The 69,398-nt window shown below is 52.7% G+C and overlaps 2 protein-coding genes across 6 annotated transcripts; one reads left to right on the top strand and one right to left on the bottom strand.

Moving 5' to 3' along the window:
• The first annotated feature begins 12,302 nt into the window (after positions 1–12,302).
• Positions 12,303–42,256, top strand: BCL9L (BCL9 like). Of its 4 annotated transcripts, XM_053594171.1 has the most exons (10): positions 12,303–13,073; positions 19,480–19,536; positions 27,896–27,997; positions 29,222–29,607; positions 30,278–30,397; positions 35,019–35,229; positions 35,385–35,469; positions 35,574–37,863; positions 38,281–38,562; positions 38,990–42,256. In XM_053594171.1, exons 3-10 carry the CDS (start codon positions 27,972–27,974, stop codon positions 40,081–40,083), a joined length of 4,494 nt encoding a protein of 1,497 aa, XP_053450146.1. In that variant the 5' UTR covers positions 12,303–13,073; positions 19,480–19,536; positions 27,896–27,971; the 3' UTR covers positions 40,084–42,256. The 4 variants fall into 4 exon arrangements, with proteins under 4 accessions (XP_053450146.1, XP_053450147.1, XP_053450148.1 ...); XM_053594172.1 differs by lacking the exon at positions 19,480–19,536; XM_053594173.1 differs by lacking the exon at positions 27,896–27,997 and having other exon boundaries at positions 12,304–13,073.
• A 1,498-nt stretch (positions 42,257–43,754) lies between these two features.
• On the bottom strand, positions 43,755–57,996 carry CXCR5 (C-X-C motif chemokine receptor 5). 2 transcript variants are annotated; one of them, XM_053594175.1, is made up of 2 exons: positions 57,846–57,996; positions 43,755–45,477 (listed from the first exon to the last, which is right to left on the bottom strand). In XM_053594175.1, the coding sequence occupies exons 1-2, from the start codon at positions 57,894–57,896 to the stop codon at positions 44,410–44,412; spliced, it is 1,119 nt and encodes a 372-aa protein (XP_053450150.1). In that variant the 5' UTR covers positions 57,897–57,996; the 3' UTR covers positions 43,755–44,409. The 2 variants fall into 2 exon arrangements, with proteins under 2 accessions (XP_053450150.1, XP_053450151.1); XM_053594176.1 differs by lacking the exon at positions 57,846–57,996 and adding an exon at positions 50,826–50,960.
• Positions 57,997–69,398: the final 11,402 nt, after the last annotated feature.

The following is a 69,398-nucleotide window of genomic DNA, read 5'->3' as shown; positions in this document are numbered from 1 at the left end:
TTTACGCCTGGCTTTCTTCTCCTCTGCCTCTCCTTCACTTACTGAGCACGTTATGTATCAGGCTCTTTGTGTCTCATTTCATCTTCACAATAATCTTTAAAGCAGGTATTATCCCATTTTACAGAAGAAGAAATTGATGCTCCAAGTGGTTAATTTGCCCACAGTTTTTTTTTTTTGTGGTTTTTTGGCGGGGGCTGGGTTTGAACCTGCCACCTCCGGCCTTTGGGACCGGCGCCCTACTCCTTGAGCCACAGGCGCCACCCAATTTGCCCACAGTTTTACAGCTAGTAACAATGGAGTTGGAATTCAAATCCAGATCTGTAGAATTTCAAAGTTAATGTTTTGTTTTCTGTTCTACCAGCTAGTTCCCCACATGACCATGACTTTTATTTTTTTTTTAGACAGAGTCTCACTTTGTCGCCCTTGGTAGAGAGCCATGACGTCACAGCTCATAGCAACCTCCAACTCTTGGGCTTTAGCGATTCTCTTGCCTCAGCCTCCCAAGTAGCTGGGACTACAGGTGCCCGCCACAACGCCTGACTATTTTTTGGTTGTAGTTGTCGTTGTTTGGCAGGCCCAGTCTGGATTTGAACCCATCAGCTCTGGTGTATGTGGCTGGCGCCCTAGCCACTGAGCTACAGGCACCGAGCCAGCAACCTCAAACTCTTGGGCCGGCCCAAGCAATTCTCTTGTCTCAGCCTCCTGAGTAGCTGGGACTACAGGCACCTGCCACAATGCCTGGCTATTTTTTAGAGATGGGGTCTTGCTCTTGCTCAGGCTGGTCGAGAACCTGTGTGCTCAGGCGATCCACTTGACTTGGCCTCCCAGAGTGCTGGGACCCACATGACTTTTATACCAAAAAAGCTTCTGAGCCTTCCTATTTGCTGATTCTTTCATAAGGCTTTTGAGGCTCATTACCATCTGATTCCATCCCATTTAAAAAAACCATGTACTCTGCTACTTCTCTATGTGATACGGGTTGGTGTCAACCAGAACATTTGTGTATGTTAGGATTTTGAATTCATCTCTGTCTTGTTAAATATTTTTATTAACAGCTTATATGAAAATCTAGTATTACATTTCACAAATAGAAGCCTGAAGGGATAGTAAACATTGAAAGACAGACTAAGGATTCAAAAATCAGTCCATGTGTAGAGTGGTAGGTAAACCTAATGGGATAAAATGATCAGAGGTTGGGCGGTGCCTGTGGCTCAAGGAGTAGGGCGCTGGTCCCATATGCCGGAGGTGGCGGGTTCAAACCCAGCCCTGGCCAAAAACCACAAAAAAAAAAAAAATTATCAGAGGTCTATGTAAGACTTCAGCAACATAGTAGGCCAGATATGGCTTAGAAGCAGTCCAGGTAAAAAGAGTCAGGTGGGTTATTTTGTTTATTTTTTATTTTATTTATTTATTTATTATATATTTTTTGAGACAGAGCCTCAAGCTATCACCCTGGGTAGAGTGCCCTGGTGTCACAGCTCACAGCAACTTCCAACTCCTGGGCTTAAGCAATTCTCTTGCCTCAGCCTCCCAAGTAGCTGGGACTACAGGCACCCACCACAATACCTGGCTATTTTTTGGTTGCAGCCATCGTTGTTTGGTGGGCTGGGCTGGATTCAAACCCGCCAGCTTAGATGTATGTGGCTGGTGTCTTAGCTGCTTAAGCCACAGGCGCAAAGCCATGTTTTTTTTTTTGAGACAGTCTCACTCTGTCATCCTGGGTAGAGGAGTGCCATGGCATCAAAGCTCAGAGCAACTTCCAACTCTTGGGCTCAAGCGATTCTCTTGTCTCAGCCTCCCCAGTAGCTGGGACTACAGGCACACCCCACCCCCAACTCCCAACTATTTTTAGAGATGGGGGTCTCACTCTGGCTCAGGTTGGTCTCTAACTCATGAGCTCAGGTGATCCGCCCACCTCGGCTTCCCAGAGTGCTGGGATTACAGGCATGACAGCCACCAGGCCTGGCAAGTCAGAGGTTTTAGTACATTTGGTCTGAGTCATTAGTATAACGCGATTGCCAAGAGGGAATTCAATTTAAATTGTATTATTGGAGAGACAGTATTTCGAATAAAAGAGAGTATAGATAGTCCTGCTTTAGTCTAAGTTGGCTTAGGTGTCATCATGGCAGTAGTTGTTTAGGGATATGGGAGAGTTTAATCTGGAACTTTTTTTTTTTTTTGTGGGTTTTGGCCAGGGCTGGGTTTGAACCTGCCACCTCTGGCATATGGGACCGGCGCCCTACCACTTTGAGCCACAGGCACCGCCTGACATGGGAGAGTTTAAGCTAAAGAAGAGTCAGGAGTCACTAAAATTCAAATATGTAAAAGGCTTATCATGGGGAGGAATAATTAGCCTTACATTGACTCCACAAGGTAATAGTGCATGGACCACCAGAAGGTAAGAGTTCAGCTCAAAATAAAGTTTAGTGCAGCAGAGGCTACTGGAAGATAGAGTTCAGCTCAGAGGAAGGAATAATAGATGTTCATAAATGAAATGAGCTGCCTTGAGAAGCAATTGGCTCCCCATTACTGGAAGTGCTGATATGCTCCCTGTCAGAGATGTTGGCAAAAAGGCGAGCATTAGAAAGAATTTGAACAAGGTGATTGATCTTTAAGATCAATTCCCATCAAGAACTGTGATTCTCGGGCAGCACCTGTGGCTCAAAGGAGTGGGGCGCTGGCCCCATATACCAGAGGTGGCAGGTTCAAACCTGGCCCCAGCCAAAAACTGCAAGAAAAAAAAAAAAAAAAAGAACTGTGATTCTGGCTGGGCGAGGTGGCTCACACCTATAATCCTGGCACTCTGGGAGGCCAAGGCAGGTGGATTGCTTGAGCTCTTGAGTTTGAGACCAGCCTGAGCAAAAGTGAGACCCATCTCTACTAAAAATGAAAACCTGAGCCAAGAGAATCACTTGAGCCCAAGTTGGAGGTTGCTGTGAGCTATGACACTATCGCACTCTACCCAGGGTGACAGCTTGAGACTCTGTCTCAAAAAAAAAAAGAAAGAAAGAAAGAAATTTTGTGGTTTTTCCTGCTTTTGCTCTTTCTGTGATCCTCACCAAGCCCTCTCTGTGCACCCCTGTACCTGACCTGTCCTTCAAGGCCCAAGTTAGGGTCCTCGTTCTCCACCAGGTCTATCTGAGTATGCAACTTGCACTGACTGCATAAACTTCATGTCTTTTAATTATTTAGCATCTTTTTTTTTCTTTTTTTTAGAGACAGAGTCTCACTTTATCACCCTTGGTAAAGTGCTATGACATCATAGCTCACAGCAACCTCCAACTCCTGGGTTTAGGTGATTCTCTTGCCTCAGCCTCCCCAGTAGCTGGGACTACAGGCGCCTGCCACGATGCCCGGCTATTTTTTTTGTTGAAGTTTGGCCGGGGCTGGGTTTGAACCCACCACCATCAGTATATGGGGCCGGCACCCTGCTCACTGAACCACAGGCGCCGCCCTATTTAGCATCTTTTATTTTTCTTTCTTTGTCCCCATCTTATAAGCCCCTTGAGGGTAAGTACCTTTATTATCTGTTACAGGATAAAAACTTAATTATTGCCTGTTTTCCACTCCTAAGATAATTTTATCCCCTACCTGCTGTTGAAAGCCTGGTCTGGCCTGCTCTGATCCAGAGCTTTGGTGATGCAGAACTGGGAGGGAAGAAGGTGAGAAATAAGGCTAGGGAGGCAGAGGGGCAACTTTTTTGTGTGTTAGGGAGAATATGAGTAATGGGTAAAGAAAAAGAAAGATAAGGCGGGGTGCGGTGGCTCTTGCCTGTAATCCTAGTACTCTGGGAGGCCGAGGCAGGTGGATTGCCTGAGCTCAGGAGTTTGAGACCAGCCTGAGTAAGAGTGAAACCCCTGTCTCTAAAAACAAAAATAGCTGGGTGTTGTGGTGGGCACCTGTAGTCTCAGCTATTTGGGAGTCTGAGGCAGGAGGTTTGAGATTGTTGTGAGCTATGATGCCACTGCACTCTAACGAGGGTGACGAAGTGAGACTCTGTCTCGAAAAAAAATAAAAAAATAAAACCTGAGCAGCTACTCCAACCCAGATAATAAAGAGATGGCAGTAGACAAAGAGAGGCAGAAAAGCGCTGCTGACCACAGGGAACAGAGAGGGACTGATTTGGGGTTTACATCTTAGCTGCTGCAAGATGTAGCAGAATAGCAGAAGAAAGGGAATTTTAAGAAGTGTTGCTATAGGTTATGAAGGTTGGGGCACCTTCAAGAGATACAAGTAAAAACTGAAATTTCTTTCTGAAATTATTGTTATTTTGATTGTAGGGCCCCAGAACATATTCAGCTTACATGTCCTGTCACTTTGACAGGCCCCAGCATGGTACACGGGTATGGGGGGGTGGGTGCTCCAATAAATAGCACCCTAGTCCCAGCGGCCAGAGCAGATATGGTCCTGTGGGATCTTACAGCAAGACAGAAACATTAGCCTTATTCCCTGGCCTCAGATCTCTATCTTTTTTTTTTTTTGCAGTTTTTGGCTGGGGTCAGGTTTGAACCCGCCACCTCTGGTACATGGGGCCCGCATCCTACTCCTTGAGCCACAGGCACCGCCCCCAGATCTCTAGCTTTTAAAGACACTTCCTGGCCAGGAAGTGCAGTACTTCATGCCTGTAATCCTAGCACTTTGGAAGGCTGAGATAGGAGGATCATTTGAGCTCAGGAGTTCAAGACCAGCCTACGAGTGAAATTCTGTCTCTACCAAAAATAGAGAAAATTATCTTGGCGTGGTGGTGCATGCCTGTAGTCCCAGCTGAGGCAGGAGGATCAATTGAGCCCAGGAGATAGAGGCTGCAGTGAGCTATGATGACACCATTGTACTTTAGCCAGGATCACAGAGTGAGCTCTGTTTCAAAAAACAAAAAACACTTCCTAATTTGGGATTTCAGATCTGGGATTACAAATGCCCTAGAGGAGTTAGGTTATGGGTCTAGACAGATGGAGAACATGAGGCCCAGGGAAGTTAATCAGTTTACTTGAAGTCACAGAGCATACTGTAGGTCTGCCTAGGATGGGACTATGCCTGGTCCAGGGCTTTGTCCACAATCCAGGGATGCCTTTTTAGAATGAGTAAGAGAACTACATAAATAGAAATAAGATCATGATGAGAGAGAAAAGGGGGGCCTCGGAGAGGGCGTGTTCTGAGCACTCCTCCAGGCTCTGGGGCATGTCCAGATAAGGAGGCCAAGCCTGCCTTCCCAGATCTTCTGGCCTCACAGGGAAAGGAGCCAGATACAGGAAAAAGTCCAATGGAAAGTTGGAAACAAGTGCTGCAGTTGTGTTGTGGAGAGAGTCCTGGATGGGGAATTAGGAGGCCCCCGTACTTCTTCCAGCTACTGCTCACCAACCATGTGATTTTAGGCAAAGTTCTTTCACCATTTGGGGCCTTCACCACTCAGTTTTCTCATCTGTAAAATTCTGTCTCTTACAAATAATAGTCCTACAGTCCTACATATAAGAGCAAATTAATGCAGAGCCTTTCAGTAGGCTCTTGTTTTCAGTTAGGGGCAAGAATTAAACATTCCCAGGACTCCGAATTGCCAACCAATTGGGCAGCAAGCAAGAACCAGGAGGTGACTGGCTGCGGCTTTCTTTGGGGCTCTGCCTTTGATAGCTGCTCCTGGGTTTATGAACTCTACTCTCCCCATGCAGCTCAGAGGTAAGTGAGTGTTTTTCACTCAACAAGGCTGCTCTTTAATCTTCAAAATAAAGAAGAGCATGGAGATAAGTTCACCCAAGCCTCTTGTTTTAAATTTGAAGAAACTGAGGCCCAGAGATGGGGAGTACCTGGGCCAGATCACATACATTGGACTCTCAGGCCAGTCTTCTTTCCTTTGAGACTTGAACCCCTTAAATCTCTCATACATGGAGATCTTTTGCTGGGATCCTACTCTAGCTTTAGACTTCTAGGGAGATGCACTGTTTGCCTGGACAGAACCACACCTAAAGCTGGAAGTCTCTGCTCAGGTGTTGGTCCCTGCAGGAAACTTTCCCACACTCTCAAGTTCATCATAGTTAGCCCAAGCCCTTATCACATTGAATTGAAACCACCTGTTCATTTGACCCTGCCTAAGCTGTGGGCTGTATAAGGGGAAGGGCTACATCTATCTTGTCACCAACATATACCTGGTAGCTAGGCCAGTGCCCAGCACATAGTAGGTCCTTAATAAATAGCTGTTGAATGAATAAGTAGGTGGGACTGGTCAGAGGATTCATGTAGGGAAAAGGCAATTTATTTTTTTAAGAGATAATGTTTCACTATACTGCCTAGGCTGGGGTATGCAGCCCAGGTGTCATCCTATATTGGTCAGCATAAGAGTTTTGACCTCTCTGCTCCATATATATATATATATTTTTAGACAGAGTCTCACTCTGTTGCCCTAGTAGAGTGTCATAGTGTCATCGAAGCTCATAGCAACCTCAAACTCTTGGGTTCAAGCGATTCTTTTTTTTTTTTGAGACAGAGTCTTACTTTGTCGCCTTTGATAGAGTGTTGTGGCTTCATAGCTCACAGCAATCTCAAACTCTTGGGCTCAAGTGATTCTCTTGCCTTAGCCTCCTGGGTAGCTAGGACTACAGGCACCTGCCACAATGTCTGGGTTCTTTTTTTTTTTTAAGAGATGGGGGTCTTGTTCTTGCTCAGGTTGGTCTCCAACTCCTGAGCTCAAGCAATCCACCTGCCTTGGTCTCTGAGCCACCGCACAAGGCCATAGCTCCATTTCTGACATGGGCTAGTTCATCTTTCCTTAGGCAACTTGGTGGTCCCTCACTCCTGGGAAGTCACAACATATTGATACCAAACTTAGTGTAGACACCCAGTTGGCATAGCACATGAGGGCCCAGAACTCCTGGGCTCAAGTGATCCTGCTGCTTCAGCCTCCAGAGTAGCTGGGACTACAGGCAGGTGTCAGTCACCATACCCAGCAAAAAAGGCAAATAGGCTGTCAAGTATCACTGCCTACAAAGAGGACAGAATTGTCTGGAGTTGGGTGAACTTGGATAGGAAGTAGTGGGACATGAGGAGAAGGTGAAAAGTAAGGCAATTGAAAGCACAGGAAATGGCGGCCGGGAAGGAGCCCTTCAAGCTTATTTGGCTTGGCTAACCTGGGAGGGCTTTTGGTAGTGGCAGGAAAGTTCTGTGAGATGCTGAGGATAAGAGGAAGTGGCTGTGAGAACCTAGACTCCCTCAACTGGGGTCTTTTTATGAGGAGAAACTCAGAAGGCCGCTTGGCCGGGAGGGAGAGAAGGTAAAGATGGGTAGCTGGCAGAAACTTTGAAGCCTGGCTAGATATCTACGTTTGACACTGGGATCTGGAGGGAATGGGAGCTCTCCCGTGGGAGGGCCTGGGACACGGAAAGGTGAGAAGGTGAGGGCAGCTTCCTCCTACTGACCCGTTCCATTAGATGAAGAATTTGGAAGGACAGGGCCCAGGTGCCTGGGACTTGGGACCCACAAGTAGAGTCCTTAGAGCAAGGATCTGGAAGTGGCTGAGACAGCCTGCTGAGTGGGGTTGGTGTAGCGGGGACTGTGAAGGCTCTCTCCTTCCACCAACCTTCCCGAAGGATTTCTTTCCCTCGAAGGTGTTGTTCCCGAAAGAGGAGCACTCTACTGTCACCAACGTACTTCTTCGGCGAATCCCCACGTGAGCACGTTTTTGGCAGCCACTGCTAAGCCAGATCTAGCCACCAGGGGGCAAAAAAAACCAACAACCCGACCCTTAAGGTCAGTGTCCCTCCCCTTCCCCACCCACACACACCTGAAGGCCAAGATGGGCGGTGCCTCACCTGGCTCCCACGTAGAGCCGGGTAGCTCCGTTAACCCCTTCCTGCCTGGCTTGCAGTACCTTCCCCAGGCAGAGTTCCTTACAGCAGACGGGGGTGGCGCAAATCTGACAAGTGAAGTGCTGGCTTGGGGAGAGGCGAAGTCAGGGTTTCCAGTTATTCAGATCTTTCTGTCCTAGCTGGAGCTAAGAGAAGCTAGTATTCCCTGCCTTCGTTGGGTAGCTAGCCGCTCGATGGGTGAAGGAGCCCCTCTGGAGACATGGGCTGTGGTCACCTGCGTTGGGCCTCAGAAGGAGGCATATAGAGAATGCTCAGGTAGCTATAGAACCCATACTTCCGGGCTCCCCATTGCTTTATATCTGGCAAGGGCCTTGGCTGCAACACGAGAGTGGTGATGAGGGTGTGGTGGGGGGGAGGGCCAAAATGTAAAGGGAGAAACACAGAGGGTGGGGGTGGGGAGGGTAGACAGGGACTATTGGGCGAGAGACCAGACTGGATTCTGCAGCTCTCAGATGCCCTGTTTTGCTTGTTGCTCCTCCAGAACCAGGCAGCCTTTCAGAGGTCTGATCAGCCTGAGTTCCGGGATTGCGTTCCGGGCCATCAGGCGTTAAACCGTGGGTGGGAGTGGGGTCCGGAGTCCCTCCCTCCTTCCTTCCCTCACCGAGTCACCACTCAGAGTCCACCCGGCTGGTAAGCAAGGAGTTAAGTCTGCCCGCAATCTGCAAGACTGGAGTCGGGGAGGAGGAGGAGGGGGAAGCGGAGGGGGCAGAGTAGGAGAAGGGGGAAGCAGACAGCAGGGAGACAGCGCCAGGAACCCCTTCCCTAGGGACCTGGCCCCGGGGCCCCCAGCCCCAAAAGAGGCCCTGCCGTCCCCGGGGTCGTGCTCTCTTCCCTCACCCTGCCCCCTCCCTCCAGCTTTGTGTCCCCAGGAGGGTGGGCTGCAGGATTTCCAGCCAAGCCTTGGCTGCCTGCTCAGTTTTTCCAAACCCTCCAGTCGGGGAAGGCGGGAGCCCTGTCAGGATAAGAGTCTCTCCCCTCTGCCCCTGCCTGGCCCCTCTCCCAGCCTCCCATTTCCTGTCCCCCGCACCTTTTCCGAACTATTTCCCCTTTCCGACCCTGGCCCCTGAGCCCCCTAGCCCCACCTCTACTGGAAGCCAAGTTCCAGGTTCATGTTGGAGGGGACCAGGTGGGTCCAACAACCCTGGAGAGGCGCTAGTAAAGCCACACTCCTCAGGCGGACCCTGAGACCGGCAAGGGGCCGGCCGCATCCCAGGACATAGCCCCAGGGCAACCGGGAAGGTGGCCTCCCGCCCCTGGATGGACGCAGTGCTCGGGGCGCCGGCAGAACTGGGAGCAGGCTCTGTGCCGCAGGTGCCAGGCCCTTGGGCAGGCTCCGAAGGGGGGCAAAGTGTTCCGAGCGCTGGCACGGTTCTGTCCGGCAAGTCTATTATGTAATAATCACCATCTATCAGGAAGCCAGGCAGCTGGAGTGAGTGGGGAAGCCAGGATGCCCGGATCCGCTCCTCCTCCAGGGCCCAGGAAGGTGTCTCCATCAAGATGGGGGTGTGGGCGCAGCCAAGCAATGAAATGATGTGAGGGTCGAGGGGCAAGTGAGGGGCGCTGGGCAGTCCGACTGCAGCCCCGAAAGCCCCGCCCCCAGACCTCTGACTGACAGTGCCCTGAGCCAATGATTAAAGTCACTGTGGGGCTCAAAGTTAACCCTTTCTTGGACCCCGAGTTACTTTAGGGGATAGAGTACCTTATTCCAAACCGTTCTCCTGCCTGAACCCCTCCCACCTTCTTCGTCTAGTACTCTGGCGGTGAGTAGTACCAGCTGGAGGATGCTTTGTTCTAGTAAACCTAGGCACAGGATGCCTAATCTCAGAGATTCAGCAGCCCTAGCACCGCCCCCCCACCCTCAATTAAATTGTATTACAAGATGTGATGTGTGTACGCAGTGTTTCCAGAAACAGCCCCACCTGGCGCTGTGACACCCACGCTGCGTCACAAACAGGCTTATATCCATGCCAATACTTCCACAGACAAACTCAGACACTGACTCTAACACACCTGTGACATCCCTCGTGACACAGTGACACATAGATACGCGGAAACACAGTGGTTCCCTGAGTTCGCCAGTAGAGGGAGACACTCGATTCTAGCAATCCGCCGCCCGCCTCTCTACTCCTGGGTTGCTCCAAGGTTCCACCCAGAACTCGTGGCTGCCCGGAGCTCTCAGCTCCGCATCCCAACCTGGAACCTACGCTAGGGGAATGAGTCACAGCCCCACCCAGGGGAGCACTGCACATGGCTGCTCCACAGGACATGCCAAACACTCTTGAACTTTGTTGTACCATATTTAAGAGACCCCTTCAAACACAGCCATCATTCGTCTCTATAAACATTATTTTCTGGACCTATTATGAACCTGACATTGTGCCAAAGGGATCATAACAAGCCCATGTAGCTTGTCATACAGGTAACGGGGCAGTGACCCCTATAAATGGAATGGAAATGGACCCTTCTAACAAGCATCCTCTTTGAGACCTGGGGCTCATATTATAAGTCCTCTTGGAGAAAAGAGAAGAAATTAAACCCTATCCCTGTTAGTCAGATACGGCCCTATGTGCTAGGATCTTTCACACCAGAAGCCTCATTGGGCTTCAGGGTTTCTTTAAAAGAGGATAAAACCCACTTCACAGGCTGTGATGATTCAACCCCTAACCTAGCACAATGGTTGGCACAGAAGTTAGTAAGCACTTGGGGAAATTTTGCTGTTTGCATCAAAGCATGGTCATGAGATAATATGCATGAAAGTTGCTTCATAAACTGTGGTGGTTCACGCAAGGGGTCATGATGTTACTTTCAGGGTTTGTGCCACCTTTTATCTGTGCCTCTCCAGACCAGGCCCAGTGCCCTGCTGCTGGCAAAATTAACTTATCAAGTCAATATTTACTGAAGTCCTACAATGAACCCATCCAGTACTGGAGTGTTGTGGGGAAATATAAAGGCTGGAAGGCATGGTCTGGGCCCTCAGGCATCTTTTGGGGTTACCGATTTACTTATAGGAGAAACACGATAAAACATATAAGGAAGTACTCGGTTGAATGGTGTAGATGTGACAGGTGGTCAGAAGAGAGAGAGATAGTGAGGGCTAGCGCTATCTGGGGATCCTCTTTGAGGAGGGCTAAGGGAGAAGGCAGAGGAAACATATCCCAGGAGCAAGCAGCCTTGCTAGCACCCTTCCTTTCTGAAGCAGTCAATGCTTGTCACTTTTTGGTATTCTATGCAGGTGGGAGCAATGGATACTAGTGCCTTGGGATAAGGAGACTCCCAGTTCTAGTCTGGGTGAAGCTCTGAGTAAGTCCTTAGGTAATGTAAACCTCAGTTTCCTCACCTGTGTAATGGGGCCATAACATCTTTATCGAAGGTTTGTGGTGAACATTAAAATAACACATGAAATGCTTTTTTTTCTTAGCAGTTTTTGGCTGGGGCTGCCCTCATATGGGACCAGCACCCTACCCCTTTGAGCCACAGGCACTGCCCCATGAAATGCTTTTTTTTTTTTGCTGTATTTGGCTGGGGCAGGGTTTGAAACCGTCACCTCTGGCATATGGGATATGGGCCTGACGCCCTACCCCTTTGAGCCACAGGAGCCGCCCATGAAATGCTTTTAAGAAGTGCTTTAGCGGAGTGTGGTGGCTCACACCTGTAATCCTAGCACTCTGGAAGGCTGAGGCTGGTGGATTGCCTGAGCTCGGATTTGAGACCAGCCTGAGCAAGAGTGAGACCTCGTCTCTAAAAATAGCTGGACGTTGTGGCAGGTGCCGGTAGTCCCAGCTACTTAAGAGGCTGAGGCAAAAGAATCACTTGAGCCCAAGAGTTTGAGTTTGCCGTGAGCTGTGATGTCACAGCACTCTACTGAGGGTGACAAAGTGAGACTCTGTCTCCAAAAAAAAAGTGCTTTACTATTTCTTTTCCCTTCTCTTAAAAAGTGCATCTACCGTCCTATGGAGTACATAGGGTTGTGTGTGTATAAAGCACTTTAAGGTTAGGAGACAGTTCTTTTGAGAAGACAAAGGTTTCACTTCCACAAACATTTTCTCAGCACCACTTTGTGCTGCTGAAGATTCAGATGACAAAATTCAGTCTGTGTCCTCAAAGACTTCATGATCTACTAGGAGAAAGAAATGAATAAAGAGATGCTAAGTACATAATGGATGTGGGTGGGTACAGTGAAGACAGGACTCAGCGGTGTGTGTGTGTGTGTGTGTGTGTGTGTGTGTCCAGGCAACTCTCACTCCTTCCAATCAGTGCAGATAGGAAGGTAGGTTTGTCAAACCTCTCCCTAGCCTGGGATGTTGTTGACATGTCTCCTCCCCAATCCTCAAGAATGGGGAGGAGAGAAGGGTAGAAGCTTCCCTCCCGGCCCCCAGGCTAACCTGCCTCCCGCTAGCCGGCCAGGCGCCTTACCGAGTCAGACCACTGGGAGGCTAGGGGAGCCGGGTTGGGCAAGGAGGCGAGCGAGATGGGGGAGCTCTTATTTTGACAGGGGCCTCTCCGGGCTCTGGTATGAAGGCAGAAGGAGGCAGCCAGAGAGCCCCGATGCTTATTCAGGCTGGGGAGAGGAGCCGAGTGGAGGGGCAAGCGAGGCTCCAGCTGCGCAGGAGAGCCCGGGGAGGCGGCGGCGCGCGGCGGAGCCAGTGGCCGGACATGCCCCGGAGTCGGGGCCGCTGCACCACCGCCGCCGCCCGGAGCCAGCCGGCCGGACGCCCGCACGCCTGGGTCCCCCGGCGCCGCGCCGCCCGGGGACTACGACCCGGACCCTCGGCGTCCGACCAACAATAAGCGCCCAGACAGCCTCCTCCCCGCCCTGCACCCGCCGTCCCCGTGGGCCTCGGGGAAAGTGAAAGGAGGAGGCAAAGGAAGGAAGGAAGGAAGGGAGGAGGAGCAGGAGCCGGAGCCCTGAGGTTTGGGGCCGAGACCCCAGCCCCCAGCCCCGGCCGGGGCGGGTGTGCGCGCTCTCCCGCCGCTGCCCAGCGCCCAAGACCATGCTCCGCGGTTGGGAGGCAGGATCTCAGGCCCCCAGCGATTCCCGGATACCCTCTCCCGGGCCAGGCTGGTATTGAGATCAAGGCGTCCAGGATCAAAAGATCACCGCCTGCGCGCCCCCTCTGCACCTCCAACTGGCGACCAGGAGGACCCTCATCCACCCACCGACCCTGACCTGGTCATGGCGTCCAGCTCCGGCTTGGCGTGAGGACCCCCAACCCACGCGAGGTGAGGGGTGGGCAGGGGGCGAGGGCTAAAGTCATGCCAAGCCAGCAGAGGCGCGTGGCAGGAGAGCCAGTTTGAATTGGGGAGGGGAAACACAGTCTGATTGTCTCTAGCTTTCTGGCACGCACCCCCGGGCTGTTTAGGGGGCGGGGTACGCTCCCAGGGTCAGTGGAGGCCACTCTCAGGCCCCCAATCAGGTTGGCACAGAGGGGAGGACTTAGGGGCAGCTAGGGGACCCTGCCACCCTAGCTCAGAGAACAAGGCCGGCCTTGGGCCAGCTGGAGCAGCGAACCCTGCCCTGGGGGCTTCTGGGAGATGTAGTCCCCCACCCAGGCTTACCAACCCCGTAGGTCTCAGCTCCCCGGCACTCTTCCCTTGGCTGCTGGGAGCCTCCAGAAGGAGGTGGGTTGAGTTGGGGAGGGGGGTCACCCTCTGCCCCCAGGCAGTGCTTATGAGCAGCAGGGGCTGTGACTGCCAAATCTTCCCAAAGATTCTGAGTGGTGTGGGCTTGGCTGGGAGGTGGGGCAGTCACACAGTTCCTTGGAGGTGTCCCTGCACTGCTAAGGGGAGGTGGCCCCTGCCTTGGTCCCAAGGAGCTGTGGGGGCAGAATGTGGGGAAGAGAAGTGAGGCTTAGGCTTCTTGCTTGGCTGGGGTAGTCCTGTTCCAGGGCTGCTGGAATTTGGTTTCAGAGAGACTGAGGAGGTTGAGAAGGAGAATGTCTCTGAGAGTATGGGAGTCTGGAGGGTGACTCTCTGAAGCAATGAAGCCAGGATCAGCTTCTGTCTGTCTGTCCAGCTTCCTTCCTTCCGGGTTTTTCTGACACTCCCTCCCTCCCTCCTCTTTCTGTCTGTCTGCTGCTTGGGGTATGTGTCTGTGTCTGGGGGGACCTCTGCTGCAGGGAGGAAAAGTGTGGCTGAGAGGTGAGCCGAGCATGTGTCGGAGCCCTCAGAAAGGGGCTCCGTGCCTCCCTTGATCTTTTGCCCCCCTCCCAACCTTGGTTAACTGTTTTACCTAGGAAAGTTGTCTGCGTGGTATCTACTATAACCCTGCTGACACCTCTGAGCAGCTTTCTGAATGAGACTTCCTGGCTGGGTGGGCTTCTCCCCTTTTTCTCCCCCTGTCCTCAGCCACTTCAGGGAGCAGCCACTTCTGGGCAAGGGCTCCCTAGCTACTTTGCTGCTCCTCAGCACAGGCTTGGGTCAGGACAGCGATTCCCTAGCTTTACGGGAAGTGCATGCTCAGGCCCTGTCTTTAGGTCTGTTGATAGAGGACTCAGGACAGGGTGATTTTGGGTGAGAAAGGTGAGGGGCAGGGAGGGAGACTGGGAGTCTGTTTCCAGGAAGGAAGGTGATCTGCCTCCTTGGCCTTGGAAGATCAGGCCTGGAAGTCCAGCCTTCTGACCACCTCCCTCTAGGAGTTCTCTGCTTACCCATGTTGCTCCTGTTTGGGTTGGGGTGGGGGTTTGTGTTGGGAGACATCCTCTTGAGGGACCAAATGCCTATAATCTTGGATATGGAGTGACTCTGGGAGTAGCAGGGGATCCATGGCTGGAGATGGTTTCTGAAGGCCCATGTGGAGGCCCAGAATGAGTCACCACTTAGTAGGATTGGGAGTCAAGAGAGAGGGGAGATATCACAGGGTCCTAGGGAAGGATTGGTGGACCACAGAAATCTGGGCTAGCACCTAAGTGGCAATTTGGGACCTAGCGATCTTGTTTGTTGAATCTTCATTGGGCGCCCATAACTTCATTTAGCTGATTCCTGTCTCCTGATTCCTGGTACCTGGGTTAAGCAGGAGCCTTAGGCTGGGGGCTCAACTTCTATAACCAGACAGGAGAGTAGCCTTCTGGACAGAGTCCTAGAGGGTGGCGATGTCAACTCAGCAAGGCTAGAATGCCTGGCACCTGCTTTAGATTAAAGGAGATGCTATGCAAAGGGGGGCTGCCTGCTTACTGGAGTGGGGGAAGTGGGTGTGATGGAGCTCCACGGAGCCCAGGAGTGGGGTGGGAGGAAAGGACCAGGTTGCAGGTAGCAGCAGCAGCTCTGGCAGGAGTGGAGGGAGCCAACTGCCACCCAGCTCTGCAGCCCCTCCTCCAAGGAGTCTAAGAGGAGGAGCTGGGGGCACCCCCACACTGCCTCTGGCACCACACACCAAAGTTCTTTCCCAGCACCCTGAAGCAATTCCGTGGAGTCAGGGTATCTTAAATGTCTAGTCTTCCAGGACGAGAAGAGGCCTGCAAAGAGGTGGGGGGCATTCTGGGTTTTTTTCTGCCCCAATGCTGTATTTACCCTTTCTGGAGTTCTTTGGTTGCTGATAGGCACCTCAACAGCCTGGGCACCCAGGGGTGACAAGGAAATGCATCTTTTCTTTCCTTGCACCAGAGTCCTGGGCACTGCCTGTGCACTGACCTGGGGAGAAGGGGCAGAGAGGAGATGGCACCGTGGGAAAGTGGGCAGCTGTGGGAGCCAAGCGGGTACAGGCTGGGTGCCGCGGGCAGAGAGCCTCTGCCAGGCCCGCTCTCCCTGGGGTGGGGCAGCTGTTCCAGGGACTGGCTCAACCTGTTGAGCGTCTGGCTGCTCTAGCATGGCATCTCTGTCCCTGCCTGCCAGCCCTGATAGCTGCCCACCCATGGCCACACTTTGGGGGCTGTCCCCAGGGATTTGGGATTTGACTGGCCAGAGGGCTGGGATGGGACTGGTGGGAGCTCCTAGCAGGACTGAGGAGGGGAACTAAGTTTCCCCAAGTCCCATCCTTTGACACCCAGAATGGGGCTGGAGCCATTTGGAGAGCTAAGTGGCAGGGTTAGGAGTGGAGAGTGGAGGGGCTAGATGAGGAAGGCCGCAGCACTAGAGCTCCTGAGCTGGTGCATGTCACTTGGACTGGCAGCCCTGGAAGCAGCCTGGAGTTATAGCCTGGAATTTCCTCTGCCTGGTGCCAGGGCCAGGCCTCCAGAGCCCCACCCCCAGCCTGGCCTGACCTCCCCTCCCTCCCTTCCTTGGAGAGCTCTGCCTACCTTCCCTAGAGGCTGGGGGAGGGGCAGACCATAGGGCATTCTGGGCCTTGGAAGGGGTGACTTCCTGGGTGTGGGTATATGTCACACTGCTGCATTCTCCCCAAGGGTCCCAGGAAGTCCTGGGTTTCCAGGAGATGCCTTCCATCCTGCCTTAAGTAGGGGGCATCCCGCATCTGGTAGAAGACCCCTGACTCCAGCATGCCCTTGCTGTCTCCACCCCTTCTGACTTTTGGCCCACCTTGGAGTTCTGCTGATGGGCAGGGAAGGGGAGTCAGGGTGTCACTCTGGAGGAGAAAAGGTGGTCACTGCTGCCCATGAGTAGGGGAAGGGACATAGCTGGGTTCTCCCCCACCCTGGCTTTCCCACCTCACTTTTCCTATCAGTGGCAAAAGTAGAGGCCTCTCCTTTGCCTCCTTTCCAGCAACTCAGACCCTCCCTGCTTGGCTCTGGGCTGGCTGCCTCTCCTAACCTTGGTGTCTTTCTAGGCCCCCTTCCACAGGGGCTGGGACTTCTCTGTCCAGCCCCTTTCCTCCTCCCTTGCGCTGGCTTGTCCTCCCCTCCCCCTCCCCTTCTATCCTCACCCCCCCCCACCAGCCTCAACTGAGAACGGCCCTGAATCCAGCATTTCCAGCATTTCGAAACCAGGATTGTTTTGAAATCCCTGAGTACTTCTCCACCCCCCCCAGACTTCCCTCCTCCCCACTAGCACTGCAGAACACTGTCCTCTAATCTGACTTCACGCTGTGCATTGCAAGGTTGTATGTTTGAGTTTGTGTGCTAGCACATGGCCTTGTACTACGTGTGTGTGTCCATCTCTTACAGTGTGGGTGAATCTTCTATCAACGGTTCTGTGTGACAGGCCAATGCGTGTGTGCTTCTTGAGCTCTCCTGGGCTGTCTCTATGAACATGGGAGTCTCTGTGGGTCTTCAGGGGCCACTCTTGGAGAGTTTGGAGTTCTTTTAGGAGATGTCTTTGCATATATGTTTTGGAGTCGTGTCTGACTCTCAGCTACACGTGTCTGGGGTATTGCTAAAGATAGTGTGTCGGGGGTGTGTCTCTTCCACGCGTATATGTGCGTTTATGCACACATACATGTACTTTGTCTCTCTTCCCTCCTTTCCCTTCCCTGGAACATGTCTGGGGTGTGTAGTCACAGGTCTCTCTGCAGCTCCCTGGGACATGGAGTCCTCTGCCCTTTGATAGGGAGGTTTCCTGGAGTGAGGCCAAGGCTTCTGGCAGTTCTGTGGTCCTTGGAGAGAGAGTGATGGAGTGGAGGAGACTTTGGGATAAAATGTACTGGAGGCTGGGCTCTCGCCTCTGCCTCTCACATATCGCCACCAGCTTCAGGGATCTCCTCACCTCCAGTCCACCCTCTTGTCCTGATGATACAGTGGTGGCTGTTATAGGAGACCCCGTACTCTAAAGGAAAAGGGTTGGGGAAAGGGAATTCACCCTCTAACCATGGGGTCACTCACTTCACTGGGGCAAAGAACAGCCAATCCCATCAGACCCGAGAGCTTGGTGGCAAATTTAAGGTTCAGAAAAGCTGGGTGACACCTGTGGCTCCGTCTGTAAGGTGCCGGCCCCATATACTGAGGGTGGAGGGTTCAAACCCGGCCCCGGCCAAACTGCAACCAAAAAATAGCCCGGTGTTGTGGCGGGCACCTGTAATCCCAGCTACTTGGGAGGCTGAGGCAAGAGAATCGCTTAAGCCCAGGAGTTGGAGGTTGCTGTGAGCTGTGTGATGCCATGGCACTCTACCTAAGGCCATAAAGTGAAACTCTGTCTCTACAAAAAAAAAGGTTCAGAAAAGCTGACTTTTCCAGCTAGGGAAAGGTAGTTAAGCAAGACAGACACTCATATTTCTAGCCTGAGCAGCAGATGGAGGGGCCTGGAATCTAGGCATTTGGGGTGGGGCCAGCTGTCATTGTATCCTTGATCCTGGAAAGTCCTTCTTGATGTTTAATCTTATTCCCTCCTGCTATAGCTGACAGTGTTCTATGGCAGGGAAAGTTCCTGGGTTTTTTTATTTTTTTATTTTTTGTGTTTTGTTTTGGCCAAAGCAGGGGTGGTCATAGTGGAGTTATGTTAGCCTGGGCTGCAGGCACTGGAACCCCTCATACCTCACTGCAATGGAGTATGTTCCCCTAGAAGCACTTGTGGCAAATCAGTGGGCAAGGCGAGGGTTGGGGCAGGAGTGTTTGTATGAGTCAAGGGCCAGTGGAGACAGCAGCAGGAGGTGGACATAGGATAAGTTATGCCTTTTATACCCCTCACTCTGGTGGCCTCTGGTCTCAGAGCACAGTGGGAGGAAAAGAGGGGTAGAGACACAGGTTGGTACAGTGCTCAGTGATTTAGCAGGGGGAGGGCCTCGGCAAGGAATTATCCGTTTGTTTCTCAATCTTTGTCCCTGAGACACGCATACACACGTCACTGTAGATACCTTCAGATGAGCCCAGCAAAGTCACTCAGGTGTCAGTAGAGCAGGGCAGTGCTAGACGGGACCAGCCTCCTCATGCTGGCCGATGCCCCACTCTTCATAAGCCTTGGAAATGAAAGTTGAGCCCAGCCGGTGGTCTGTTCTCCAACAAGTCCCCATCCTGGGCCCAGGAGCAACACAGGCTAGAGAGGGTTAAGTCTGGTTGGCAGGGACACCCCCCCCCATCCCAGTGCAGTGAGAGAGAGAGAGGGTTGGTTAGCAGCTTGCTCTAGTTGGCGTCTCTCCCAGAATTCTTCGGAAAAGAACTCCCCTTTGACCCCCCAGTACAAACTGAGCCCAGCCACCAGCCTCCCTCCTGCCTGCTGTGGGAGCGTCACCCAGCCCCCTCCTACTGAACTGCTAAACCAGACTCCCTCACCCTAGGCCCTCCCAAGCAGACCAGGTCCCCAGGACTTTGCGTCTTCAGGGGACCAGGGCTGTAACCAAAGAGACCACACAGGGACATAAAGCCCACAGTCTTCTTTTCCCTGACCAGCTAACGGAGGATAGCTGGTGCTGGAAGCTGGGGCCCTCAGGCCTCATTATTCATCTCCCCCCAGGTGCTCAGGCCAGGTCATGGGAGTCACTGCCCCTCCTCTCCCCCTGGGGCCAAGCTCTAAGGGGTCTCTAAGGTCTCCGTACTGTCTCCTTCCCTGCTTCCAGGGGGGAGGGGGAGTAGTGTGGTGGGGCAGCTGGGTCGGGCCTGGCTCCCAGCCAATCCACAGAAGTCCTGGGTGGGTGGTGTCTGAGTAGCTCAGAGACTTCCTGGAGCTGCAGGCTGTTTGTACGTGTGTACGTGTTTACAGGCTGTGTGTGTTGGGGTGGGGGTGGGGGAATGGGAGGAGCAGGGGCCTAGATTGCTGGGGGGTGGTGATGGTGGTGGTGGGGCTTCCAGCTGTGACCCTCTCTCCACAGGGAGCCCCATCCCAGACCACACCCTTGAGCCTGAGCCTGACACACATTATTCCAGAGGTGAGAGGTCCATGTGCTTATGTGTGTCCTCAGCCTCTCTGATCTCTCTCTGCAGCAACCGCATCAACCTGGCTTAGCCTCCTGCTTGGCTTTTTGTCTCTTGAGCTCTCTCCTGGCCTTCTGCCCCTTATTTGTCCTCTCATTCTCCTGTCCAGAGGAGGAAGGTCTCCCCTGGCTCCAGGTTCTGACCCAGGACCTGATAGAGTGGGGGTGGGGCTGGGACCAGAAGGGTTAAAGCTGGCCTCCAGTGAGAGTTCTAGCCCTTTCCTAAGCTGCATCTTTCCCCTGGTGCTGTGCAGTGTGTGGTGCTTTTGAGGTGTGTGTGAGGTGGGGAGATTCAGCCCAGTCAGTCTGGAGGGCAAGGTACGATTTCCTGGTTATCCCAAGTACTTGCAATGCCTCCCCCAGCTTTGGCTGAGTGAAAGCCAGGGTGGCCAGGGTGGTTACCAGCCCCCATAGCGTGGTTTCTGCCCTGGTCCCCTAGGCACAGCACTCGGGCATGCACACACACACACACACACACACACACACACACAGCCTCTCTCCTTCCCACCAGCCCCCTCCTTCCTTACTTAGCAACAACTCCCTGAATTCACAACAAACACTCCTGTAGGCTCCCGGTCTGACTAGGGAAAGCTGGAGAAAGCTGGGGACAGGGAGGAGGTGCTTAGCTCCTCCTAGACTATCCTCAGGAGGGAGGAACAAGTGGGCTTCTAATCCATTCAACTAATGCCCCCACCCTTCCCTCTGGAAGCCACTGCCCATCAGGGACAAGGAGGAAGTAGCCCTACTTTCAATTCTGGCAAAGAAAAAAGTAGGGGGCAGTAGCCAGGTGTGGCTGAACAGGTGGGTGGGGGCAGGGCTTGGACTCCACCCCTCACTGGTGAGTCCCACTTGACCTTTGACCTCCCACCTGGGACCTGGGAGGGGCAGCAGACCTCTCCTAGCCTGGGACAACTCTCAGCCTAGCTGCTGTGCTGTCCTCCTGGTAACTTGGCCTTGTGCCCTCCTCTGACCGTTAGGGACCTGGATAGGTGAGGATATAACGGATTGGGGTGGGCGGGGCTGGGGGAGGCCCAAGAACTTTGCTCTGAGAGCACAGCACAGGCCAGGTGGGGCACCTGTGTTGAAGGGTGGGGAGCCGGGCCTCTCTCTTTGATCTTTCCTGGGCAGCCACTGGCCCCAGTATAGGACCTGGTAGACATCAGGCATGGAGGGAGGGTGTCTGGAATGAGTGGTGAGGCCTGGGCACCCATTCTTTCATCATAGCTCAGAGGACTGATACCCTAGTGATTCTGTAGTGTTGTGTAATGGTTTAGAACACAAATCCTAGAGTGTCTGGATTCAGATCCTGGTTCTTCTAATTATAGGCTGTGTACCTTAGGCAAATTACTTAACTTCCCTGTGCCTCCCTTTTCATATTGGGAAAGTGGGGATTATAAAAATACTTTCTTCTGGGAAAGGATTAGATCATGCACGTGAAACATTTAGGACTATTGCAGTTACAGAGTAAATGCTCAATAAATGTTGGACATCCTTCTCATTATTAGTCAGAGCTCTTCACAGGAACTTTTGGCCCTCCCAGGGGGTTTAGCAGGGGAAGAACTGATAGGGAGGGAGTGTAGGGGTGGGGAAGAGACAGCCTTTCCAGCACTTCAGATTCCTGTATTCCCTTCCAGATCCACTTTCTTGCTGCCTCAATTTCCCCACTGTTAGTGCTGGCTGACATCTTGATTGCAAGTTTGCCAAATAGCCATGTGCCTGGAGGAGGCCTGGGGAGTTTAGGACACGTCTCTCTCTGGCTGTCTCCAGGGCCAGCCCTCCCTCCCTGAGGCTGTTTGCTCAGTTCAGCTCTAGCACTCCTCCCACCACCCCAGCCCCTGCTGCTCTGCTCTCACCAGCCGAACAAGACATTCTGTCCTTAAATGGCTTAAATGGCCACCTCCTCTCCTTCCTGGCCTAGAGGTCAGAGACCTTCCTTGAGGAGAAAAGTGGCCCTGTGGAGCTGTGACTTGGATGGCAGCTGTTAGCCCTGCCTCAGGCTCTGGGGTCCCATGAATTCCCTGTGCCCTGCCTGGGCATTTTCCCTGAGTGTGGAAAAGCAGCGCCCAGACCTGTGATACATGTGTAGAGGGGCCCAGATGGGCATGCCCGCGCTGCTGGACACTGATGGGCAGGGGGCATCCTCAAGCCTATCAAGGAAGAGGGGTCATATTAGCATCCATACCTGAGCTTGTGGGTGAGTATGGGCAGTGCTAGAAAAAGTTCTGCCTGTGCCCTGTGTGCCCTGGGGCAGGAGAGGCCCTGGGATGGGAGTAGATGGGTAAGGGGCTGAGGCCTGGGAACTTCTCAGTGAGGAGCCTAGTGGTGGGTGGCAGGAATGGGGCACCCACTGAGAGGGGGAGCTATGCAGATAGGTGATTAAAACCTGGGGATTAAGATGTGGCAGAAGTACCTAGGATACCAGAGTGTCTGGCTCTGAGGCCTAGACTTGGCTAGCAGGTGCCCTGTTTAGGCTGGTACCAAGAGGGGTGGACCCTTGGCTCCAGCCTACCACCTCCCTCTGGGTCCAGAAAGGACACCTCCTTTCCATGGGGCCTGGGGTGTGAGGGCTCAGAGTCTGCCTGGGCCATGCCTCACTGCTGGGCTGGCCATGCTCCTGTGCCCAGCCCCTGAGGCCTGTTCCTTGGGCAGGCTGGGGCTATTTTTGGGATCGGGCTGGGGCTCTGGGGCTGGTTTCAGATGTTCCAATGTGAATGGGAGAAAATGGGAACAGATGCCTGGAGGGTTCCGATCAGCGGGTCCTGCTGGGAGCAAGTTATTTTTAGGGCCTTGTTAACCCCTTGGGGGCTTGTGGGGCCACCCTGAGAGGTACAGCCCTCGCTAGTTAGGAAGAGATCAGGTCTTCTTCCCAGACCCCCCTGCTTTCCAGTACTGTCTGTCAGTACTTTCCAGTACTTCCTCTCCCAGACTCTCCACTCTTCAAAGAGGTGCATGGCAAGAGAGTAACTTCAAGCTTCCTGCCAGCCCGGACACTGCAGGGTGACTACCAAGGGGTCAGGCAGGGAGAGGGGTGCCTGGCACAGGGGAGGCAGGCCATTGTTGAAGGAAAATCCCTCTTTACTCACCTCCTGGAGTTTTGAGATATGGACTTGAGGCCAAGAGAGTGGACAGCCACTCTCAGGGTTCGTGCTTCAGGTTTGAGTGTGGCAGTGAGCCCAGGGATGCCCAAGGGTAGGCTAGCAGAAGGAACTAGCCTCTGTGAGGAGGGCAAAGGAAAAGCCAAGTCTTTGTACTTGGTACTACTGATATGATGCCCATCAGCCCTGCTTTCTTGGTTACTCAAAGGGCAAATATCTGGACAATGTCCATCTTTACCAAATGCTTACATATTTGGGTGCTATGGGAGGAGATAAAGAGGGGGACATCAGTGCAGAGGTGATCTGTTGCAGGCTGGTATGTCTTAGGCACTCTGTTCGTTTCACTACTGTTAACTCATTCTATAAAATTACCCTCATCTTGCAGATGAGAAAACTGAGGCTCAGAGGGATGAAGGGATGGATAAGGCCCCATAACTCAGCAGGGGCAGGGTATGACTGGCATTCTGTCTATAAATTCAGTTCTCGTTCCTTGTGCCACACTACTGGCTCCCAACCCTAGGGTGAGGTTGCTGGAGAGGGGACCTCCTGAGAGAGCAGGTTTATGGAATGGGGTGGGAAGTCCCTGCTTCACAATCCTCTAAGCCCTTCTTGCCTGAGGGTGCCAGGACTGACACCAGAAACCCCGTTTGGCCTTCCTGTCTCCCCTGCAGGAGGATCATAGGCACACATCCTGTCTCATCACCCCCACCCCTCCCAGTGCTGGCCCACATGCTCCTGCTTCCTGGAGGGTCATGGTAGTCTGGATGTCAACTTGGGCTAAGCTCGAGGGCCCTCTAGGTGCTGCTAGTGCCAATAGCTTGGGCCAGCAAGCAAGAGTAAGGGGCTGGAAGGTTGTCTGTGCCTCTGGCAGTACCTGGGGGAGAGAGCAAGCGTTGGGTGAGGTCCTGTCCGCCCCATGGTGCACTGGCTGTGCCAGCAGTCTGAAGCACTCCACTCCTCCCACAATGGCCCCATTGTTCCCAGCAGCCAGGCAGTTTGGAGGAGGTTCCTCAGGCCACCCCTACCCCCCTAAATAGGGGCCAGATTAACCCTTTGGAGGACTAAGGCCAGGTAAGGGCCCACAGGGATCTGCCCTGCCCATCTCTCCCTGTTCTGGGAGCCCAGGCTTGGGAAGTTACCTTCTACCTACATGTACCAAGCAACAGGCCACCCCCTGACATCGGGGTCTCCCACAGGGTAAGGAAGAGCACCTAGACCCTCTCCTACCCCCATCCTGTTACAGGTGCCAGAGGGCAGGAAGTGCTAGTGGGGTGGCGGGCAGGGACCAGATATATTTGGGCTGGTGGGGCTAATTCCAGCCACCACCGCCTGCCCTAGTGGCTTCTGAGCTCCTTTCCTTCCTGTGAAACCAGAGCTGGGTTGGGCCTAGCTCAGGATTTCGGTGGATTTAAAGAGGCAGCACCCTCTCTGCCAGCCTGGCTTCCTTTCCTCCTCCCCAGGTAGGGTCTGGGGCAGAGAGAGGGCTTGAGAGCTTCTTGCTCCTCCCTTGTCCTGGGCCAACCCCTGGCACTTGCCTCTGTTGGGGTACCAGGCTCTTGGCAGTGTCTCTCCCAGAGCCCTGGGCGGGTGGGGTGGGCGGGGGTGGGCTGTGGTTTCCTGTGTTGGCTGTTTGTGCCTGGCCCAGAGTGCCCGCCGCCTGCCTGGGCTTCCTGCCCTGTCTTGTTTCCTTGTGCCCCCCACCTCCCCTTCCCCCTCCCCCCTGTGGGAGGGAGCAGCCAGGGATTGGGCAGTAGTCTTTGGGGGCACCCCATTGCCAGGGCATGATTGCTTCCTGAAGCCTGGCTATACTGGCTTTGGCTGTAGGAGCCAAGATAAGTAAGGTGGCCTCAGGCCTATCCAGGCAATGCCACTTGTATCTGCAGGCTCCAGAAGAGACAGTGGGCAGAATGCCCCCCCACCCCCAGGCACCCTGTTCAAAGATTCCAGACTAGAAAGGTCTGGGACCAGGGAGTTCCATGGTCTTGCAGAGTTGGGATTGTCAGACATCCTGGGGCTGCAGATCGTTGATTTGCATGGCCTCCTTTGGCACCTGGTCGGGGAGGTAGGGAGAGCTGCTAGGAAAAGAGCTAGGGAAGGCCCCCTAAGCTTGGAAGTCCCTACACAGAGGTCCCAGAGTGACACCTTGGTCCTTGAGCAAATTTCCTGCTGGACTATGAATCCTTGACCTCCCCACCCGGCTTAGTCACCACCTCAGGAAGAGGAAGTGACCTGAGTGGTAGAGGAGAGCTTCTAAGGAATCCTGACACCCAGGAGAAAGGGGACTTGGGAGCTTGTTTCTGGAGGCTGTATCTCCCCAACCAGAGGCCGAGGAACTCACCCCCCTAACTCCCCTCCCTCTCAGCAGGGGGTCCTGCCAGCATTGTTTTCCTCTCTGGAGCTGTCTGCCCATTGCATGTGGGAGCGTGGACCCTCCAAAGCACTTTCTCACTGCCTTTTTGGGGTGGTTTTGAGCTAGTCAATGAGACGAGTTGGTCAACTGGTAAACCAAGCAGAGGCTCCCAATGGGGGAGGGGGGCAGCTGGAAATAGGTTGCCACTGGATGTGGGAGTTCCTGCCCTACCTGTGGCAGTTCTGTGTTGAGCAGAGCTGATACGTCACACCTGGAGAGTCTTCCTTGCCTCCCTCCTCCAGCTGGGCTTAGGCCCACTTTAACACTTGGGCTGCCAGCTCCCTACCTCCATGTTACACAGAGGAGGGCACATGATCTGAGACTCTTTGTCTCCGCAGCCTTCCCCGGGCACATTCTCCTGGGTATGCTCCTGGTCTTTCACTCAGGTGACTTGCACCTGCTCCCTGTGCGTAAGCGTGTTACCCCTCCTCATTGTACTCCTAAGAGGAAGCCACAGCGATATGCTCCCACCGCTCTGCTTTGTCCATCTCAGGGGCTCCTGGCCTGGTACTTGGAAACCCCCTTTGCTCATTTTAAAAATGACAAATGGTACCAGCTGGGACTCAGCCCTCCTGCCTCTTTACGTTCAGGCCTTCCAGGTGTCTTCTGAGTGGTGGAAGAGGAGGGGTCTTTGGGAGCTGAGGCAGCGACTCCTCCTGAGGGGCACAGGGGGAGGTGTGAGATGGGAAAGTCCTGACTCATCCAGGCTTGACTCAGCTGGCCCTGTGGCTGGGTGGGAGAGGGGGTGGAGTCCGAGAGGGGAGGGTGACTCTAAGATGCTTTTGGGGTGGAGCCTAGGCCTGACTGGCCTCTGGAGAAGACTAATTTTCTATCAGCCCCTCCCCGAATTATGACATGTCCCCAATTTTTGAGGCTTATAAACATAGGAGGTAATGAATGTCCTTTGGTCTCTTTCGCTCCCCTTATAGGGCCTGGGCTCTGGCTAGAATGTGGGAAGCCCACCTATCTGGGGTAGGCTCAGACGAACAGTCATGGGGCCCCTGGGAGGTCACTGCAGTGTGTGGAATGAGGGTCCCAGCACTGCCACGTACTGGTTACTCAACCCAAGAGCACCTCACTTCCATTTCCCAGACCTCAGTTTCCTCATCGTGAAATGGGGTAGCTAGTTTGGGGAATCAGTGAGGTGGTGAAGGGGACAGCCCAAGATGCATGTTGGATCCCCAAGTCCAAGAATCTTCAATGACTTCTGCCTCTGCTCTTCCCTGCTTGTGATTGATTCTGGAGAGGGGGGTGGCAGGCTGCTTCCCAGCCAGGCCCTGGACTTTGGAACGTTTCCCTGAGAAGCCTTCTTCCCCAGACAAAGCTGGAGTGGTGGGGAAGGCCAGTAAGCCCTAGGGTTAAACTAGGGTTAGACTCCCATGGGGTGACAGATAGAGTCCCCTCATCCCGAGGCCCCAGCCCAGCCTCCACCAGCCCTGCAGGGAACGGCAGGAGTGTGTGCCGGTGTCTGGCTGGGTCTGTCACTGGGACAAAGCTCCCGGGCCCAAGAATCCTTTCCTTTCCTCCTCCACCTTTTACCGAGATCGGCGGCTGCGAGGGTGGTGGTGGGGAGGGTGGAGACGGGGTGGGGGGGGCAGGGCAGGGGGCGGTTGGGCGAGGCTTCTGTGTCCGTAAAGTCTGTTGATGTGTCTGTGGCCGTGTGTGTGCTTCTTCGTGACTACCAGGCTCAACTTTCTAGGGCTTCCCTGTGGCCGGCCTCAGTCTTTTCATCTGTTTAATGAGTCGGGGAGTTCCCACTCAGCCCTCCGGCCGCCTCGGCGTTGCGCGCGCCCCAGGCCGTTTCAGCCGCTGGGGATCGGGCCGGCGCTTCCCTCGCCCTCGGGCACACCTCCGCGGGTTGGGCGTGAGCGCGCCTCTAGTTTTCTGGGCTCCGTGCGTGTCTTTGTCTCCCTGTCCACGTGTGAACTGTGAGTGTGTGTGAGTCAAGAGTTCGGGTGCTTGTGGGTCTCCGCGCCCCTGCCCAGCGCGCCTAGAGCTCGTCGAGCCTCTGCCCGGCCCGCGCGCACCCAGCCCCTCGCGGGCCGTGTCAGTGTGTCTGTCCGCGCGCGCAGGGCCTGGAGAACCACGCTGCAGTCCTCTTGCTTGCTCGCTTTCTGCCTCGCTGGCTGTCGCTCGCTGGCTCGCTCAGTCTCTCCGCCCGGGCTCTGTCGAAGGGGGCGGGGTGGGGGAGTGCAGGCGGGGGGAGGGGAGGCTCCTGCATTCTTGTGGTCGGGCAGGAATCTGAGCCAGCGTTACTGGTCTCCAGAAGAGCCCAGCTGCAGCCCCAGGGCCCCGCCAGGCCTCTCGCTGCCCGCCCGGGCCTGCTGGGATGGGCACGGGCTAGGCCTGGAGCTGGGGGCGGGATGGGGCATTGCACCCACCCCGGCCCCCTTGGCTGCAGGAGCGCCCCGGGGCTGGGCGCAGCGCTGGGGGCGGGGCGCAAGGGGTTCCCCACCCTGGGTGAGGGGCGCGTCTGGGAGCGGGAGTCCCTCTGGGCCGGAGCAGACCTCGAGGCCGCCCTACGCGGCACCTTTGTAACCCTGCCTTTTAGTTCATTTAGCCTCTGCAGCCCGTGGTGGGGGGGGGAAGCTTGGTAGCGACTGCAAGCTCCCTGAGGGCAAGGTGCGGGAGGGATGGGGACAGGACTGGCTTCTAAGATCAAGACCCCATCTTGTAGTCCTCCCTTTCCAGTCCCATCCTACCCTATCCAGTTCCCTAGTCCCAGGGCTGTTGGGTCCTCCCTTCTCCCCTCCCCCATCACACCCCCTCCCCAAGTCACGAGTTTTCTCTTTGGGGCTTGTTGCTGCAGTCCGTGCTCCAGTACCGAGTACCTGGCTGGGCCCTGGGCACGCACAGGGGCCGTAGCCCCACTGTGTGTGGGAGCCATGAGGATCCTGGCTAACAAGACAAGGTGTGTGGGTGTCGTGGAGGGAGGGATGTATGTGTGTGTGTGTGTGTGTATAGAGTGTGGGGAAGGGAAGGGCCCGGTGGTGATGAGGCCCAGGCTGTATAGGCTGGGAGAGCGATCCCCCTACCCCCACCCCAGCCCTTGCACCTGGCTCCCAGGCCACCAGTGGGCAAAAGTGGGGTTTAGTATGGAAAGGCCTGGCCAGGGCAGGAACCGCAGCCAGCCTTGGTGTCTGGGCCCATGGAGCAGAGGGCACTGGCAGCCAGCTACGCCTGCTGCTTCTGGTCCCTTCTCACTCTTCCCTCAAAATGGCTTGAGCCCTACTGTGGGGTCAGATGGTAGTCTCTGGCCTCCGTCTAGCTAGGGGAGGGAGCTGGAGTTGGGGGTGGTGCCTGCTTCCCTCCTCCTCCCCTGGAGAAGCGGGCAGACAGGGCCAGGCGGCAGCAGCAGGACAGCAGAGCTGAAATAAATCTGAGCTGGTGTGGAATGAGGGGGGATAAATATCCTCTCCAGTGATGTGATCTTTCCAGCGGCTATTAATAGGTCTCCGGGGAGGGGCAGGTGGCGGGGGGAGCGGGCTGGAGCTTAAAGGGCCCGCAGCCTAGGCTGTAGGAATCCTTGGCTTCAAGCTGTACTCCCTTCTGGTAGACACACTGCTCCCTTCCCCCTTTCCTCCTGCTCCTTCCCGCTGGCCCACCCTCTTCAAGCCTTTCCCTCCAGCTCTGGGGAGGTTTCTGGACCAGTGGGTACCAATCTTGGGTGTACTTTTTCCCACCTCCCCTGGGAGATGGGACTGGGGCATGAGCAGTGACCCCCAGGTCCTGTGGCCCTTCTCTGCTAGTGTTGGTACACGTGGGAGTGGAGGTTTGAGACCTTAGAAGGAATCTTGAGGACAGCAAACCCTAGAAGAGAGAGGATGCTTAAGTACTGTTCAGGTGCTAGAGGAGAGGGGTTGCCTCAGAAGCTTGCAAGGCTGATGGATGTTGGGGCTGGGGATGGGTAGATCCTGCCAACTCAAAGCCCTGGTTTTCCTTTGAATGGGCGGACATCAGCCCTTGTCTGAGGGGCTGTGGAGGGTGGGAAGGAATAGCTGGTGATCTTGAGATGCCACTCATCCCACCCTCCCTCATTAGGTGAGGCAGGATGGGGTAATTCAAGTCATTAAAATCCAAATATGTATAGCCCCTAGCAAGATTAACTTTTCACATCTCTCCTACCTTCTCCCAGGTTACCCCACCCCAGGAGGAGAGAAGTTCCAGGGAGCCCACCGCTGTCCCCCCGTGGCCACTGCCCCCCTGCCCCAGCCAAGCCAATGCACCCAGAAAATAAATTGACCAATCATGGCAAGACAGGGAATGGCGGGGCCCAAACCCAGCACCAGAATGTGAACCAAGGACCCACCTGCAACCTGGGCTCAAAGGGGGTGGGAGCGGGGAACCATGGGGCCAAGGCCAACCAGATCTCACCTAGCAACTCAAGTCTGAAGAACCCCCAGACAGGGGTGCCCCCTTTCAGCTCACTCAAGGGCAAGGTGAAGAGGGAACGGAGTGTGTCTGTGGACTCTGGAGAGCAGCGAGAGTCTGGGACCCCATCCTTGGAATCAGAGGCTAAAGGTATTCTATTTCCTAATCCCTGAGACTGTAGCATCTTCCACAGTTCATGGCCCAAATGTGCTGTGCTGGGAGATCATCTCTCTGCCCACCTCGGCCAGTCCTCATCCCCTGCCCCCTCTCCAACATTTATGCAGAATCGCCTTCCTCTTACCCCATTGCTTCCACCAACCAGGTCATTCAGGATCAATGTTGGCCAGGGTGCCACCCATGGAGGGGCCACACAAAGTGATGGGCCTTGCTGTCTCCTCCTTCCCTGCCTTTCTTCCAGTACCCTAGAGGGGGAGAGGGAGGTGCTCTGGGGTGAGGAGCAGACCCTCACACCTCCTGGGAGCCTCCTGGTATCCCGCCTGGTGGGAGCAGTTTGGGAGCAGACACTGAGGCCTGGAAGAGTAACAGTGGCCTCCCCCTCCTCCCCAGCCCTAATTAGAACCAGTTGTGGTTGGGGATTATGCTGTGCTTGGTGTTGGGGGGGAGGGGAGACAGGCAGCCAGGGCTATAGAGAGAAATCAGAAACAAATGGTGGTGTGGTGGGGGCCAGGGGCTGGCAAAGTGCCTACCATGGCCTGGGCAGTGCCCTTAGAGAATGGGTCTGGGAGGGACGCTGGGTGTGGGAGGACAGGACCTCTGGGCACTCACTCTTACCCTGCTATCCTCCATGCTGCCTGGGCAGAGGTGGCACCCCGGAGTAAGCGGCGCTGCGTACTGGAGCGGAAGCAGCCATACAGTGGGGACGAATGGTGCTCTGGACCCGATAGTGAGGAGGACGACAAGCCCATTGGGGCCACCCACAGTGAGTGCCCATTGATGCCACCATGCTGTGGCCGGTGGTACCCCTGGGTGGTGGTGCCTGGAGGGAGATTCTCTTTCCTTACCTGGGACTTGAGAGGACTGAGGAGGCTGGACAGTAGTACGGGCCAGGAGCCCTGGCTCCTTCTCTCCCTTCCCATCTCTTAGACTCTATCCTTCCTTGCACTGTGACAGCCCAACCCCGGCCTTCTGGGTGGTCAGTGGCCCTCTCTCCCTAGGGACTTAAGGTGGGGCGGGGTTTACTCAGGTGGCTCCTTTCCTGGCCACACCACCTATGGCCCTATCCATGAATTCCTGGCCTATGCTGCCACCTACTGGCCAGAAGAGGGAGGGCAGTGAAGGTCCCTCTTCCTGGGGAGTGGGACAGTTGGTTCCCCTGTGCAAAGCCAGGCTGAGCTTTGTGAGCTGACACTGAGCTGTGTCTCTGGTGCCCTTCCCTAACCTCTGACTGACTCCTGGCAAGAATCTGGGCTGCATCACTAGAATAAGGAGTGGATGTTTGATCAATGTATGTGTGGGTCTTCTATGAGTAATGGGGAGAGCCACATATAACCCCTGCTCCTGGGAAGCTCATACACATTTTTTTTTTGGTATTTCCCCTCACAGCTCATCTGTCTGGGTAGAGAGACAATTTAAAGTGTAAGAAACTAGCCAGAAAAAAAGAAAAAAAAAAAGAAGCTAGCTAGAGAATGTTAAGTTTGAACTTCTCAAAGGCAGGGACCATAGAAAGAAGAAAGAAAAAAGTATGCTGAATACGGCAGCGCCTGTGGCTCAGTGAGTAGGGCGCCAGCCCCATATACCGAGGGTGGTGAGTTCAAACCCAGCCCCAGCCAAACTGCAGCAAAAAGATAGCCGGGCGTTATGGCGGGCGCCTGTAGTCCCAGCTACTTGGGAGGCTGAGACAAGAGAATTGCCTGGGCCCAGGAACTGGAGGTTGCTGTGAGCTGTGTGATGCCACAGCACTCTACCAAGGACAATAAAAGTGAGACTCTGTCTCTACAAAAAAAAAAAAAAAGTATGCTGGATAATTTGTTCTATCTAATCCTTAAACTATACCTGTGACGTTGGTGTTATTATGATGCCTATTATAATAGGAGGAGGAGGAAGGAGAGTTAGCAAATGTTGAGGAATGAGAAGACTATGTCTGTGGAGGGTGTGGTAGCTGGGAATTCATAGGCCATCCAGTCTCCCAGGACGTGCCCCCCACCTCGCCCTGTGAGCCTACTATGAACACCCTGCATCCCCTAGTCCCACAACCCCCAAATCACTTTTAAAGCATTAGGCTGCACTGTTGTACACATTTAGGAAGACAAGGAAAATACATACAAGAAATTGCTGCCATCCTGTACCCAGGCAACCACTGTGACAATTTTAATTGTACTGACGTTAGAGTGTTGAAGAATTCCTTTTTTTGTTTTTGAGACAGAGCCTCACTGTGTTGCCCAGGCTAGAATGTTGTGAGCCTCACAGAAACTTCAAACTCCTGGGTTCAAGCCATCTTTCTGCCTCAGCCTCCTGAATACCTAGGACCCTAGGCACCCACCACAATGCCTGGCTAGTTTTTAATGAGACAGGGTCTCGCTCTTACTTAGACTAGTCTTGAACTCCTGGGCTCAAGGGGTCTTCCTGCTTCGGCCTTACAGGTGTGAGCCATTGTGCCCAGCCTGTTGGAAAAAATTTTTTTTTTTTTTTTGAGACAGAGTCTCCCTCTGTTGCCCATGGTCAAGTGCTGTAGAGTCATATCTCACAGCAACCTCAGACTTGGGGGTTCAAGCGATCCTTCTGCCTGAGCCTTCGGAGTATTTGGGACTATAGGCAACTGCCACAATGCCTGGCTAATTTTTCTATTTTTAGTAGAGACGGGGGGAGTGGGGAGAGTGGGGGGAGTCTCATTGTGCTCAGGCTGATCTCAAACTCCTGATCTCAAGCAATCCATCCACCTCAGCCTCCCAGAGTGCTATGATTACAGGTGTGAGCCACCATGCCCAGCCTGTTCTTTTTTTTTTTTTTTCCCTCTTTTTTGGAGACAAAGTTTTACTATGTCGCCCTCAGTAGAGTGCTATGGCATCACAGCTCACAGCAACCTCTAACTCTTGGGCTTAAGCAATTCTCTTGCCTCAGCCTGAGTAGGTGGGACTATAGGCACCTGCCACAGTGCTCAGCTATTTTTAGAGATGGGGTCTCTCTCTTGCTCAGGCAGGTGTAGAACTCCTGAGCTCAACCATTCCACCCACTTGGGCCTCCCAGAGTGTTAGGATTACGGGGGTGAGCCACTGTGCCCAGCCTAAAATTCCTTATTGAAATAAAGTCTATCTCCCTTCCCATAGCTTATATCCAGGAGCCTTATTGTATGTACTGAGCATCTACCTTCTTCTTCAGCCAGCCCTCAGACACTGAGATCAACTCTTAAGTCCCTCCCCGGTTCCCAGACGTCTGACTGTGCAGTTCTATGAAAAACTGGAGCAACAGTGGCCACAGCAGGGCCTGTATAGTGGGTCTGTCAGAGAGAAGGTTTATCCAAGGAGGGCAGCCTGACACTGGGCCCACAGGAAGGTGGCTGCTGTCCTGGCTTAAGTTTAGAGCTGGAGTGAGTCTTGCTCTGCCACCTACACTAAAGCACCATGGCCCAATCACATCTCACTGCACCTCCAAATCCTGGCCTTAAGCCATCCTCTTGCCTAGCCTTCCCAGTAGCTGGTACTACAGGCACGTGGTACCACTCTGGGCTAATGTCTAAAATTTTATGTAAAGATGGGGTCTGTCTGTGTTGCCCAGCCTGATCTCAAACTCCTTGCCTCAAACATCCCCTCCACCTCAGCCTCCAAAAGTGGGAGGGGTTATAGGCATGAATCACTGCGCCTGGCCAGGAAGTTTGAAGATGCTGTCGTTTACCATCTGCAGGCCAGGTGCTTTGACTTGCTTTTCTTGGCATGGATTTGGGTCTACCACTCACCTAGACCTATTGATGACTAATTGTAGATTTTTCTTTTTCTTTTTTTTGACACAGTGTCTCAAGCTGTCACCCTGGGTAGAGTGCCACGCTATCACAGCTCACAGGGACCTCAAACTCTTGGGCTTAAGTGATTGTCTTGCCTCAGCCTCCCAAGTAGCTCTTTTTTTTTTTTTTTTTTTTGAGACAGAGCCTCAAGCTGTCACCCTGGGAAGAGTGCCGAGGCATCACAGCTCACAGCAACCTCCAACTCCTGGGCTCAAGCGATTCTCCCACCTCTGCCTCCCAAGTAGCTGGGACCACAGGTGCCCACCACAACGCCCGGCTATTTTTTGGTTGCAGCCGTCATTGTTGTTTGGTGGCCCGGGCTGGATTCAAACCTGCCAGCTCAGGTGTATGTGGCTGGTGCTTTAGCTGCTTGAGCCACAGGTGCTGAGCCCTCTTTCTCTTTTTTGAGTCAAAGTCTCTGTTGCCCAAGCTGGAGTGCTATGGCCTCAGCCTAGCTCACAGCAACCTCATACTTCTGGGTTCAAGCGATCCTCCTGCCTCAACCTCTCAAGTAGCTGGGGACTATAGGCACTCATCATGATGCTGGGCTAATTTTTTCTATTTTTAGTAGAGATGAGTGTAGATTTTTTTTTTTTTTTTGGTATAAATTTATGGGGTACAAATGCAATTTTGTTACATGCATAGATGGTGTAGTGGTAAAATCAGGACTTTTAGGGTGTCCATCATGTGAATAACATGCATCAGACCCATGAAATCATTTCTCATCATACATTCTCTTCTCCCGCCCTGTAGATGTTTTCTAGGCCAGGATTTAGAGGGACGTATGCAAACTTCTCTTGGTGCTAAGAGTGGATGGTCCTGGGAGTGTTCGCAGTCGGTCAGCCTTCTCTGACTCCCTATTTTTCAAAGTGATCATTTACTTTGACATAGTTCTGAACCTGCTATTAAAAAATACATTTCTTTAGCTTGCCACTGTGCAAGGTTGGGGGTATTTTGATAGATGAAAAAGCTTTGAGGGATGATGTGTCTTACTCATAAAATCACTAAGTCAGTTAGTTTCAATCATCGGTTTGTGAAGCCTCTTTGCCTTCTACCTGCCATCCATCCCCTGTCACTAGATGGTGTATGCGTGCCCACGTGCCAGGACAGTAGCCTGAGGGGTGAGAGTAGAACTCAGAACGGGGATTTGGAGTCCTGCCCTGGGCTCAAGTCCTGGGTTCAAGTCCTGATGTATTTGTGCACACAGTAGCCTGAGGGGTGAGAGTAGAGCTCACAACAGGGATTTGGAGTCCTGCCCTGGGTTCTTCCTCTGTAAAGTGGCATGGCACGGCATGTTCCTCCCAGGTGTATGTTCACACCCCTTAAGTACCGGTGGAATGCTGGGCCCCTAGAAGCCTGTTGGAAAGGGCCACCTGTTCCCTTCCCCTACCTCTCCACATGGTCACCAATCTTCCCATTCTAGTCAAAGACTGAGTTAGGGTAAGTTAGTGTGGAAACCAGACTTGGGAATGCATGGACTGCAGCCACACGTGACCTGGCAGGCGGAGCTGTAAGGCAGGGAGGCTCCCTGGGAAGGGAGTATCCGCTGGCTCTTCCTTGCCTCTGGGCCACTCACCCCCTTTCCTACCCCTCTCTCCTCATGCAGATTGTAATGTAGCAGATCCAGCCATGGCGGCCCCCCAGCTGGGTCCTGGCCAGACTGCCCAACTGCCCCTCAGCGAGAGCAGCGCACCAGGACCCCCACATGGGCCCCCTCCAGGCCTTCGGCCTGATGCCCCTGGGGGCGGGGGAGGGAGCGTCCCTGGAAAGCCTCCCTCACAGTTCGTGTATGTCTTCACCACCCACCTGGCCAACACGTAAGTGCCTTGGGGGAGGTCAGTTTCACTCTGTCTGGGCAGCACCCTTCAGCCTGAGGTCCTGAGGGAGCCTGTGCGGCGGGTAGGGTAAGCTAGGTTCTGGGTGGGCTCTCATGCCTACCTCTCTGAGCTCTGTGCCTGACCCCCTGGTGCAGGGCGGCAGAGGCAGTGCTGCAGGGCCGGGCAGACTCCATCCTCGCCTACCACCAGCAGAATGTGCCTCGGGCCAAGCTTGACCAGGTGAGCATGGCGCCTGGAGGGCACCCTCACAGACCTGGGCATGGTGTCTCTGTGGGCGGGACATCCTCTTACCTATCTCATACTCTGCCTTTGTCTAACTGCAGGCCCCCAAAGTGCCCCCCACCCCAGAGCCGCTGCCCCTGAGCACACCATCAGCCGGCACCCCACAGTCCCAGCCTCCTCCACTGCCACCACCGCCGCCCCAAGCCCCTGGCAGTGCCCCACCTGCTCTGCCCCCAGAGGGGCCTCCTGAGGACACCAGTCAGGACCTGGCCCCCAACTCGGTGGGAGCTGCCAGCACAGGTGGTGGGGCTGGGGGCACCCACCCTAATACCCCTACGGCTGCCGCCAACAACAACCCTCTGCCTCCTGGAGGAGACCCCAGCGGTGCCCCCGGCCCTGCCCTGCTTGGGGAGCCTACCCCTGCTGGAAATGGGCAGCGCAGCCTGGTGGGCTCTGAGGGGCTATCCAAAGAGCAGCTGGAGCATCGGGAACGATCCCTTCAGACGCTTCGAGACATTGAACGGCTGTTGCTGCGCAGTGGGGAGACCGAGCCCTTCCTCAAGGGGCCCCCAGGAGGAGCGGGAGAGGGGGGCCCTCCAGCACAAGCCCCTCCTGCCCCCCAGCAGCCTCCCACAGCCCCCCCCAGTGGGCTGAAGAAGTATGAAGAGCCCTTGCAGTCTATGATTTCACAGACACAGAGTCTGGGGGGGGCCCCGCTGGAACATGAAGTACCTGGGCATCCCCCGGGCGGGGACATGGGGCAGCAGATGAACATGATGATGCAGAGGCTGGGCCAGGACAGCCTCACACCTGAGCAGGTGGCCTGGCGCAAGCTGCAAGAGGAGTACTATGAGGAGAAACGGCGGAAGGAGGAGCAGATCGGACTGCATGGGGGGCGTCCCCTGCAGGACATGATGGGCCTGGGCAGCATGATGGTGAGGGGGCCCCCGCCTCCCTACCACAGCAAGCCTTCTGATCAGTGGCCACCTGGGGTGGGCGCACAGCTGCGTGCGCCCATGGATGTCCAGGATCCCATGCAGCTCCGGGGCGGACCTCCCTTCCCTGGGCCTCGTTTCCCAGGCAACCAGATACAACGGGTACCTGGCTTTGGGGGCATGCAGAGTATGCCCATGGAGGTGCCCATGAATGCCATGCAGAGGCCTGTGAGGCCAGGCATGGGCTGGACTGAAGACTTGCCCCCTATGGGGGGACCCAACAATTTTGCCCAGAACACTGTGCCCTACCCAGGTGGGCAAGGTGAAGCAGAACGATTCATGGCCCCTCGGGTCCGGGACGAGCTGCTGCGGCACCAGTTGCTGGAGAAGCGGCCGATGGGCATGCAGCGTCCCCTGGGCATGGCAGGTGGTGGCATGGGGCAGAGCATGGAGATGGAGAGGATGATGCAGGCACATCGGCAGATGGATCCTGCCATGTTCCCTGGGCAGATGGCTGGTGGCGAGGGCCTAGCAGGCGCTCCCATGGGCATGGAGTTTGGTGGAGGCCGAGGCCTCCTGAGCCCTCCCATGGGACAGTCTGGGCTGAGGGATGTGGACCCACCCATGGGCCCAGGCAACCTCAACATGAACATGAATGTGAACATGAACATGAACATGAACCTGAATGTGCAAATGACCCCTCAGCAGCAGATGCTGATGTCACAGAAGATGCGGGGCCCTGGGGACATGATGGGGCCCCAGGGACTCAGTCCTGAGGAAATGGCCCGGGTTCGGGCCCAGAACAGCAGTGGCATGATGGGCGGCCCACAGAAGATGCTTATGTCTTCACAGTTTCCTAACCAGGGCCAGCAGGGATTCTCTGGGGGCCAGGGACCCTACCAGGCCATGTCCCAGGACATGGGCAATACCCAAGACATGTTTAGCCCTGAGCAGAGCTCAATGCCTATAGGCAATGTGGGCACCACCCGGCTCAGCCACATGCCTCTGCCTGCTGCGTCCAATCCTCCTGGGTCCGTGCATTCAGCCCCAACCCGGGGGCTGGGCAGGCGGCCTTCAGACCTTACCATCAGTATTAATCAGATGGGCTCGCCAGGAATGGGACACCTGAAGTCGCCCACTCTTAGCCAGGTGCACTCACCTCTGGTCACCTCGCCCTCTGCCAACCTCAAGTCTCCCCAGACTCCCTCACAGATGGTGCCCTTGCCTTCTGCCAATCCACCGGGACCTCTCAAGTCGCCCCAGGTCCTCAGCTCCTCCCTCAGTGTTCGATCACCCACAGGCTCACCCAGCAGGCTCAAGTCTCCCTCCATGGCGGTGCCTTCTCCCGGCTGGGTTGCCTCTCCCAAGACGGCCATGCCCAGCCCTGGGGTCTCCCAGAACAAGCAGCCGCCAATCAACATGAATTCTTCCACCACCCTGGGCAACATGGAACAGGGTGAGTCTACTGGGCAGGCATGTGGGCACTGGGCTCTGGCATGGAAGCGTCCAAGGTGGGTTTGCTTGTGCTGGGTCTGGGCAGTGAGTTAACTGTCTGCACCAAGGGACCCAGAGGTGGGTGGCTCTGCTTGCAGGGCAGATAGTGGCAGCTGTGTTCATCTTCTGAGCATTTTCAGGGGTCATACTTGGGGCTTAGGATCTTCCAACTGCCCGAGGCCCTGAGACTGCAGGGATTGCTTGGAGACTGGTGAACTGTGGTGATAATGGAAGGCTGGGACACAGGTGATGCTCCACCTGGCGTACCAGGTGGAGATTTGGGAGCCGACTTCTTCCTAACCCCCCCTAGCCTGAGCTGCCGGATCCGTCCTCCTCTCTGTAGTCACACCCTGCTCTCTCTGTCTCTCTGCTTCTGTAGGTGCCCTCCCACCCAGCGGCCCCCGAAGCAGCTCCTCGGCACCTCCTGCCAACCCACCCAGCGGCCTCATGAACCCCAGCCTACCATTCACTTCCTCCCCAGACCCCACGCCTTCCCAGAACCCTCTGTCACTGATGATGTCCCAGATGTCCAAGTACGCCATGCCCAGCTCCACCCCACTCTACCACAATGCTATCAAGACCATCGCCACCTCAGATGATGAGCTGCTGCCTGACCGGCCCCTGATACCCCCACCACCACCGCCGCAGGGCTCTGGGCCAGGTGTGAGGACAGGCAGGAGCCGGGGGGAAAAGCACTAATGTGGGCACTGGGAACAGGGAGAGTGGGCATAGCTGGGTGTCGCTTTAGGGACGTACTGGCTTTTCTGTGCTTCTGAAGGGCCCTGAGCATGGGGATATGAGGTCCTGGGAAGCTGTTCCACCCACTGTAGTCACTCAGTGAGTGAAACTCAGCCTAGAGCACTTGAGTGGTCTTTCCAACACCCAGCCACGTGTCTATGGTGAAGTGGGCCCAACTTGGTCTCTTGGCATCTAGCTTAAAACACCTCCAGTCCCTTCCCTCCCAGCCAGAGAACCATTGGCAACTGCTCTCCCCCACAGCCCCCCTGGCTGGGCATGGGAAGGACTGCATTGTGCACCCTATCCTGGGTGCACACAGTGCCTGACCTCCTCATCCTCTCCCCCCACAGGGATCAGCAACAACCAGCCCAGCCAGATGCACCTGAACTCAGCTGCTGCCCAGAGCCCCATGGGCATGAACCTGCCAGGCCAGCAGCCCCTGTCCCATGAGCCCCCGCCTACCATGCTGCCCTCCCCCACCCCTCTGGGCTCCAACATTCCACTGCACCCCAATGCACAGGGGACAGGAGGGCCCCCTCAAAACTCAATGATGATGGCTCCAGGGGGCGCAGACTCCCTGAATGCTCCCTGCGGGCCTGTGCCCAGCTCCTCCCAGATGGTACCTTTCCCTCCTCGGCTGCAGCAGCCCCATGGTGCCATAGCCCCTGCTGGAGGTGGGGGCGGGGGGTCTGGCCTGCAGCAGCACTACCCTTCAGGCATGCCCCTGCCCCCAGAGGACCTGCCCAGCCAGCCACCCGGCCCCATACCCCCCCAGCAGCACTTGATGGCTAAAGGTGTGGCTGGGCGCATGGGTGACACATACCCCCCAGGTGTGCTCCCTGGGGTGGCATCAGTGCTGAACGACCCTGAGCTGAGCGAGGTGATCCGGCCCACCCCAACGGGGATCCCTGAATTCGACTTGTCCAGGATCATCCCTTCTGAGAAGCCAAGCAGCACCCTCCAGTACTTCCCCAAGAGCGAGAACCAGCCCCCCAAGACCCAGCCCCCCAATCTGCATCTCATGAACCTGCAGAACATGATGGCGGAGCAGACTCCCTCTCGGCCCCCCAACCTCCCAGGCCAGCAGGGTGTCCAGCGGGGGCTCAACATGTCCATGTGCCACCCCGGACAGATGTCCTTGCTGGGCAGGACAGGTGTGCCTCCACAGCAAGGCATGGTGCCTCACGGCCTGCACCAGGGGGTCATGTCCCCTCCACAAGGCCTCATGACCCAGCAGAATTTCATGCTGATGAAGCAACGAGGTGTGGGGGGTGAGGTGTACAGCCAGCCCCCCCACATGCTCTCCCCGCAGGGCTCCCTCATGGGCCCCCCACCCCAGCAGAACCTCATGGTGTCCCACCCCCTGCGGCAGCGCAGTGTGTCTCTGGACAGCCAGATGGGCTACCTCCCGGCGCCTGGCAGCATGGCCAACCTGCCTTTCTAGAAGTCCCTGCTGGGGGCTGGAGCCGGGGCAATGTTGCAAATACGATAACCTTAAAAAGTTCTTCCCCTCCAGTGTTGGGATGGCCTGGGTCACGGGGTGGGGTGGAGAGGGTGGGAGGGGGCTTGTGTGGGGTGTGGCGTTTGTGGAAACCAGATGTGCTGGCAGCTTAGGGGGAGGTGGCAGAGTGGGGTGGGGTATTTTGGTTTGGGGTTTGTTCCATTTCAGCCACCAGGGCTGCCCCTCCCTACTGCTCCCAATTCCTATGGAGCCTCTTATTTCCTTCTTCCCCTGCACCCTGTCTCCATTCAGCTATGCTTTTGGAGTGTCCTTGGGGGAGAGAGGAAGGAGAGGAGAGGTCTCCCCTATCCCTTCCTGCTGATGTCTTATCTTTTCATTGCTCGAGACCCACCTTCCTCCTTTTGGTTCCTCTGCGCCCACTGTTTTTCCTTCTGTCTTTTCCTGCCTCATTTCCCTTCCTGCTGACGTGGCTGACCCCCTCTCCCACTCCCTGCAGGCGGCTGGCCAGGTGGGCAGGTGCCAGCCCTAGCTGTAAATAGAGCTCTGCGCTTTTCGTGCCGGTTTGTGCGTGTGCTGTATTTCTGTGTTTTGATAGAAGTCACACAAAAAAAGGATAAAAGAAACCCTTCCCCTTTCTTCAAATTATCGCCCCCTCCATTCCCCTGGACCTAGGGACATGAGCCCTACACACCCACCCACTGTTTGCAGTGTCTCTGGGTCCATAAGGGATACCATTCCTATCTTCTCCCCAAATGGTAAAATGACCTAGCTGCCCCGCACCTAAACTGAGGTCAGACCACCTAGGCTTCCACCTGGTGAGCCCCAGCAGGGCTAAGACCTCCAGGGCGGCAGCCTGTCTGCTGCTGAGTGATTCAGGGAGAACATGCGTGTGCGTGCATGTGTGTTTGCCCACACCGGTGACATGGGGCCCTGGCTTCCTGCTGTGGATGTCTAGGTGTCCTCTGCTGCTACATCTTAGCCAGAACTTGAAGTCCTTTATCTCCAGTCTGGGATGAAGGAAAGGAGGAAGAGGCAACAGCTGTGTGTCTCTGTTGAGTGAGCCGTGGAGGGGGTGGCTGGTGCCTCTGGGCCTGTGGCCACAGTTAGCGCTGGGCCAGGTACCCTCCAGGGCCCTGACTTTTTTAGAGGCTGCCACCTGCTTAAGGAACAGGGTTTGTCTGAGTCAGCCTGCCTCCCCTCCAGCCTCCACCCCCCTGAGGATGGAATAGGGAATACAGAACTCCCTCCTGCCTCCTCTCTGCCTGCCCACTCACCGGCAAGGTCCCTCTGCCCAGGGCTCAGGACCACGTAATAGATCTGTGCCCACCCAGGCGCAGCCACTGCCTCCCCCCCAACTCCCTGCTTTTCCCCAGAAGAGCTCCCCCTCTGCCTCTGGTCAGAGCTGAAGCCATATATGACTGGGTGTTTTGCTCCCCTTGGCCCCAGGAGTAAAAACTTCTTCTTTTCTCACTTCCTTTCCTGCCTTGTGAGGTAGCGGGGCAGTTCCCTGGCAGGGCCAAGGGCCATTGTAGACAGGGTGTCTTCTACCAGGACCCTGTCCAGCCTCCCTAACCTTCAGGGCCTGGTCTCACATTGGCAGCTGTAATACAAAGGGAACTCACCCCCACTCCTCCCAGTCTGGTGCTTCTCAGTCCACCACCAGCCAGGCCTAGTGCTGCTTCTAGCCTGGCTGCAGGCTCCTAACTCCCTGGCATCTGCCAGGGGCCATGGCCGGAGCCTCTGTGTGCAGGGGCCACCTGCCCTCCATCCTGCCAGGCGCTTTGCCGCCTGCCTCAATCTGGGCCCTGTGCCCATGACCGCGCCCGCCACCCTGTCTGACTCTAAATGTTTTCTGCCCTGAGGACAGAGGGATCAGACTGTAAGAGGCCCAGTGTCCTCCCTGTCCCCTCTTCTCCCACCTCTGCCACAGGCCAGCCTACTTCTTCCCTCCATCCATGGCCATAACCCCAGCCATTTTGTACCATTATATAAATATATATATAAATATAAATATATAAATACAATATGTGAAGACATCTTCTTGGTTTTTATTTTGAAACAATTTTTAGGCTTGTTCCGGGGGTCTCTGTGCTGCCTGTACTGTATTGACCTGTTTTATAGGTGCCTTTTTATTAAAAAGAAAGTTCAAAATCCAGCCTCTGTTTGCTTCTGTGTCTGGCCCCTTCACTGCCACTAGATGCTGGGAGAAGAAAGGGGGACCCCAGGGCTTCCTCAGCATTCCACCGTGAAGACATAGTCCCCTGGGCCACAGTTGTGGTTTCCCCTATGGGGGCCTCCCAGACAATGTGGCTGATTGGCTTGAGTGGGTCTGGGCAACTCAGATGTGCCCTCGGCAAGGGCAGGGGTCCCTGACTCCCCACCCCAGATCAGGGGCTGGGGAGGAGAGAGGGAGAGTTCAGAACTGCCTGGCAGGCCCCACCCCAAGTGAGCATGGAGCAGCTTCCTCTGGTTCCATCTGAGTAGTATCCTCTTGGGCAGGGCATGGCCTCCTGGGACCTGGGGACTTCCCTGCCCTGGCCTGTTTCTTGCCCTGCCCTGGTTTAAGGTGATGCCAAGGCTGGGGGCTGGATGAGATGACTCCCGGTGGGTCCCTTTCAGTCTGTTTTTCCCCTTAGGAGTCTATGTCTTCATTCTAACTTAGCTAAGTGCTCCCTCTGCTGTGGCTGGAGCCCTCTGCTCCTCTAGCAATTGCACTGGTCCCGGGGTCTGTGGGAGGGAGTAGAGGAGACAAATTGGCCTCCTTCCGCATCAGGGCCCGGGTGGGTTTGATTTACACTTGCTCTCTTTGGGGTTGGGAAAGGAGTCTTTTCTCTCCTCAGTTGGACTCTACCCTTTTTTTTTTTTTTTAATTTATTTATTTTTATTGTTAAATCATAGCTGTGTACATTAGTGCAATCAAGGGGTACAATGTGCGGGTTTCATATACAATCTGAAATATTCTCATCAAACTGTTCAACGTAGCTACCTTCATGGCATTTTCTTAGTTACTGTATGTAGACATTTGTATTCTGCATTTAGTGAGTTTCGCCTGTACCCATTCTAAGATGCACTGTAGATGTGGCCCCACCTGGACTCTACTCTTGGTGCTCAGCCTTTGCCCTTCCTCTGGGCCCTGGCCAGCCTCCAAGGGCACCTAGAGTTGGTCCTCAGTCTGCCAATGCCATGGGCCCTGGTGACACGGAACCTGACCCAGCACTATTTTGATCAGAGCCAGGGCCAGCTACCTGAACTTGACCATTTGAGCTTCCTGCAGGGTTGGGAGCCTGACAGAATGTTTTTAGGGACTAAGATGTGTTAACTCTACACTCTGGGGCCGGCTGGCCTTTTCTCGGCCTTTTTTTTTTTCTTGAGACAGCGTCTCACTCTGTCACCCAGGTTGGAACCCAGTGGGATCATCATAGCTCACTGAAACACCAAAATCCTGGGTTTAAATGATCCTCTTGCCTTAGCCTCCAGAGTAGCTGGGACTACCACTGCACCTAGCTAACTTTTCTATTTTTAGTAGAGAGGGGTCTCACTCTTTTTTTTTTTTCAGTTTTTGGCCGGGGCTGGGTTTGAACCTACCACCTCCAACATATGGGGCCGGCGCCCTACCCCTCTGAGCCACGGGTGCCACCCTTTTGTTTGTTTGGTTTTTTAATTGCTTATGTTTTTATTGATTATTTAGAATTTTTTTTTTTTTTTGGCAGGGGCTGGGTTTGAACCTGCCACCTCCGGCATGTGGGGCTGATGCCCTATCCCTTTGAGCCACAGGCACCGCTCTGAGGGGTCTCACTCTTGTTCAGTCTGGTCTCATGCTCTAGATCTCAGGCATGAGTCACCACACCCAGCCTTCAGCCTCCACCTCCACTCATCCTGCTGCTCAGTTTCTCCTGCTCACCACCTCCTGTTCCACAGGTGGTGTCGGAGGAGAGAGAGGTAACTGTGAAGTTCGGCAGCCCTCACAATGATGGAGTGGATTCTGGGAGGGGGCAGCCTGACTTTCCCTACAGGCAGAAGTAACCGTTGTTTCTTGAGCTCTGGATGGTTAGGATGAGAGAAGGTGTGTGGAGCCCTCTCAGCCCAAGGAGACGCAGGTGGGTAGAGATATCCTTGGCTTTGCCTTTGGGCTGCTTCCCCCTCCCTGGGCTCCAGCCTAGCCCCAGGGCTGACAGAAGAGCCGGCAGGGTTGTCCTAGAAAGAGGAGTTGGTCCATCCGCGGACGCCAGCAAGGTGGGCTCTTAGGATCCCAGCTCCTGTTGGAAGGGCTTCCAGCGTCACTGTGTGCCCCAAGGAAAGCACTGGGACCTAGAAGGTGGTGAGGGAAGTGGCATTCTCCGACTCAGAGAGACTGCTCCTGCGCCAACTGGGGAACAGCTGACAAAGGGAGGCAGGGCCGGCACAGCCCAGCTTGGTCAGAAGCCGAGACAGGTCACTGCGGAACTTCACGCCAGCGAAAGTGTAGAGCATGGGGTTGAGGCAGCAGTGGGCCAGGCCCAGGAACTCACAAGTGGTGATGGCCATGGGGAGAGAGCTGTTCAGCTCACAGCTGTTGCCCACGGCTTTCAGCCTTGCCAGGGTGTCCAGGAAGATGACAATGTGATAGGGTGACCAGCAGAGAAAGAAGATGCTTGTCACCAGGATGGCCACCCTGACTGCCTTCTGCCGCTGTGGGCGCCGCTGGGCCTGGCGCAGCCTGTGCACTACCCCCACGTAGCACCAGCACATGACCAGCATCGGCAGCAGGAAACCCCCAAGGTGGTAGAGGAAGCGGGAGATGAACCAGGCATAGGTTTCCGCTTGGCTTTCTTGGGAGAAAGTGCAGTGCTGCAGGGAATCATTTTGATGGGGCTGGCTGACCTTGGCAAAGAGAATCTCTGGTAAGGCAAAGATGAAGCCCGATAGCCAGATGGTTGAGCAGGTGATGTGGATGGAGATGAGGCGGCGGTGGCGGTAGGCGTGGATGGCGTGGACAATGGCCAGGTAGCGGTCCACAGCGATGCAGGCCAGGAGCAGGCTGCTGCAGTAGAAGTTGATCTTGTGCAGAGCAAACACAGTTTTGCAGAGGAAGGTCCCCAGAACCCATCCCACTGAGCCCTCGGCCACAGCAAAGGGCAAGATAAAGACCAGCAGGAGATCAGCCACGGCCAGGTGGAACAGGAAGGTCTCGGTGGAGCTGCGCGTCTGCCGGTGCCGCTCCAGGATCACCAGCACCAGGACGTTACCCATCAAACCCAGGAGGAAGATGAGGCTGTAGGCCACGGGCATGAACACAGCCTTGAAGGTTGTCATTATGGGCCCCTCTCCCATGGAGCAGAGGTGATTTTCCACGTGGGGGGAGTCTGTGCTGTCATTGTAGTTATCCAATTCCCTGTACTGCAGGGGCGAGAAGACAGGAGGGTGAGGAACCCTAACTCCCTCAGAGACTTCGTCCTATCCCTCTGGGCTTACTGCTTTTGTCCTCGCACTCTCAAATGTCCCACTGACCACATTTCAAATATTCAGATTTCAGGGGCATGTCATGATGGTTCATGCCTGTAATCCTAGCACTCTGGGAGGCCAAAGTGGGTGGATTGTCTGAGCTCAGAAGTTTGAGACCAGCCTGAGCAAGAGCAAGACCCCATCTCTAAAAAATAAACTATCCGGGTGTTGTGGCGGGTGCCTGTAGTGCCAGCTACTCAGGAGGCTGATACAAGAGGATCACTTGAGCCCAAGAGTTTGAGTTTGCTGTGAGCTATGACAGCACAGCACTCAACCCCAGGTTGACCAAGTGAGACTCTGTCCCCCACCAAAAAAACAAATTCAAATTTCAATTTTGAACAGGCCACTTTGTCTTTTCCAACTTCACTTTTCATCTGTAAAATGGACTAATTCCCCAGAGAGCAGTAACGATGAGAAAGGGAGCTACCTGGGGTGGTCGTGCCTTGTACACCGAAAGGCTGTGTCCCTGTAAGTTATTTTGTGTGTATGTGTCCTTAGGCGCAGACACCTGCAGGCTCAGGGGCTGAAATCACAGGACTTCAATTTTGGGACTGGATGTGGTTGGGACAAGGAGGCTTCTGTTCCGATTCTGAGCAGAACAGTGGGCATGATATCCTAGGACCTCACTGGGGGTGGAGGGTGTTTATCTGCCCTGCTGGCTTCCTCTTGACTAGCCACCCCCCCCCATTCCTGACTGTCTCATTATCATCAAAACCTATAGCCCAGTGGGTGGGGCGCTGGCCACATACACCGAGGCTGGTGGGTTTGAATCCAGCCTGGGCCAGCTAAAACAACAATGACAACTGCAAAAAAAAAAAAAAAAATTGCTGAGTGTTGTGGCAGGCACCTGTAGTCCCAGCTACTCAGGAGGCTGAGGCAAGAGTATTGCTTAAGCCCAAGAGTTTGAGGTTGCTGTGAGCTGTGACACCACAGCACTCTACTGAGGGCGCCTTAGACTCTGTTTCAAAAAAAAAAAAAAAAATGGTAGTAACAGCCACAATGGTAGTTACAACCAGTCACATCTGATTTAATCCACACAACAAGCTCAAGCTCTGTAAGTAATATTATTGCTATTTTACAGATAGGTCTTGCTAAAGATCAGGTTTGTTTAAACTGACATTTATCTACCTCCAGAGCTGATGCTTGCCACTAAGCAGCTCTGCCTGAAGTTCCCTCTAAGGCAGGTGCAACACTCACGCTACTCCCCACAGCAAGGAGAGCTGGAAGCCCAGAGGCAGAGAGAGAGGCTGGGAGGGAGACGCAGAGAGACGGGGCATAGAAGAGGGAGGTAGCCTGTTCCAAATAAAGGGGGCATGTCCTCTATGTCTGCGGAAGTTCCCTCCTCCCTCCCTTCCTCTTCCTCCCCTTCCTCTTTCTCCTTCTACGCCTCATCACACTCCCATCACTCACACGCCAGCACTCAGACTGTTTACCTAGCAAACCGCAAAGGAAGACTGTAGTGCCTGTTTTCACACCTTTCACTCACAGCTCTCCTCTGCACCTGCTCCTCCTCACTTCCCAGCTCTGGTCTTCCCACTCCTCCCCTATGAACCCTCTCCCCGTGGTAATTCAAAACCAAATGATGAGCCCCGGGAAAGCAGAGAATTGGATGGGGTACTCTGTTTCCCAGGCTCTGGGTGGTCTCACATTGCACCCTTTCAGGGGAGCAAAGTTTGATTGCTCTTGGTTACCACTGGGCTTTTTTGACACCCAGGAGCCCAAGTGATGGGCCACACACTCACTCCCAATGTGGGCAGACCCATTTCCCTACCCTGGTATTTTCTTCTGGTCCCTGGGGCAGGTGGTCTGTGAGAAGGGGGTGCAGGAGACACATGAGTGCACCAGCAGCGCCATCTGCCCCCACCCCAGCATTCCTCTGCCATTGCTTCAATCTAGTCCTTCTTCACCCTAGTGCTCCGTGGGTCTCCTTCCTGCCAGCGTCTTCACTCCTGTCCACTTCCTCACTTGGAGGGTGAGTTTTCTAACACACAAATCCCACCACATCAGTGTCCTCCTTAGAGCCCTTTTCTTTTTTGTCTATTTTTTTTTCAACTTCACATTTACGAATTCCTTTTTTTTTTTTCTTTTTTTTGTAGAGACAGAGTCTCACTTTATGGCCCTCGGTAGAGTGCCATGGCATCACATAGCTCACAGCAACCTCCAACTCCTGGGCTTAAGCGATTCTCTTGCCTCAGCCTCCAGAGTAGCTGGGACTACAGGCACCCGCCACAACGCCCAGCTATTTTTTGGTTGCAGTTCAGCCGGGGCCGGGTTTGAACCCGCCACCCTCGGTATATGGGGCCGGCGCCTTACCAACTGAGCCACAGGCACCGCCCTCCTTTTTTTTTTTTTTAAAGCGGTTCAGGCCAGGGCTGGGTTTGAACCCGCCACCTCCGGCATATGGGGCTGGGGCCCTACTCTTTGAGCCACAGGCTCCACCCTCAACTTCACATTTAATAGCAAAGCCAGTTATAAGAAGAAGTCATGTTTGTGATAATGTTCATTAATACAAGGTTGGAGGGCTCGGTGCCTATAGCTCAGCAGCTAGGATGCCAGCCACATGCACTGGGGCTGGTGGGTTCAAACCCAGCCCAGGCTTTGATAAACAACAGTGACAACTATAACAACAACAACAAAAATAGCTGGGCATTGTGGTGGGCGCCTGTAGTCCCAGCTACTTGGGAGGCTGAGGCAAGAGAATTGCTTAAGTCCAAGAGTGTGAGGTTGTTGTGAGCTGTGATGCCACAGCACTCTACTGAGGGCGACATAGTGAGACTCTGTTTCAAAAAAAAAAAAAAAGTACGAGGTTGGAATAAGCCAAGGTCAATGTGTTCACTTAACAGAATGCTTGAAAAGAAATGGGATTTGTTGCATGTCCTCTTAAGGAAAAGATATTTAACACACCTTGCTAAATTGTAGAGCCAGTTACAGGTTATACCACATAGCATGATTCCAAGGACTGCCTTCCTTTTTTGTAATTTAGAGACAAGATCTTGACTATTGAATAGTCACTTGAGTACAGTGACTATTCATAGGCTTGATCATAGCTCACTGGAATCTTGAACTCCAGACCTCAAGGATCCTCCAGCCTCATCCTCCCGAGTAGCTGGGACTATAGTTGTGTGTCACTGTGCTTGGCTCTCTGGACTTTCTTTAAAGAGTACCCATGATTGTGTGTATATTATAGGATTTTCCTGAGGCATGGATGATAGTGGTGGTGGTGCCCAGCAAGAGGGGTGGGGAAGGGTGCCAGACTCCCCCTTTGACTTTCAACCAGAGCTCTTCACTTTTGACTTGGGTGGCCACACTGAAGCTTTTGTTGAAGAAAATGGTTCAACTCTCTCTGAAGCTGGATCTGCCCATCTTCATGATGGCTGGCTTGATTTTTTAAGCAGGTCCAAGCATCTGGTGACCCCAGCCCGGGGACTTTCTCCCGTTTTTCTGTGCTTCAGGGGCAAAAGAACTGACTTCCTGCAGTTCCAGAACCGGAGGAATCTGGTGAAGAGCCGCAGGGCCCAGGCAGATCATCTCAAAAACTATATTGTTCAGAGTGGTGTTGCCTTAGATAAACAGAAAGGCTGCAAGATTGCCCAGCACCCTGATGTTATGCTGGAGCTCCAGAGAGACAAGCAAGCTCAGATGCATCTGGTTCTTCCAAAGGAGCAATTCTCTAATACTTACAGTAATCTTTTTTTTTTGCAGTTTTTGGCTGGGGCAGGGTTTGAACCCACCACCTCCCCATATGGGGCCGGCACCCGACTCCTTTGAGCCACAGACGCTGCCCTACTTACAGTAATCTTGTATTAACAGGATTACCATTTTCTCAAGTCATTTTGTGAAAACGGTACTTCATAATCCCTTGGATAGAGAGGAGAATGGAAGAGAAGAAAGAGGCTCACATTGGTTTTGTAGCCAGAGCACATTCTGAAATGCTTGGTAGACCGAGTGTAATCACAAAGATCCTTAAAGGTAGAAGATCAAGGCAGAAGAGTAAGTTAGAGAGATTGGTTGTGACGTGAGAAGGATTTGACTTGTTCCTGGCTTTGAAGATGGAGGAAGGGTGTTATGACCCAAGAAATGTGGATGGCTTCTAAACACTGGAAAAGGCAAGGCAATGAACTCTCCTCTAGAACTTTCAGAAAGAAATGTGGTCCTTACAATACCTTGATTTTACCCCACTGAAACCCACATCATACTCCTTATTTCCATTTATGTAAGGTAAAAAATTTGTATTATTTAAGCCACACAGTTTGTGGCAATTTGTTATAGCAGCAATAGAAAACTGATACATCTGTCAAAATAATTCTTTCTTTTTTCTGTGTTTATCTACTATAGGTTTGTTTTTTTTTTTTTAAACTTTATTAAAGCTTTCGAGACCAGCCTGGGGGGGAGGGGGTGGGAAAAAAAGAAAAGAAAATGGTTCTACTTTAATTTCAAAACCAAGGACCTCAAGGGTGAGGTCTAAACTCCTCGATAGAGTTCTTTAAATTTCTCCCAAATAGGCCTCACAAGTAGCTGGGACAACAGGTACCCACCACAACGCCTGGCTAGTTTTTCTGTTTTTAGTAGAGACAGGGTCTCTTGCTCAGGCTGATCTCCAACTTTTTTTTTTTTTTTTTTTTTTTTTGTTTCAGTTTTGGCTGGGGCTGGGCTTGAACTTGCCACCCTGGGTATATGGGGCTGGCACCCTACTCCTTGAGCCACAGGCACCACCATCCAACCCTTGACCTCAAGAAATCCATTCATCTTGGCCTCCCTGAGTGCTGGGATAACAGGTGTGAACCTCTGTGCCCAGCCTGGTTGCATTTGTTAGAGCTCCCAGGTTTGGGATGTCCATTTCCTCACCAGGTGGTAAGGTCCTGGAGGCGGGCTTTCTGTGTCCCCCTCCCAAGGCCACATGTTTTATATGATAGACATGCAACAGACGTGTGCTCACGTGCTCTGAAGGCAGTTTCCCAGAGAGGGGTCTTTATATCCTGGGACTTCAGGCAAAGGCCTCAGCAGGGACTCACTCCTATGTCCTGCAATTCCTGCCTCCTCCCAATGCTCTTGACAGCCTGGAGCCTAGCTTGGGTTCTCCTGACTTATTGGAGGCTATTTCCAATGTCCTTATTCAATAGAACCATTTGACTCATAGTGGAATTCAGCAAGAGTTCAAGGGAGAACATTGTAAGAAAGAAGTTTGGGCAGAGGGAGGAGAGGCACAGGGCCTGGGGCAGTCGGCAGGGCTGGACTTCACCTACCTTGGCTGTAGCAGGAGTGGCTGGCTGTCTACTGCCCAGGGGAGGGCTGAGGTCCAGCCCAGAGGTCCTTTTTGAGACCGACTCAAGTTCTTGCCCTCCAAAGCATACAGGCTGCTTGGTTAATTGCTCGTTTAAAGTCAATGCAGTGGGACACCTCCCTAGGGCCCCCAGCTCCTGTGAACACTAGTTCAGAGGAGGGTTGGGAGGGCTCTGTCTCATCCTCTTTGCCAAGAGGTATTTATTTGGCAAAGTGTTCAGGCAGAGAGGGGAAGATGGGAGGAGGCTGGTTTGAGGGTGCTGGGAGTAGGCAAGACATCTCAGCAGGAGGTGTCAAACAGACGTTTTGGGGGCTTGGGAGTGGCATGTGTTAAAGCCACTTCCCCCACACAGGGGTTCTGGCACCCCCACCATCACCTGAACTAGGGAGAGAGGTAACCAGGCCAACTTCGTTTGGGCCTGATGGAAAGTTGAAGAATCAGGAATCCTAAATAGTGTGCAGTGTGTGGTGCCAAAGTGATCCCTCCAGGACTCACGCCCAGGGAGAACACCAGACTGCCGATTTGGATTAGTGGCTCACTCATTCTTTGACATAAGAAGCTACAGGAACCCAAGGCCCTTGTGCATACACACTCTCAGACAACAACATATCCCTGTATAGGTGCAGAGCTGTGCCCAGATGGCACCACACCAGCGCGTGTCATAGGCAGGCACTCAGCAGACAACCACTTATATATACACAGGCAGGCACTCGTGCCCAAAATGGGCAAGAAAACACAATGACCAGAATGTGGCTGAGCACAGAGCTAGGAATCTAGTTAGAAAATGGTCGTGAGCACTAGGGCAGGAGTAGGGCCTATAACAGCATCCTAGTATTGGGGCAGAGGGGCAGAGAGGTGGAGGGCAAGGGAGAGTGGAGAGATGTCAGGTGCTTGTCCCTGGTGGGATCCACAAATGTTAGTCTTTTCCTTCCTTCTATTGTAGGATGAAGGCTCCTCCCTGGGTAATTAAGGTCTTCAAGCCCCATGTGTCTTCTGCAAACAATGAGGCTGCCCCTCTGCTCTGCATGGCCAGCACAGAGCTCAGCTAGAAACTACTGACTGCAATTCTGTGTTGGCAGGTGTGTGTGGAGTGTCCAAGGCATTCCTCATGGATCTCTCCTAGATCCCTCCTCTTAGCACTCTGAGCCCTCCCATGGAGAACACGGCTGGGGGACACTTTCAGACGACACAGAGTTCTCCACAAGCTGGAGCCACATTCCTGCACTAGCCAGATAGATTGCATTGGCAAAAAGAAATGCAGACTCGTGTTTAAAACATTCTGTCCAGGCTCAGTGTCCGCAGCTCAGTGGAGGGTTCGAACCCAACCCAGGGCCTGCTAAATAATGACAACTGCAACAAAAAAATAGCCGGGCATTGTGGTAGGTGCCTGTAGTCCCAGCTATTTGGCAGGCTGAGGCAAGAGAATTGCTTAAGCCCAATAGTTAGAGGTTGCTGTGAGCTGTGATGCCATAGCACTCCACTGAGGGCAACAAAGTGAGACTCTGTCTCAAAAAGAAAAACAAAAACAAAAAAACATTCTGTCCACCTATAAGTTAGAGAAGCCCTAGTAACAATAATTCGTGAGAAAAAGACTTGGGAGTTTGTTGACTGCAAGCTTAGGATGAGTCACTGAAGTGACAGTTATACTGTCCCCTTATCCTAGGTGAACAGAAATCTGTAGGTAGGCTGGACACCAACCCAGTGTGGCTGGTCTGGACAAGGGTGACCACTTGCTGAGGGGTTTGGAAAACCCTGCCTGGGAGGATGTGGCATCTAGGAGAGAGAAGAGTTATGAATGAGCTGATTTCAAGGTTGGAAAGAGTCCCACGGGTAAGAAGGCAGGAACCACCTCTGGGTGCAAGTGTCCTGGGTGTCTCCCATGGGCAGACCCGACGAGTGGTATTTCAGTCAAAGGAGGGTTAACTTTCTTTTTCTTTTTTTTAGAGACAGAGTCTCACTTTATCTCCCTCGGTAGAGTGCTGTGGCATCACAGCTCACAGCAACTTCTAACTCCTGGGCTTCGGCGATTCTCATGCCTCAGACACCCAAGTAGCTGGGACTACAGGCACCTGCCACAATGCCCGGCTATTTTTTGTTGCAGTTTGGCAGGGGCCAGCTTCGAAACTGCCACCCTCAGTATATAGGGCCAGTGCCCTATCCACTGAGCCACAGGCGCCACCCAAGGAGGGTTAAATTTCTAACAGGCAGAAATGTGCAATAATGAGTTGGGGCCCTTGGGAAGGAGAGGAATGTTTGAGCCCATGTGTGCAGGAAGAGATTCCTGCCGGAGAAGAAGGCTGGACCTTGCTTTCAAAGTCCCCATTCAGATGCTCTGATTCTCTGCCTGTCACACCCTGTGCTGGCTGAGCTGGTTCTCAGCATGATCCTTGCTTGCTCAGCACCAGGAGCCTTTGCTTTTCTAGCCTGTCCTGCAGCCGGTGACTGCACCACCAGACCTTGCTTCCAAGTCCCCAGAGGGGAGCAGGGCTGCCTGCTGAGGGCACACTCACCCAGTCTCAGAGGACTGAGCCATGCTGGCTGCGGGAGGTGTCTGCACACAGAAGCCGATCATTGCCTTGGCCCCGGGAAGCAAAGAAGCTCCATTTCCTTTTATGTCCCTGTGAAGATATTCCCAGCCAAGTCAGGAACTATGAATGAGGCTGGCCAGAGCATCTCTCACTCCAGCCTTGAGTGGCTTGAAGAGTGCAGGGGAGTCCACAGGCATGAGACTGGGCTCTAAAATAAGAGTGTAGGTCAGTCCCTCTTCCCCCACTCTTCCTTCAGCAGAGACTCTGGCATCCATCTGTCACACCTCCTCCCCTTCCCTACTCTTCAGGACCAAGCCTGTGGACTCCTCTTCCGTCTCTGCCTGGGGGATTTTGGCCATTAGGAGTGGATTCTGCTCTGGATGTGGTTTTGAGGGGGAGACTTTAAGAGACCCCTACCTCTGCACCAAATCTTTAGGTTTAGGCACTTCAACATCTATTTGCACTTTGGGGACAGAGTCACACTGTCCAAGGAACAGGTAGACATGTCTCTGAGTTGCATGTAGCAATCTCTTAAAACCAGCTTTTGGGTTATTAGTGATTTGAAATATTTTGTTCTGGCGGGTGTGGTGGCTCACGCCTGTAATCCTAGCACTCTGGGGGGCTGAGGTGAGAGGATCTCTTGAGTTCAAGAGCTTGAGATCAGCCTGAGCAAGAGTGAGGCTCTGTCTCTACTAAAGACAGAAAAATTAGCCGGGCATGGTGGTGCACATCTATAGTCCCAGCTATTCGGGAGCCTGAGGCAAGAGGAGTTTGAGGTTGCTGTCAGCTATGACCCCCATGGCACTCTAGCCTGGAGTAGCAGAGTGAGACTCTGTCTCAAAAAAAAAAAAAAGAAAAGAAAAGAAAAAAGAGACATTTTGCCCCATCATTCCTGAAAGGATAATCATTCTTGTGTCCTGACTCTCAGTTCTAAATACTTGGCCACTTGTTATGCTATTCTGCCAGATGAGGGGGGGTCAGCCGCAGTCTGTATCCCCAAGGAAGGCAAGAATTCCTCATGGAGATTGTAGTCTGTGTGCCAGAACTCAGATTCGCCTCAGTACTGACCCCTCCCAGGCTGGCCTCAAGTCTCTCCCTCATCTCTCACCCTTCCAACCACCCCACAGCTGGGGCCTCCTCACTCGGGTTCCTCTGGGACTTTTGACATGATTAAGGGACAGAGATCTTCCCCTTGCCCCAGGTAAAGCCCAGAAACAGCCTGAGCCAGTTTTGGTTCCTCTTCTTCACACCTCCTTGGTGAAATGAGATAGTACATGTGGACAGGCTTTGTAGCTCGTGATGGCTCTGGTCACACTAGAGTCATAGTTTGTGGTGATCGTCTATGCGGAGGGATCAGGGGCTCAGACTAGCTTTACCCTGTTCTATAGCAGCTTCCCTTCCTGACCAGTGTGCAGGGTGGGGCTGGAGGTGTAGTTGGTGACCGGTCTCTGTAGGTGCCCCAGCCCAGGCCCTGATTCTGTTGAGAAGAGGTTCTTAGATCAAGGTTCCTATAGACAAGTGCTTTTCTAGGTCTGCCTAGATCTGTCTTCTTAGCAGAATGGGTCCCTGGCACGCCCGCCACAAGGACCTGGCTGCTTCTTGGTCTTGCTTCTTAGCCATTAAGACCTTTTTTTTTTTAGATCCTCCATTCATGAGAATTAGCAGGCCACCTTAAGGAAATAGACATACTAAGCAGCTAGAGTTGATCTTAGAGTTCAGAAGGAAGGGAATACAGGATGACTAGCACTTGGCTGTGACCAAGAGCCCCAGTTCTTCACCCAACCTCGGAGTGCAGAACCCAGTGTTTCAGGAAAGTGAACCAATACTTGGTTTGGAAAAGGACAGGGAGGCGAATAGGAAGCAAAAGGAATAGAAAAAGCTAGACTAACTCCAGAGAGAAATGGTGAGCTAAAACTTTTCCTGTATCACAAATCAGTAAATACTTACTGAGAAGCTACTACACCTAAGACTTTTCTGCCTGCTCCACTGTCCCAGGGCCTTTGTGAAATTGTGGGACAGTCTACCAAGGCCGCTCCTGGCCTTGTGGGGTGGAGAAGAGGGGTATTCTGAGGGACAGTGCCTGGAGGGAGAGCATGTAGGCAGGACAAGACCCCTGTTTGCTGGTGGAAGAGCCATGAAGCCCAGATGGTTCCAGCATTCCCAGGCTCCTGGATGGACCCTCAGTAAGGGGTCTAGAACATTTGGATGTCTGGCTGGGGACCACTCATTGAGGTGTGACATGAAGCAAGTAGCCAGGTCTCCTTCCCTGGGACATAGGTTTTCTTTGTGACATGGGACGTGCCCTGCTGTCCCCTGCCCTCTGCCACCACCTGTCTCTTGTAGGTCATGCAGTGAAGTGAGGCGTGCAGTTAGGGGAAACTTTTGAGGTTTCTCAGAAGCCAGGACTGGCCAAATCTCCAGTTGGTTACCAAGATATCCAACTGGGTCAGGGCTCGTGGTCAGCTTGAAGCTGTGGTCAGAGGAAGACGCCTGGTAACCTACTCAGGTGAAGCAACAACTGGGACTGGTGGCCAAGGAGGAACACATTGCCTTGTTAGGGAAATGGGTTTTTAGTCTGATGTGGGTATTGCCCGGATTCTGATTGGACTTAGAATTGGGTGGCTTCCTGGGGGTACAATTTGTGCAGTCCCCCCACTTGACCAAGTGCTCTGTCAGTGCTGTCTTGAAATTCTGAATAATTTTTCAACAAGGATCCCCACATCTTTTTTTTTTTGTTTTGTTTTGGTTTTGTTTTGTTTTGCAGTTTTTGGCTGGGGCTGGGTTTGAATCCGCCACCTCCAGCATATGGGGCTGGCGCCCTACTCCTTTGAGCCACAGGCACCGCCCGGATCCCCACATCTTCATTTTGCATTGAGTCCTGCAAATTATGCAGCAGGTCCTGTTTAGATGGATGGCCAGGCTGTGACTTTAATTGGGTTTGGATCTGAAAACCAGACTTTGGGTAATTAACCCTTCTACTTAGATTCCCTCCATTTTCAACCTACACAGCCAATCCGAGGAAGCGAGAGGCAGCCTTCTCCAATCAAGTCTAGGAACACAGTTGGTGGAATTACAAAACAGACTCCAGCTTGGGTACCTGAAGGGAGTCTACAACATCTCAAGGTGGGTTTAGGGTCAGGAGAGCTGGTAGGAGGTCAGGGTTTAGATCCTTCATGATCTAGCCCAGAATACAGTTCAGTTCAGAGAAAAGACTGTCACGAGGTTTCCAAGAAACACAACCAGTGTTCTGCTGCTGGCACATAGGAGATCTGGGGTCTCTGGTTAGGTTGCTCCCCACACCTATCTTTTGGGAGCCCAGTGACAACCAAATCAACTGAACCACTATGCTTCCCCGCAGAGAACCGGGTGGTAGCAGAGAGCAGTGCTGGGGACTGTTTTCTTAGCCCACCCAAGAAATCTTTCCAAGAACACTTTAGAGATTCCAGGCTTTTGAGGGAGGCCACAGCACGCTGTAAGACATTTTTTGGATTACTGTAAAATTCTCTCAACCTGCTCCCCAGCCCACTGGGGTTTTCTCCCTTGCTACGTCTGGTTTCATAATTCCTCAGTTTAGCATACAATCATTGTCTAATAGCTTCCAGTGATGGGACATTTTCTTCTTGGCTAGGCTGTAAGCTCTCTGAGGGCCAAGTCCAGATCCTCGACTTCTCCATCCAACCCAGAATGTAATGCCCTGATGATAAACTAATACAGCAAGAAAGGAACAACTACGGGTTGAATGATTGATATCAATGCCAGCCTGCTGACATTAAGAAAAATTTCAAGGTACTTTCCCGTCCGGTCCCTTACACTCTAACTCTAAGACGTAAGGAGAGAGTCACTATTGAAGTAGATGAAAAGCATCATGTTCCCGGTCCCTTAGGAATTCAGGAGCAGATGCCGGGGAAGACCCATGTCTTCCAACTCTCTCTAAAAGACGTTTATTAGGGGCTACTCCTCTACTTATCAGCTCCCTTCACAAAATGGAAAAGATAATATATATATAAATATTTGAGAAAGTTTCACTCTGTCCCCCTCGGTAGAGTGCTATGGTATCCTAGCTCACAGCAACCTCAAACTCTTAGACTTGAGCAATCCTTTTGCCTCAGTCTCCGGAATAGCTGGGACACAGCTGTGTGCCACTACACCTGGCTAGTTTTTCTATTTTTAATAGGGATGGAGTCTCCCTCTTGCTCAGGCTAGTCTCAAACTCCTGAGCTCAAGCAATCCACCGGCCTCGGCCTCCCGGAGTGCTGGGATTACAAGCCTGAGCCATGACGTCCGGCCTTGGAAAATAAAATCTTAAAAGCAAGAGCTGATGGGTCCGTCTAGATTCTATAGATCCACAGTGGGACAGGACTCCCACCTTGTCCCCTCTCCCCTGGATGATGGCATAGGATATTCAGAATTCCAAGCAGGGGCTGGGTGACAGGATGCTATCTGTACCTACTCACCAGTTCATCCATGTTCATCAAGTCCATGTCCAGGGTGAGGGCGTAGTTCATGGCTGTGGCTGTGAGTACCAGACTGGCCACTGTCTGATGTAGAGAGATTCTTCTCCAGGTGCCTCTAGAGAGGTAGCAGCCGTCAGCTGCAAATTTAAGCAAATGAGCTGCGCACTGTCTCCTGGGGCTGGGTAGAGCCCCACTGCCTGCCTCACAACTCATCACTTTTTTTTTTCCACTGGGTCTTTTCTGTTTTTTTTTTTTTTTTTGAAGAAAAAGGGAAAATCCCCCACAGCATCAGTGCTAGTCAAGCATTTCAGCTTCTTTCCCGGCAACAGTTGGCTCATCTGGGCTTTGCGACTAGTTCAAAGGCTGCCCCTTACTCGTCCTCCCTAAGCCCCAATAAGGGGCTCACACCTTGTAATGAAACCACCTCCCAATTCAGGTGGCTGATGAAAGAAACTCCAGATAGAAAGGGAATAGGAGAAGTGCTCTTCCAGCAACCTCTCCTCCAAGCCACATCCAAACCTTCATCTTCCTCCTCACCACTAAGGTGATCAACCATCCTGATTTGCCAAGCACAGAAAGTCTCTTATCACCATAAACCCCTCAGTCCCAGGCAAGCCAGGGCACTCGGTCAAACTACTTGCCACCATCCTTTGACCCGGGTAGGGGCAAAGCCCATTTCCTTCCCAACTCAAGTTCAGGAGAGATAGGTTAGAACTTTTCTTAGTGAACAACAGTAAAACAGTCCTGGATTATAAAAATGAAATCAGGTCAGGCATGGTGGCTCACACCTGCACCGTAGCACTCCAGGAGGCCAAGCTGTAGGATCCCTTCAGCTCAGGACCAGCCTGAGCAAGAGTGAGACCCCTGGCTCTATTAAAAGTAGAAAATTTAGATAAAAATGAAAGCACCAAAGGCTAGCGCAAGTATATAAACATAGTCTTAGAGTCATTTTATGACTGAAAAATAATGATGTTCTACCTACAAATTAACTTGACTGTCATAGACTACCTGGCTACAGAGGACTCCAGAGATCATCCAGTCCGACACCCGATTTTTATGCAGGTCCATGAGGCTAGTAAGGGAGAGTACACTTACTCAGGATCCCACAGCTAACCCATGGCAGAGCTGGAACTTGAACTCCAGGTTTTCTGACGCCACATTTAGTGTTTACTATACCACGTTGACACCTTTGCAGGCTCACCTGACCCCTGTCCTTTCCTTGTACTATGCCCTATCTCAGAACCTCTTTCTTTAAGAAGCCCCTTTGTAAATGCTGATTAATTTCCCCTTCAAGTCTCATCTTTGTGCTTTATCTTCCAGGAGAGGGCATTTCCTCTCTTGGTCCACAATCATGTAAAAACAATGACTGCAGACAGAACTTATTCCTCGTGCTGAGTCAAAATATGTCTTCCTGTGACTCCTCCCCAGAGGTCCTGGCTGTGTCTTCTGTCCGGGCAGTCTAGCTCTTTTTCCAGTAAAGCATCCTCTGAAGACAGCATGCCCCTGTGAGTCTTCTCCAAAACATGCATCCCCAGTGTCTTCAACCCTTCTTAAAAGACTTGGTTTCTGGGTCCCTCATCATGATGTTCTTTGACCTCTGGGTGATTTCTGCTTAATGGTCAAGATATTATTGGACTAGGATTAAATTTAGGAAGATATACATTGCCTAGTTCTAGACTCTATACTTACATAACTAATTCAATTGGTCTTTCCTGCAAACTCCATTCCTTTTGACTACATGCCTAAGGAATTTCATTTTGATGGCTCTAGGCCATCATTTTAGCCTATAAAGGGAAACTTTTGTGATCCTGATTTGGTCATCTGGGGACGTGATGAAAATGTTGATTAGCCAGTCCTGAGTGTGTCCAAGCCCTGATGAAAACATTGACACAGAGAACCCTGCTTCACACCATCAGAGACCTACTGTTCCTGAAGGCCAGAGAAGACTTCATGAAAGGAGGCGGTCAGGAGCTGGACAAAAGGCGGTCAGGAGCTGGGCAGGGAAGGCGTGAAGGGAGTGAAGTGCCTGGAGGAGAGGGGACACAGCGAGGGTGTGGGAGCTGATGGGGACGGCATGAAAAACTGTGCGGAAAGAATTACCCTGCACACCGCGGGCACTCTGTGTATGGTGGGTGTGATTATGTTGATGATGATGATGCAAATGACGATGAACATGAGGGGGGTGGCAGAGAAGGCAGGAGGAAGTTGAGGTGTGCACTGGAAAAAGCAGGAGTTGCTCTTGTGCCCTGCTCCTCTCCTGTTTTGGGTTCATTCTCTGCCACGTGTCGCAGGCCCAGAAGAAAGGCTTGCAGAGAGGACCACTGCTCAGGTGCAGCAGCAACAGCCTGGCCAGCAGTTTAAACTATGATGGTTGGGGCAGCAGCAAGGCGGTCCACGAACTTTTCTATGACTGACCAGGGCCTTACAGAGTAACACACCTGTGACTTTCAAGTCCCTTGACTTAATGGTGCTTCTTGCAACCTGAGTCCATTTAGATATGTCTCTCTTTTTTATTTTTTATTTTTTGAGGAAGAGTCTCACTTGTCATCCTTAGTAGAGTGCTGTGATGTCATAGCTCACAGCAACCTCAAACTCTTGGGCTCAAGCAATCCTCTTGCCTCAGCCTCCCAAGTAGCTGGGACTACTGGTACTCACCACAACACATGGCTAATTTTATTTTATTTATTTATTTTTTTTGAGACAGAGTCTCACTATATCATTCTCAGTAGAGTGCGGTGGCGTCACAGCTCACAGCAACCTCAAACTCTTGGGCTTAAGTGATTCTCTTGCCTCAGCCTCCTGAGTAGGTGGGACTATGGGCACCCACCACAATGCCCAGCTATTTTTTTGTTATAGTTGTCATTGTTTAGCTGGCCCGGGCCAGGTTTGAACCCACAACCCTCGGTGTATGTGGCTGGCGCCTTAACCACTGTGCTACAGGCGCCAAGCCATGGGCTAATTTTAGAGATGGTGTCTTGCTTTTGCTCAGGCTGGTCTCAAATTCCTGAGCTCAAGCAATCTACCCACCAGGGCAGATATGGCTTCCTTCTCTCCAGATGCTAGGATATACTGCAGGTTCCCAGGGTTCACTTGTCCTAGCCACTGGCCTTTGATGGTTGAGGGAGTTTGCCCTCAATGATAAATACCTCCTGACTATGAATACCAATGAATACCAATACCTTGGAAGGCTCTAATAACTACCTTTATCAGGATTGATCATCTTATGATCTTGAAATCCATCAAGCCAAACTATCTCCCTGGGTTAGAGAGAGCAATGTGTGAGCTCTGTATACTCTGACTTTACAGATGAAGTGGCAGGTGCTCTACCTGCGTTGGACAGTCAGATAGATGGGGACCCTTCCAGGTAAGATAGTCCAAATTCCATTTCAGTTTGCAACTTGCTTCTATTTCATTTATCTGGGTCCCAATACCTACTCCATGGGAAACCTAACTGAGGCTGAATTGTTTTCTAGGCTTCTCTTGAAAATGACCCGATCAGCCAGGACTGGGCTTACGTCTGGTTTGAGTGTGGGTGGCTGTTTACATCAGCTCAGGTGGATTTTTCTCAGTAATTCAACTTTGCAGTTCATGGGTTATTCTTTCTTTCTTTCTTTCTTTTTTTGAGACAGAGTTTCACTTTGTAACCCTTGGTGGAGTGCTGTGGTATCATAGCTCACAGCAACCTCAAACTCTTAGGCTCAAGTGATTCTCTTGCCTCAGCTTCCCAAGTACCTGGGACTACAGGTGCCTACCACAATGCCCAACTGTTTTTAGACATGGGGTCTCGCTGTAGCTCAGAGCTGGTCTCAAACTCGTGAGCTCAGGTGATCTGCCTGCCTCGGCCTACCAGAGTGCTAGGATTACAGGCATGACCCACCATGCCTGGTTTTATATTACATTTCTATTTGTCCCATAATTTAGATACAATCATTTGTCCTGGAGTTCCTTTCTCACATTTGACAGAAAAATTAGGCTTTCCACAGAATCTTGGGGTGGTGCTGCAGGGCATTGGTTGGGGTCCCCCACTTCTTTCATTATGCTGGGATACTCCCCTCTGATGAGGACAGAGACCTGCTCTCTTCTGCCTCTGGGTCCTTCCCTGCAGTTGAGAACACAGCTCCCAAAGCCCCCACTTCGTCAGCCTCAGGAAGAGCTCAAGGAGAATCCGAGTAACATTGGACAACAGTTACCAGTCTACGCAGCCCTGCAAGGCGCAGGTTTAAGTTCACTTCACTTCATATTCCACTTAATCTTCACATTTCATTCTGTGCAGTACTTGACATACCTTGTGAAGGAGGACTGGGCATCACCCCTGGCCATATTTTGGGCCAAAGAGGAAACAGAGTCCCATTTTCTTTTTTCTTTTGTTTTTGTTTTGTTTTGTTTTTGTTTTGTAGAGACAGAGTCTCACTTTATGGCCCTGGGTAGAGTGCCGTGGCCTCACCCAGCTCACAGCAACCTCCAACTCCTGGGCTTACGCGATTCTCTTGCCTCAGCCTCCCGAGTAGCTGGGACTACAGACGCCCACCACAATGCCCAGTGTTTTGTTTTGTTTTAAAGACAGAGTCTCACTTTATTGCCCTTGGTAGAGTGCCGTCATGTCACAGCTCACAGCAACCTCCAACTCTTGGGCTTAGGGGATTCTCCTGGCTCAGCCTCTGGAGTAGTTGGGACTACAGGCGCCTGCCACAACACCTGGCTATTTTTTTTTTTTTTTTTTTTTCAGTTTGGCCGGGGCTGGGTTTGAACCCACCAGCCTCGGCATATGGGGCCGGCACCCTACCCATGGGGCCACAGGCGCCGCCACGCATTTTCTTTTTTCATGACTACAGGGAAGATAATTAACAGAGTCAGGACCTGAAATCAGCTGTATAGACACCAAATTCCAGGGCCCTCTCCACAAGACCGCATCTTTCATTTTGCAAGAAACAGGCGCTTACCTGTGTGTCTAGGGGGAAACTATGCCTGTACCCTATGTGGGCTGTTTCTCAGACGCTTACTATGTGTGATGAACTGTGCTGAGGTCTTCACACCCATCACTTCCTTTCATTTTCTGAAAAGTCTTCAGGTGTTGGATATTTCATTACCATATTACAGATGTGAAAAATGAGCTTCAGACAGTAAGGGGAAGTAGCACGAATGTTCACAGTACACTCAGGCACCAGGGACCCAACAGCCCAATACAAGTCAACACAGGAAGTGGGGTGGTAAAGGTTGTCAATGCCGGCAGCCAGCACCCACGCACAGCTCCCCTCCCATTAGGTAACAGGTAGAGTCCTTCGGGAGGAAATGGGCCACAGGTTCTGGGTAGGCACATCAAGGTGACCGCAAGGTTACGGGGGCCATGAGTGCGTTTGGGAACATCAGCCCAGCGTGGGCTGTGCGGCCAGGTTAGAGAGTAAGTCAGGTGTTCGGATACTCAGTACCAAGCTAAGCAGGCACCGGCCAGAGGGGAGACTCTTCCTCTGTAGCACTTTGTCTAACAGAGGAGGAAGAACAGATGCGTGTACACAAGTTTGCACACTCATATTCACATTTTCAAAGCAGCATGCAAAACGCACCGTGTTGATGGAAGCAGTGTGGGTGAAGCCCAGCTGTATGGAAGGCAGTGAGAATAGGCAGGAAGACGCAGCGTTCCTTCACACATAAGCGCTGTGCGAGGCAAACTGAGGCTGAGTGGGTGACTCAGAAAATGGTGGCTTGGATATTGAAAGGCCTGCATTGGAGACCCAGCCCTTCTGTTTGCCAGCAAGACTGTTTTAGACCAGACCCTGCCTAGACATTCTAAGGTCGGGAGTTAGGCCTGACAATGTGCCTTTCTAGCAGCTGCGCAGGTGAGGCTGATGCAGGCCTGAGAACTATACTTTGAGAAACACAGCCCTAGCTGCACGGGACTGGCACACACAGATGTACCGATTGGTACATTTGCCCTGACACAGCTGGTATGCCAACCTGGACCTCCCAACCCACCCCAGCATTAGGTAACAGGTAGAGTCCTTTGGGGAGGCAATGGGTGCCTTAGCTGAGGCCTTTCCAGACAACATAGCACCTAATACAACCAGCAGCATGACACCCAGCTGATTTCCCCCAGAGCTGGCTTCCCTAGGACCCGCTCTGGCCCAGCTAAGAGTTATATCACACTGGCTCCCACCTCTGGTACTTGACCTCCATCTCTGCTCCAATCTAACTGGTGGCGCTTGAGCTTGGCTGGCTAATCTTCAGCAGGTCATGATTGACCACAAACCATAGTAAGAAATATATGTTTTATATCACAGCATAGTGGACACACAGGCAGGAACACTTACACACAAACACACCTATAATACATTTCATAAACAATACTTACTATGTAGTAACATACTCATATATTTTTTCTTTTTTTTTCTCAACTCCTTCTTCATAGAATATATTCTTTTTTTTTTTTTTGTAGAGACAGAGTTTCAATTTATCACCCTTGATAGAGTGCCGTGGCGTCACACAGCTCACAGCAACCTCAAACTCTTGGGCTTAGGTGATTCCCTTGCCTCAGCCTCCTGAGCAGCTGGGACTACAGGCGCCCGCCACAACGCCCAGATATTTTTTTTGTTGCAATTTAGCCGGGGCTGGGTTTGAACCCACCACTCTTGGTATATGGGGCCGGCACCGTACTCACTGAGCCGCAGGCACTGCCCCATAGAATATATTCTTTTTTTTTTTTGTAGAGACAGAGTCTCACTTTATGGCCCTCGGTAGAGTGCCGTGGCCTCACACAGCTCACAGCAACCTCCAACTCCTGGGCTTAAGCGATTCTCTTGCCTCAGCCTCCCGAGTAGCTGGGACTACAGGCGCCCGCCACAACGCCCGGCTATTTTTTGGTTGCAGTTCAGCTGGGGCCGGGTTTGAACCCGCCACCCTCGGCATATGGGACCGGCGCCTTACCAACTGAGCCACAGGCGCTGCCAGAATATATTCTTATATTTTCTACTCTTCCTTCCTCCATTGCTTCCCTCTCTCTTTCTCTTGCTCTTTCTTTTTTTATAAATGGTGGTTAACCACCCAAATTGCTCTCATAGATCCACACATTAAGTCACAACCTCTAGGTTGGAGATTGTGAATATAACTTCTCTGAGCCTTAGTTTCCTAATCTGTACATTTGAAAAATGCCTGCATGGCCAATCTTGCTATTATTTGTCTTGAATACTATATTCTATACAGGGCAGCGCCTGTGGCTCAAAGGAGTAGGCATAATATACGAGGGGTGGCGGGTTCAAGCCTGGCCCTGGCCAAAAGCTGCAAAAAAAATAATAATAATAAAAATAAATACATAAAAAATATATATGTATATCATATATGTGAAAAAATTCCTATACTTTCCAAACAGAAGCTCTCCGTGGGTACAAAGTGCTACCTCTCCCTCCCTCTCTCTCTCTCACACACACACACACATGCATGCATGTGCGCACGGGCCCTTTTTAAAGGGGGATTGGAAAGCAAGGCACTTGATGTAAGACTTTGAGGGAAGGGAAAAGGGAAGTCCTCAGCTCCATCGAGGTCAGCAGGTGGTACAGGCCTATCTTAGGAAGGGGGTGGTATACCTGGACTAAAGGAGAGGAAGGCAAGGAGGGTGGGCCCTGACAGGCCCATAGAGCCTGCCCTGGGCATTTGGATCTAAATGGGGGTTGAGAGGGGCAACCAAAAGACCCGGAAGAGTTGTCAGCAAACGAACTTCACAATGAAGCTGATATTTAAAGTGTATTCATTTCAACCTCCAAGAAACATTTATTAACCACTTACTACATGCCAGGCTTCAGCAGTGAACAAGACAGATTAGATTAGCCTAATAAAAGTCTCTCATGAGGATGGATCCTCAAATAACCTCTCTGTTAATCATCCCTTAAACCTCTATGACATTCCAGGCACTGAACTAGGTGCTGGACGGTAATGAGAAACAAGACCGAATGTGGCTTCTGCTCTCCTGTGGCTTATGCCCTGGTGAGGAGGGAAGCATTAAATATATAAACTATGTGTTTAGTAATAATAATCTTATAGTTATAAAAACTATAATTGCTATGAGGAAAAAGAAGAGGATGCTAAGAGAGTGAATACAATATGAACTCAATCTTGGTAAACTAATAACCCCGACTGTAACATTCCTGGATTAATATACAGTTTATGAAGCCCTCTCAGATTCTGTGTTTCATAAGGGCCTGAGGACAGAGCCAGCCAGGAGTTCTCAGCCTATTATATTTATGAGAAAACTAAGGCTCAGCAGATCTCATGAGTCAAATAAGTCTATCCAGTTAGAAAGGAATCCAGGGGCCGGGCGTGATGGCTCAGGCCTATAATCCTAGCACTCTGGGAGGCCGAGGTGGGTGGATCATCTGAACTCAGGAGTTCAAGACCAGCCTGAGCAAGAGCTGAGACCCTGTCTCTTAAAAAAAAAAAGTAGCTGGGCCTTGTGGTGGGCACCTGTAGTCCCAGCTACTAGAGAGGCTGAGGCAAGAGAATCACTTGAGCCCAAGAATTTGAGGTTGCTGTGAGCTATGACACCATAGCACTCAACCCCAGGGTGACTGAGTGAGACTCTGTCTCAAAAAAAAAAAGAAAAAGAAAGGAATCCAGCTAGTTCAGACTCAGGATCCAGGGCTCTATCCCCGCAAGGAGCAAAAGAAGAACCAGGTCCATATGGTCAGCTAGCCTGCTTGTTCTAGAGCCACGGTTCTCAACCTTCCGAATGCTTCCTAATGCCGCAACCCTTTAATACAGTTCCTCATGTTGCAGTGACCCCCAACCATAAAATGATTTTCGTTGCTACTTGGTAACTGTCATTTTGCTACTGTTATAAATTGTAATGTAAATATTTGATATGCAGGATGTATTTTCACCATTACAAAGGGGTCGCAACCCACAGGTTGAGAACCACTGTTCTAGAGGAAATGCTAAAGATGTAAAGTGGTAGAAAGTTCATCTTCTCCACTTTCAGTCCTCGGAACCTCTCCATGAGGCTAGCGTGAGGAACTGTGGTCAACGGCGGGAGGTCAGAGGCTTGGCCTTCAGTGACCCAGCCCCGGGCAGGTAGGACAGAGCAACCTTAAAAAAAAAGGCAGGCAATGCTGAAGCCGGATCATGAAATGGCATCGTCAGAGGCAGCTGCACCGTCCCAGGCAGTGAAAGTGAACCAGGCCCAAGGCGGAGGTGATGGGCTAATGAAACTCCTCACCGCATTCACTCTTGAGATTGAGGACACAGTGAGGCTGGCCCACCTGCCGTGTCAGCATCTTGATCACGGAGCTCAATGGGGAGAGGTTTCCAAATGACTCGGCCTTGCTGCCCCAGGAAGGAAGCGTTCTGGGCTGCACCGTGGGGGCCACTGGGTGGGGGCCAGGCACTTGAAAGTGAGTAAATGATGACACAGCAGTGGGGGACAGGGCTGCTGACACTGTGGGACCCACTCTAGAGAGAAGCAGCGATGGACCAGCCACCTGCTTCTACCTGCTAGTGGGGGACAAGGGAAAATCCCACTAACGGCTCCCCTTAGCAAAGAAACAAGTGCTCAATTCTGTAGCGTGGCATTTCATGTCCTCTGTAACGGGCCCAAATTTACCGGGTTTTGTTTTTCAGGTAATAAATATTGACAGGATGTTTACTGTGCGTTTCCAAACTTATACCCTGCTATTCCCCTGGAGGTACACTATCCTCGTGATACCACATGAACCCTAATGTCTCCCCTCGTCCTGCACTCTGCACCCCTTTTCTGCCTCCACACCTTTGCTTAAGATGGTTCTCTACCTGGGCTGAGCCCAGTGGCTCACGCCTATAATCTTAGCACTCTGGGAGGCCAAGAAAGGAGGAGCCCAGGAGTTCAAGACCAGCTTGAGCAAGAGCGAGACCCTGTCTTTACTAAACGTAGAAAACTTAGCTGGGCGTTGTGGTGGGCACCTGTAGTCCCAGCTTCTTCATTTGAGTCCAAGAATTTGAGGTTGCTGTGATCTAGGCTGACACCATGACACTCTGGCCTGGGGCAACAGAGTAAGACTATGTCTCAAAAAAAAAATGTTTCCATTTCTGGAATCTGGGCAGCTCTTCCCCCGTATCTCTGCGTGATCAACACCTGAATATCCTCAAGGCCCATCTTAGTGCCCCTTTCTCTACAAAAGACTCCTTCATCAAAGTCAGCCCCCACCCAGCCTAATCTCACTACTTTATCTATAGTTCTTCCTTTTTACCTTGCATGGTAGCTATTTATTTACTGGGCTCTGAGAGGTTTTGGTGACACAGCCACTTATACTTCGCCTTTTCCCTCCTTTCTCCTTTTCTTAAATTCTGTTTTTTGAGACAGGGTCTTACTCTGTAATGGCATCAGCCTAGCTCACAGCAACCTCCAACTCCTGGGCTCAAGTGATCCTCCTGCCTCAGCCTCCCAAGTAGCTGGAACTAGGGTCTGGCATAAGCCACTACACTCTGCCCTCCCCCCCATCCCATTTTCTCCAACAGCTTTGCACCTAGTAAGCATACAATACTTGTCTTTGGGCTCGGTGCCTGTAGGTCAGCAGTTAGGGCGCCAGTCACATACACCGGAGCTGGTGGGTTCAAATCCAGCCCTGGCCTGCCAAACAACAAAGACAACTACAACCAAAAATAGCCGGACATTATGGCGGGCACCTATAGTCCCAGCTACTTGGGAGCCTGAGGCAAGAGAATGTCTTGAGCCCAGGAGTTGGAGGTTGCTGTGAGCTGTGGTGCCAGAGCACTCTACCAAGGGTGACAAAGTGAGATTCTTGTCTCAAAAAAACAACAACAAAACACTTGTCTTTGCCTTGCTGAATGAATGAGGAGAGAATGAGGGTGGGGCAGGAGAGAGGGGTGGGAAGTCTGGGGCAGGGCCAAGTTTGGTTGGCTCTCCCTGGTGGTTTCCCATGGCCTAGGGCTGTGGTGCTACTGCAGATCAGGAGACAGGATGGAGCTATGGATGGCAGCTTTGTTGGCAGCTGCCTGACATTTGGCAAGTCCCCATCTTCTTACTCACCTGTAAATGGCATAACACTACCTCAAAGGTTGTGGTGAGGATCAAGGTGGAGTCAGGGCATGAAGACACCCTGTACCTAGAAGGTGCTCAATGAAGTTTGTTGACAGTTAAAACTTGTAAGTGGGTGCAACTTGCTTCCTGAAGGCCAATCAGGGAACTGATGGGAGTTTCTTGCAGTCCTGTCGGAAGCAGGGAGAAGGAAAGAGGTTGGGTTTCTCACCCCATCCAAGGGTAATGTTTTAGTTTCTTTTTTAGAGGTGGGGCTTGCGACTGCGGTGGGCATCTGCCATTACCTCTCTGTACAGGGCAGACATCTGTGCACTTGCCAAGTAGTTCCTACTAGATTGTAACCCCGCATGGTGCCAGGCACGTAGGGCAGAGTGAGCCGTCAGTGGAGATCTGGTGAGTGGGTGGGTGAGCACACGCTTAGTAAATACATCAGTAGTCTTCAGAGTCTAAAGTCCTACTTCTAGTGATCTGCAGCTGGGCGCTGAGGGACGCCGCTAAGACAGGGTGGCTAGGAGAGAGGTTCAGCCATCACTCTTTGC

The sequence above is a fragment of the Nycticebus coucang genome, chromosome 6 (assembly GCF_027406575.1).
Source record: "Nycticebus coucang isolate mNycCou1 chromosome 6, mNycCou1.pri, whole genome shotgun sequence".
Taxonomy (NCBI): domain Eukaryota; kingdom Metazoa; phylum Chordata; class Mammalia; order Primates; family Lorisidae; genus Nycticebus; species Nycticebus coucang.
This window is presented reverse-complemented; position numbering and strand designations above follow the sequence as displayed.

Excerpts from the sequence above, each read along its gene's own strand:
- CXCR5 (XM_053594175.1), bottom strand. The coding sequence starts at position 57,896 with ATGAACTACGCCCTCACCCTGGACATGGACTTGATGAACATGGATGAA. Across the intron at positions 45,478-57,845 it reads TGATGAACATGGATGAACTG|TACAGGGAATTGGATAACTA; the intron begins GTGAGTAGGTAC and ends TCGCCCCTGCAG.
- BCL9L (XM_053594172.1), top strand. The coding sequence starts at position 27,972 with ATGAGGATCCTGGCTAACAAGACAAG. Across the intron at positions 27,998-29,221 it reads ATCCTGGCTAACAAGACAAG|GTTACCCCACCCCAGGAGGA; the intron begins GTGTGTGGGTGT and ends ACCTTCTCCCAG. Across the intron at positions 29,608-30,277 it reads CTTGGAATCAGAGGCTAAAG|AGGTGGCACCCCGGAGTAAG; the intron begins GTATTCTATTTC and ends CTGCCTGGGCAG.